This window comes from Pleurodeles waltl, chromosome 11 (assembly GCF_031143425.1).
Source record: "Pleurodeles waltl isolate 20211129_DDA chromosome 11, aPleWal1.hap1.20221129, whole genome shotgun sequence".
Lineage (NCBI taxonomy): Eukaryota > Metazoa > Chordata > Amphibia > Caudata > Salamandridae > Pleurodeles > Pleurodeles waltl.
Genome location: NC_090450.1, coordinates 554,688,690 through 554,760,778, shown reverse-complemented (window position 1 = coordinate 554,760,778; position 72,089 = coordinate 554,688,690).

Below are 72,089 nucleotides of genomic sequence, written 5' to 3'. Positions count from 1 at the left end.
CACTGAACTGTGAGAGTCATTTGGACAGAGATGCTGGATTCAAGGGACCTCGCTCGTCATGCTGAGAGGAGACCCAGGGTACCGGTGATGCAGTTCTTTGGTGCCTGCGGTTGCAGGGGGAAGATTCCGTCGACCCACGGGAGATTTCTTCGGAGCTTCTAGTGCAGAGAGGAGGCAGACTACCCCCACAGCATGCACCACCAGGAAAACAGTCGAGAAGGCGGCTGGATCAGCGTTACAGTGTTGCAGTAGTCGTCATTGCTACTTTGTTGCAGTTTTGCAGGCTTCCAGCGCGGTCAGCAGTCGATTCCTTGGCAGAAGGTGAAGAGAGAGATGCAGAGGAACTCTGATGAGCTCTTGCATTCGTTATCTAAGGAATTCCCCAAAGCAGAGACCCTAAATAGCCAGAAAAGAGGGTTTGGCTACCTAGGAGAGAGGATAGGTTAGCAACACCTGAAGGAGCCTATCAGAAGGAGTCTCTGACGTCACCTGCTGGCACTGGCCACTCAGACCAGTCCAGTGTGCCAGCAGCACCTCTGTTTCCAAGATGGCAGAGGTCTGGAGCACACTGGAGGAGCTCTGAGCACCTCCCCGGGGAGGTGCAGGTCAGGGGAGTGGTCACTCCCCTTTCCTTTGTCCAGTTTCGTGCCATAGCAGGGCTGAGGGGTCCCTGAACCGGTGTAGACTGGCTTATGCAGAAATGGGCACCATGTGTGCCCATGAAAGCATTTCCAGAGGCTGGGGGAGGCTACTCCTCCCCTGCCTTCACACCATTTTCCAAAGGGAGAGGGTGTAACACCCTCTCTCTGAGGAAGTCCTTTGTTCTGCCTTCCTGGGCCAAGCCTGGCTGGACCCCAGGAGGGCAGAAACCTGTCTGAGGGGTTGGCAGCAGCAGCAGCTGCAGTGAAACCCCTGAAAAGGCAGTTTGGCAGTACCCGGGTCTGTGCTACAGACCCGTGGGATCATGGGATTGTACCAACAATGCCAGGATGGCATAGAGGGGGCAATTCCATGATCTTCGACATGTTACATGGCCATATTCGGAGTTACCATTGTGAAGCTACACATAGGTAGTGACCTATATGTAGTGCACGCGTGTAATGGTGTCCCCGCACTCACAAAGTCCGGGGAATTGGCCCTGAACAATGTGGGGGCACCTTGGCTAGTGCCAGGGTGCCCACACACTAAGTAACTTAGCACCCAACCTTTACCAGGTAAAGGTTAGACATATAGGTGACTTATAAGTTACTTAAGTGCAGTGTAAAATGGCTGTGAAATAACGTGGACGTTATTTCACTCAGGCTGCAGTGGCAGGCCTGTGTAAGAATTGTCAGAGCTCCCTATGGGTGGCAAAAGAAATGCTGCAGCCCATAGGGATCTCCTGGAACCCCTATACCCTGGGTACCTCAGTACCATATACTAGGGAATTATAAGGGTGTTCCAGTATGCCAATGTAAATTGGTAAAATTGGTCACTAGCCTGTTAGTGACAATTTGAAAGAAATGAGAGAGCATAACCACTGAGGTTCTGATTAGCAGAGCCTCAGTGAGACAGTTAGTCATAACACAGGTAACACATAGAGGGCACACTTATGAGCACTGGGGCCCTGGCTGGCAGGGTCCCAGTGACACATACAACTAAAACAACATATATACAGTGAAATATGGGGGTAACATGCCAGGCAAGATGGTACTTTCCTACATACATTTAATGCAGAGTCATCATTCAGTGCTAAAGTTCTATACAAATGAACATTTTTGACCCTTATTAACTCCCCTCCACTTAATGGATTAGCACAAAACCTAACTTACAAATAGAAAACCAGTGCCTCCAAGCTTGTTGCAATTTTTGTGCAGATATATCACTTAATGCCAATGTTATCAGTAAGTGAATGCATTTTTGCCACTCCCCCTTTTTTAACTCAACCCATTTTTGATGGATCTGTACGGACTTAAAACTACCAAGAGTAGGCTACATTTGCAATCTCTGCCAAATATGGTGCTAATCTGTCAAATGATGCCCAAGATATTAGTAAATTAAAAAATGTTTCTGGCACCCACCCACCCCTGCTTTAACTTTGCCTCTTGAGGTAAGGCAACAATTGATGCAGATTCATCAAATAGTGCTTAAATTAGTAACCAATGTATCATTTTACTGACTTGCCTATCTCAAGTCCCCCCCTCTTGTGGATTGGACCAAAACTTCACACACCTATAAAAACAAATATTTCCAAGCCTCTAACAATTGTTGTGCAGATTCATCACCATGAGTGCCAAACTTATTAGCAAATGACCAGATTCTCAACACCCTTTTTAGATGGACACGCCCCTTGATAGATCTGCATGAATTTGCAAATGAAAAGCATAATATTAGCATACAGCCTGACACCTTTTTCTTGTACCTTTTTGTGTCTATAGAGGCCTCCTGGAACATTGCCTGCTGAACTCCCTATGAAAAGTGTGTTTCAATGCTCAGGGGTCCCAGGTGCTCCTTCTTGTTTATTTATGTTTTGATAAATTTATTGTTTGTGAGCTTTATGGGCAGTTATTGCTGGTATACCATTTGCAAACATCAACATGAGTGAATTAAAGTAACATTTCAAAAACAATTCCAGTATACCAGCCTTTAGGGTTACCCCTAACTGCTTGTGAACATTTATTTTAGCGTAAGTAAGCTGCTTTGCAAGATAGAGGACAAGTGCCACTCTTGGAGGACAACCCCTTTATGCACTTGGGGCTACATGTATCAAACTTTTTAGCATTCTCAAACGGTGTGAATCGCTAAATTTGGCTATTTGCGAATGCAAAAATACCTTTCGAGATGTATGAAAGGCATTTGTTGTGCAATTTTAAGGAATCGCAAAAATAGCTATTCTTTAAAATTGCGACACGAATTCCTATTTGCGAGATCCAAAGCACATGTTTCAAGCATTTCCTAAATGCGAATTGGGCATTTAGGAAATGCAATTTGGTGGTACCCATGTGCAATTTTAAAAAATGCATTATACATGCATTTTTTTTTAATGACATGTAGTGCATACAAGCCTCTAGGGCATGTGTGTGCTTCACATGTCGGCAAATATTTTTTGAGGTTGCTTCAGATGGGGCCTTTAGGCTCCAAGCACCCTGGGCTTTGCATTACCTAATTTGCGAATTCCCAACTGGAATTCGCAAATTGTAAAATGCAAAACCATTCGTACCTATGGGCCTGCAGGCCCATAGGAATGAATGGAGCCAAATTCTCTAATTGCGATTCCGTAATAGCGATTGCGAATTTTAAGAAATCGCTATTGCCGAATCACAAATTTTATACATCCCATTTTGCATTTCTTAAATAGCGATTTCTTAAAATTCGCTATTTAAGAAATGCAAACTGGGAGCTTGATACATCTGGCCTCAAGTCTTTGATCTCCTACTACACAAATGATTTTATGAAGGGTGCTTTCTTGCAGATTACCAAAGACAGAAAGTTCTTCCTGAGCTGAAAAATAACTCTTTGAATAGAAAGAAGTACTAGGCACCGAGTTCCAGGGTGCATGCCCTCAAATGCCAACTCTAGCACTATTAGCAGAAGGTTTCCCACAACTCACTGATCATCTCTTGGACTAACACCTACCTAGACACTTGGTGGGATGGTACATCTTGAATTTGAATCCAGCATTCAGCCCTCTTTCTTCATTCCAGGACTGGGCCTCAAAGACCGGCTGAAATATTGCTTACCTGTTCTGCTACTGCTTCCATGCTTGCCCTGCGTGATATCCCCAAGATAGCCTAAGGAGACCAGAAATACAAAATAAAAAGAGAATTCAGGGGAAAGAGGGGATCAGTTGTTGCAGAATTGCCATTGATGACTGCAGCAGTTTCAGAACATCCCATGAGCCTCTCAAACTCCCCACCAAAAATGGGTGTGGGCTCGCTGAAGATCATGCACTCGGACATGTAGGTGAGATGGTGTTGACGCTGATTGGCCAGCCACCGCTTTCTACACCAACTTTTGATATCTTTATATTTTATCCATTTCACATGCAACCATCCATCTAGTCAGGAGGTCTTTGTGGACTATTGCAAGCTCTTTGTGCTTTAGGCCTTGATGCCTGTTTCCATATTGACACCCTGAGATGAGCACATTTCTTTCATTTACGCAAGTCAACACACAAACATTAAAACTTTGGGGCATATTTCCAAGCCCCCTGTGCCACATTAGTACCATAGCATAATTTTACACTAAGGCAGCGCTAAGGTGGCATTTATGACAAGCCATATTTCCAAAGTGGCGCAATGCTTGCATTGCACCACTTTCTAAACCCTTGCACCACATTATGCCTGCGTTAGGCATTATGAATGCAAAGAGGGCCGTTCTGGCACCGGGAGGCCCAAAAAAATGGAACAGTGAAATTTACAACATTTCACTGCACCATTTTTTGTATCATTTTTAACGCCTTCTCAGAGTTTTGTTGGATCACTGCAAGTCTCTGTTTTGCTACACTCAGGGCCAATGGAATTATGCGATTTTGCAGCTGTGTCTTTTTTCGCATAATTTTGGGACTGCTGTATTCTCCATATAATCCATCCTCTGCTGCATATATATTTTTTAAAATTGTTTTTAGCTTAAATGGATCAAAAGTTACTAAAAATGTGACGACGTGTTTGCATGCAGAAAGGCCGGTCGGAAAGGTTAACTGGTCCTCTTTCAGCTGCTTATTTCTGGATTTAATTATTAAGCTAATACTAATGGAGTGAAATCATTGCCCAGACAGTATTACTATGTGTAATAATAACAAAATAATGAAGTAATACTATCAATAAATGTACTACGTTATGCCGCATAATTTGCTTTTTCTTGCGGCATAATTTAGTCAATCCTGCAGGTAATTCTGGTTCACCCCTCCCTTATAATTCCAGTGTCCCTGGCTGCACTGTCCTATAAATGTCCACAACCAATAGCTTTTTTGAACTCTTTCGAATTCCGTACTAAATTTCAATGGTTCTGTATTCTTTCCATTTCAATTGTGTTTGGAGCCTCGTAAACATTATAGTCCTGCAAACATTAGAGCCTTGAGAACATTATAAGGAGTGTTTAGTGCGGGTTTCTCTGTAACTGTTGTATAGTGTGTTTACCATCTGTTCTACTCGGTTACAGGTTTCCCAGTTCATTGAATGACTGCTGACATATGTTGTGTGTTGTGCATTCTATTCTTCCTCTGTTCTATTTTATAGTGTTCATACTATGCATATAATTAAAACATATGAGATTTTATTAGGTGTTTTTAAACGCACACCCTTGGATGGACAGACATAGGGGCATATTTATACTTTGCTTGTGCCGTTTTAGCGTCAATAATTTTGACGCTAAAACAGTGCTGAGATAACTCCATATTTATATTTTGAGGCTAGACCTTTCTAGCATTAAAATATTGGAATTAGCATCATGTTGTGGATGCGGCAAACTACCTTGCACTAATTAGATGCATGGTAGGCGTTCCCGTCCACAATATGATGCTAACCCCTACCGCCTTCTTTATACTCCGGCGCAGAAACAATGCGCAGGGAATAGGTGGACCCAAATAATGGTGCTAAGCCTGCTTCGCACCATTATTTAAAAGCTGTGTCAGGCCAGGCGTTGGGGTATTGTGGACCCATTTCCATGTGAAAACACCACAGAATGGGCCCATAGATGCCCACCCCAAGCCCCAGCAACACCCCTACCCACACAAGAGGGACACCATAGTATGGGGGACCTAGTGCTTAATTTGTGCTTGTTGTTTCCGGTGCTGAGCACCAGCACTTATTTTCGAGGGCTGCGGCTTATTCTTCTGCCTCAAGCATTTGCTGTGACCAAAAGACACATATGGGAAAGACGGATGAAGAGAAAAAACGAAAAAGCGTCACAAAGAGAGAATGTAGAAAGCTGCAAGAGGGACCTGAAGGGGCAGGGAGTGGCTGTAAATGGATTAAAGAGGCTCAAGATGGCTTCAGGATTACACTCCCTCAGTTCTGTGCTCGCACATTTAATTGCAGCAGCTGTGTGTTTGAAGAGGGCTTTGGGCACCAGCACCTTTTTATTTACAAATTAAGCATTGGGGGGACCACTTCCTGGGTAAGTATAGGTGAGTATTTTTCTTTTTTTGTTAATGGGCCATTGAAGGCCCCTTACATGGGGATCCCTGCCTGGCACTGGGTCTTATGGTCTTGCCCAGGGGTCACTGGTCCCCAGTGCTGGTCATTAGGGTGGTGGGCATGACTCCTGATTTACTAAGACAGGAGTGATTTTTGGGTGCTAGTGCATCAGAAAATGACGCTAGGCTGGTTAGCGGCTTATTTATTGCTGCTAACCAGCTGAGCATCATTTCTGACCCATTAGCGCCTTTTACCCTACTGCCATCCCCCAACTATCGTCTTTTTTTAGACTCTAGCCTATCCTTAGTGCTGGCGTGTGCCATTTCATAGATATGGCGCACGGCTGCTGCTATGGAATGGTAGCCTGCACTAAGGATTTTGCTGCAAAACTGCATTAGCACAGTCTTGCGGCAAAAACCATAAATCTTAACTTACTGCAGCTGTGACTATTGTGCTGTACACAGATCCCCTAAAACATCCCCTTCTGAATAATTCGGATTGACACCATCCTTCCAATGACATCTACCAGTCATCTTTGTCCCTATGCTTCTGACATAGTTATCTCTTTTTTAGCAGTTACATTACTCTGGGGCAACACTACCTCCTTGTAAACACTCAAGTAGGGGTAGACTTTCCTTGCGTAATTTGCTGTACTATAGTTATGCTAAATAACAGCAAAATCACGTGAGATTACGCAAAATTATGTGAGAAGCGTAACCTAGCATTTAGTGCTATTTTCTTAGCATAAACTACACCCTTGCATCTAAAATAGATCAGCAAAAAATAGCACTAAATGCAACAGAACATGAACAGCTGCAGCCAGCAGTCACGCTTGCTAAATTCATTGTTCCTGTGCTCTTGCCTTAGGATTTTTGTGCCATGTTACTCATAATTACGCAAACAAGCATTATCATGATAATCAGAAGAGGCACGCTAAATTAACAAAATTACTTCCTGCTTAATTAAAATTTCAACCAGGTATATGACAGAAGAGAATGGTATATTATGTCGTGTTAAGTGTACTTGTACAGCGCACAGCTCACCAAGGAAGAATTCCTGCACTGAAGAGAAAAGGGATATTGCTGAGCACCCATGCTTGTGCCTAGGTGAAGAGCTGTGGTTTAAGTTTGTTCCTGAATTCTAGGACTGAGCCAGTGGCCGTAATGTGAAGAGGTAGTTTGTTCTAGGCTTTAGGAGCCAAATACAAGAATGCACAGCCAATGGCCCTGACTCCTTGGGGGTGATGGACAAGGCTGAGGTTTGTGGAATGTAGTGTCTGGTGAGGGTGTGGAAGCTGATATGGCTGTTCTGGTAGGTGGGACCAAATTTGTGTAGTGCATTGTATATGTGGGTGAGTAGTTTGTACTGTGCACATTTGTGAACGGGCGCTAAAGGAGGTTTCTGAGGTGGGGAGAGATGTTGCTGTGTGGAAAGAGGCTGAGAACGAGTCTCACTGCTCTATTCTTAATGTCTTATGCCTCTTGGTGAGATGGTTGGAGATTGCAACACAGAGTGTTTTCCCATAGTCTACCTTATGGTGATGTGTGCTTGGTGTTTCTTCATCTGGTGTTGAAAGGAAGCCACCTGAAGATGTTTTGAGTTGTTTGAGAGAGTGAAGCAGGAGGAGGTGATCAAGATGAGATGGCTGGCCATTAATAGGTTGTTTTTTACTATGATTTCCAGGTCTCTGGATGGGCTGGAGGGTGTAGGGGTGGGACCAAGTGCTGATGGCCACCTGGATGAGAGCTAAAGCTTAGGGTCATTCACGAATAATAATTCTTGCATCTTGTCAGAGTTTAGCTTGAGGCAGATGAACTTCTTTTAGCAACTGACTTCAGATATCCATTCTGAGATCTTGGCTTGGATATTTGGCATCTCTTTGGAGAGTGAGGGAATGAGGTGAGAGCCATCTGCATAAGAGATAATGTTGATTCCAAAGGTTTTCATGATGTTTGCGAGTGGGGCCATGTAGATATTCAGGAATGAGGGGTGAGTGATGATCCATGTGGGACTCAGTAGAACAACTTGTTGAGGTGTGGGGAAGAAAGCTTACATTCTGTGTATGCCCAGTGAGGAATGAGCTGATTTATTCAATGGCTGTTCCACGGATGCCAACTAGTGGAGGCATTGGATTAGGATGTGATAGAATACAGTGTTAAAGGTCATAAAGAGGTTGAGGAGGATGAGGGCTGTGGTGTGGATTTTCTGCAGAGTTACTGAGAGGGAGTATTGGTGGTGTAGCTGGCTGCTGGTGTGGTGAATTAATTCCTTAATGATGGAGAAGAACTCCTTGTTGCTGTTGGTGCTGTTCTCTAAACATTTTATTAGGGCTGCACTTGTTGGTTTTTAGTTGATGGCGATAATGTTATAGGGTTGATTTGTAAGTTTGTTTTTCACTGTTGTTGTGGATGAGTCCCCAATGATGTTCAAGCTCCTTGCAGTGGCATCTTGAGCATTGAGGTCATTGCTGTACCAGTTAGCATGTGGCCTGGTCCTGTCAGAGGTCTTGATTTTGAGGGGGCCAAGGCATCTGAACATATAGAGATTTGTCAGTTGATGTCAACCAAAAGGTGAGGACATTTTGGTATAGAGGGTAGCGGTTATGAAGTTTTGTGTTCTAGGTTTCTTCATAGATGTAGTGTTCCAGTTGCAGCTGGAGGTCTTGGTTGGAGGGTTCTTTGGTCTTGGTTGAAATGGAGGTCAGAACGGAGGAGTGAGTGGTCAGTCCAGTTGAGAAAGTTGGGTTTGTCGACCACAATGTTAATGAATGTAGTAGAGAAGATGGCTTGCAATGTGGGTGGAATCTTTCACTTGTTGAAAGAGTGTATGTGTTCAGGCTATCCATCAGGTAGGTGAAGTTTGTGTCAGTGAGTTTCAGAGGTGGAAATTAAGGTCATCAAGCTGGATGAACAAGCTGGAGTTGAGACCAAGGGTGGCAATGGTTTTTAGAATGGAGTTTCTGAACTTGCCTCTTGGTCCCAGTAGTTGGTAGAGCAGGACTCCTCCCAGGGTGGTGGTATTGGAGATTCTGAGTTTAAAGGTCAGGTATTCCAGTTTCTTCCTGGAGTCGTCATCTTCGAGAGCACAGTAGATATGTTCCTTGTAGATGATTGCAGTTCTTCCTCCCGGCTTGTTGGGCTTGTCCTGTTTAGTGATCTTTCACCCAAGTGGGAGGCGGCGTGTTAACAGTTCCAGAATCTTAAGGAGGTTTGAGCCAGGTGTCCATGAGGTAGAGCAGACCAGGGAGAAATTGTGAATGAGGTCCCAGATTTTGACGGGTTGTTCAGTGTGAGAGCAGGCATACAGAAAGGTGCATGAAAGTGGGGGATTGGGGGTGGAGTACGTCAGCAGTATCAGGTGTGGGAAGTTGAGAGGACTGTGGCTTGAGGGTTGCTAGACACAATTTGAAAGAAATCCCACCCCTTTTGCCCTTCCCTTCTATCAACATCTTAAATAATTATTTTAGTGAGGAGATGGGCTGCTGATGACTTGGTGACTTCTCTAATGAAAAAGCACAAGCTGGATGTGGCACAATCATGAAAGTTTTGTATTACTAAAAAATCATCCGCTCCAGTGAAACTATCCAGAAGTTTCCAGACTAAATTAGTTTGGAAGATGGGAGCCATAAAGTCACACAGATCTTGCTAAAGGACAAGGCTGCGTTTGACACTGTTAACATACCAGGCCATTCTTTCTTTTTTCTAGTTCAAATTATGCAGCAATAAAATCAAGTGTTGTTCAAGCCCATGGTCTGCTAGCAAAAAAATCTCATAGGCTGACACAGATCAGCTGAATCAACCTACTTAGGGAAAAAGTCGTTTTTTAAGTTTTTTTCAGAATATTAGCACATTTCCATTCTTTCTATATGCAATGTAGCCATTGATGGTGCAATTACTACATATATATATCTATTTGAACAATGTAAGCACCGATGTGTAGGTGTGTTGACACTTTATGATCCCATCTGTGCAGATATTTTGAGTTTAAAGCACAGTTTTATACAATTGAAGGGGCAGAGTGATTCTTTGGAAGGTGATGCATCCATTAGTAGGTGGCAGTGGCAGATATGGAGCAAGATAAGGACCTGCCATTCCCTCATTTCTTTTGACCACTCTTTGTTGGCATTGCCACAGTTTTAAATGCCATTATGGCATTTGAAACTAGACTGCTTATGGAAACCCGAGCTGCAGAATGAACGTTATGTCACTTTTTCTGTTATCTTACTTCTGTTATTTTATGCTATGCTGACATCTTATCTTATCTTATCTTATCTTATCTTATCCAAGATCACCAATGGTTTCTTGGTACTATACGGTACTTGCCAAACAAAATCATAAGGTACACTTAAAGGCAGAAATATGCTTGTTTAAAAAGCCAAGTCTTTGATCTTTCCTGAAGAAGATATAGTTAGCTTGAGAAGGTCCTGAGTGGGATAGTACTCATTAATTCTTTTTGCTAGGAATTGATATGAAAACAACTGATAGAAATTGAATGAGTCACATGAGATGCCCCACTTAGCATATGCATTTCTTTTACATATTTGCAAGAAAGTCAAGTTTTAGCATTAAGTATACTCTTTCTCTGTTAAACAATCCTAAAAGTCAAAGAGTGCCTTACACATGCAGTATATATTTTTCCAGTCTGTAAACTCTATGTCACCGTGGCAGTAATCAGCATTGGTCATTCTGAAAGTTGGTTGCTGCAACAGATAGCTACGTTGCTCTATTTTGTAGGAAATGCAAAACAGGTGTAAATGGAAATGAAGTACCATCATGATCATACAGAACTGTGACCATGCAATAGTTAAGAGCTGATACATTAAGGATGCAATTTATATGTTTGTGGAAAGTAAACTCTGTTGTAACAGTGACAGAGTTCCTTCTTCGCCAACATAATGGCCCCCCACTGAACTTAAATGAGGGAGGACCATGGTTTGATGACGGTAGAGACTACTCCATCTCCGCCATGTCCAAAGTTCTTTGACGGGCCAAAGGGGTGAAAGCGGTCGGAGAATTGGCTACATGTCCACCCACCCAATTTAGCTGTTTACGGTCAGGCACTATTTCAGGCAGGAGAGCAAGAGGCTAAAATTGGTTCTAAACCCTGAAAACTAGCACTATTTATTGTAACAAAGAAAGGGGTTAGACCACGATTAAAAATACAGTGAAAGTTGTAAATTGAGAAATAATGCTCAAACACTTTCGTGGGTGAATGGGGCTGGGGAAATTATCATGTATCCCCTAAACACTGGTCAACATGTTTCACGTCCAGCGGTCTACACAGATCCTATGACACTTCTTCAGGACCATCATAATAAAGGGACTTCTCCTGACCCATAGTTAGTAAAGACACTGATAGGTTTTTACCAAATACATAGAAATAATTTTTATGTGTATTAACAAACAGTCACTTACATTGGAGTATACTGTCAATCAATCAAAAAAGAACAATAATGGTCACCCTAAAAAACAAATCATAAATTATTCGTGTCTTGACTGGTCTAGTAGTCATCCCAACATATCGCAGGCCGCAGGGACATGTAACCATGTAACCCGGCCCCATTCAGAATGTGTTTGAGCATTATTTATCAATTTACCACTTTCACTGTGTTTTTAATCTTGGTCTAACCCCTTTCTTTGTTACAATAAATAGTGCTGGTTTTCGGGGTTTAGAACCAATTTTAGCCTCTTGCTCTCCTGCCTGAAATAGTGCCTGACCGTAGCATTCTCTTGAGAAACTTTCCATCACGACAGTCACTACTAAAAAGATCTCTGGCAAAGAGCCCCCTCACGGGGAGCTCGTCAGACATTGCAGTGCCGGTCTGACGAGGAGCACCCCGATGATGAAGCATGACATCTGTTAGGATGTGTGAGGGCTCTTGCTCCTGAACTTTGAGGTTCCCTTAGATTAACTCTTCCTTGGAACAGTGTACACCTTTTTTTTTTTTTGTATAATTAGTAAGTCGGAGATCGTACACTGGACCATCAACCTCCCTGTCCCTCTTTTTGTTGATAATTTTCTCTATTGCCCTGGCAGAGAAACGGCCATCTGCCAGGATATAAATCAGGCCTTCAGTCATTGTAAAGCACATGCCAAGTGTTTATTGACAGAAATTTATATTCTATGAAGCACAGATTGCAGACAAGGGGATACTCCATACCTAAGCAGTGGAGCATACCTCTCCAATACAATCAGAGCTGCAAAAATACATGTGCTTTACTAGACATGCAGTTTTACTATTGCTCCTGTGATGAAATTCCCACCAGAAAACACAAGCTGGTAAAGAAGAGAAGAGGAAACAGAGCTTCCCGTAAAATTTGATTAAAAGCTTTTGCTGCAGCAAACCACTGCTTAGTCTTCCATCTATTAGGTAATGGCTTTAGGTGAGGCCAGCCTTTTGCCTCTCTCCAGTATCATTGTCAGTGTGGCTGTTGATAGCCAAGTGCAAAATGATCACACCTCTTTATGCCTCTTATGGATACTTCAAACTGGAGATATCCCTTATGAGGAGCATTACTCTGCAAAAAGGCAAAGTCTGGAAGTCAGCCTCTGAAGGGCCAATGAAAGGAAACCCAACAAAAGCTGCATCTGAAAGTACAGGCAGAGAACACACATCCCCTCTCTGCTCTACCTGTATACACGTGGGTGCTGTACACCCACCTGTTGTTCTCTTTCCGTGTTCTCTCTGACCATAGAGAGGATTCTCTGTAAAATTCCCAGAGGTCTGTTGTGCAGCCAAAGATGGTGTCTGCCTCACAGCCAGCTTTCCATAGGTGAAAAGTCTTCATCTGGAGTCAGTTCAGAAGGAAGAGCATCTCCCTGTCCTGAAGGGACTAGAGGTGCCCTGTCTGAGGGAAAAAGGAAGGAGTGAGCGATGTCTGCAGGATGAGCTGTCTACTAGTGTGAACAAGAAGAAGCTAGACTCAAAGCTGAGGGTTTATTCACCACAGACTCACAAGAGTGTAACTGGAGTGCTCCTGGATCACAGCCTGTGACCCGTGATGAAGCAAAGGATCCACATCACTTGCCTGAAGAGTGTCTGAAGAGATTGTTCTGCTGAAACCTCTCTCCTGCTAGTCTGTGGCACTTGCCTTAAGTGTGTCCAAACAGACTGCTAAGAGGTTAGCCTGCGCCACTTGACGAAAGTGTTCCAGAGTCCAGAGTGCAGCTCAAACTGAAACTGATAGGCACCTGCCTGAAGTGTGGCCAAGCTGACTATGTCTTTGCAACTCTGAATGCAGCTGCCTGAGGTGCTGAGGTGTATCCGACCTGAAAGTGTGTTGATGCTTCCCCACTGCTGCCAGCCGGTATCATGATCTGAAGCAGACTGCATTGTCACATCAACCATGAACTTGCCTAGCTGATCTGTCAACTCACCATCCATTGGGTTGTGTTGAGGCCACACTACTGCCACAGAAGAAGACCCCGTGGTGATCTGCAGCATCTGATGTCCATCCAACTCACAGTGTGAGCGGAAGAAATTCAGCATGCCAAAGACAGATTGTGATCCTGACCTCAACTACCACCAGCCTTCACTTGCAGTTCCTGCATCTGCACCTGCAATAGGAGTGGAGGGGCAGAGCACCTTCGGCCAGTATGTATTGCCTGAGTGAAGAGAGGGCCGGAGTTTACATTTGTGCTGCCTGGTTGAAAGCCTACCATGAGTACTCACATTTGACAAGAAATCTGAGACTGAGAGACTAAATGCACAACTCTGCATGGGGAAAGGGAAATCTGCCAGAGACTTGTACTAATCATAGAGGGAAGGGGATGGGGAGTGAACACTGGGGTTTTCCATGCTTGAGGTACAGTGCTCTTGCCACATAGACCTGTAGTATATGCATTGTGTAATGTGTAGTATTGCATTTTAAAGCCTATTAAGGAACTTTGTATATATAAATATAAGCACTGGATTGTACAATCATTTACTAGGCGGTTTCTTGTTTGCACAACCCACCACTAACCTCCCTGAGAAGCCTGCAACTGCTCCTCATCGCTATCGCAGAGCATCAAGTGCTGAACGGGGTTGTACTTGGCACAGTTTGCAAAGTCATAGTAGTAAGGACCCCGGAACATCAGAGGCAAATCATGCCAGCCACAGGGCTGTGGCCCTGTAGCCCCTGCTTGCCACTGGCCCCAAAGGGGATGGTGAAAAATAGAGGCAAAAATGTAGATTTCCCAACACATATCAAATATTGGCTAAATCACTTTGGCCTTCATTACAACCCTGGCGGTAAAGTCCGCTGACGGCCGCCAACATACCGTGTCCGTGGCGGAAATCAGCTACGGGTATTATGACCCACACTTAGAAATCCTCCACAATATTGACTCCCACACAAGTCCGCCACACCAAAGGTCAGTGATAAATTGGCGGTACCAAAACCCACACCGTCACGCAAACAGGAATACGCCCACACTATCACGACCCACAAATCAACGCGGCGGTCATTCAACCGTGGTAAACCATTGGTGGTACACACCACCGCACTCAAAATACACACACATTTACAAAACACAACCACATTGGACAATTCAAACTACACACACCTGATACACATACACACACCGCACCCACCCACCCAATCCAATATAAAACACACGCCCACATTACCCACAACCCCTTACAACACAATTTTTGGAAGAAGCAGGGAGACAGAAAAGCAAAGACAACACCAGCATCCAGAGGCACACAACACCATCACTCATACACAATCCACACACAAAACACCACACACCCTAACACATCGCCCCACACATCACATCAACCATCACCTCACACATCACTCACACCACATCATGGCACCTCAAAGACACTCCAGGTTTTCTGAGGAGGAGCTCAGGGTCATGGTGGAGGAAATCATCCGGGTAGAGCCACAGCTATTCGGATCACAGGTGCAGCAGACATCCATTGCTAGGAAGATGGAGCTATGGTGGAGAATTTTTGACAGGGTCAACGCAGTGTGACAGCATCCAAGAACACGGGATGACATCAGGAAGAGGTGGAACAACCTACGGGGAAGGTACGTTCTGTGGTATCCAGACACCAGGTAGCCAAAAAAAGGGCTGGCGGTGGACCCCCACCTCCTCCCCCACAACTAACAACATGGGAGGAGCAAGTCTTGGCGGTCATGCATCCTGAGGGCCTTGCAGGAGTAGCAGGAGGACTGGACTCTGGTAAGTTAACTCTATACTATTATATCCCCCCAACCTACCTGCATGCCATCACAAACCCCGACCTCTACCCTCACAACCATTACTCCACCACCTCACATATACCCCACTATCACAACCCACACATCCCAATACCAAGCCCTGCATGTTACACAGACCTGCATAGACACCCATCACCAAAGCATGTCCAAGGGAGAGACTCACCCAGGGCACACAATCACCACTCACACAAGGGCCCAGGCGATATTGCAAGCACAGTAGTAGAGGGAAATACATCCATTGCACAAGATGGCACACACAGAAACAATAACAATGCATTTACACCCCAACAGGGCCCCTACACAATGTCACCGGACAGGAGGTGCCAGCCATATCCAGTCCCCCCAAGAAGATGCCCAGAATGATGACAGCAGCTCTGCATGCCTGGATCAAGAGGACCAGCCCGGCCCATCAGGGACCTCTGGACAGTCGGTTCCCCTGACACAGTCCCAAACCACCACAGCACCCACCCAGCGGGCCCATGCCACTGTCCCCAGGACACATCAATCAGCAGTATGTCCACCACTAGAGGGACCTCAGGTAACCCCACAAACCCAGGACAATCAGGGACCTGGGGTCAGTGGGCACACGGTTCAGGGGACAGAGGCACAGGATAACAGGGAAGCTGTGAGGACTGCTGTGCAACAGAGGGAGGACAGGCCCAGGGAACCGACCCTCCACGAGGCACTATCAAACATCATGGGAGCATACCACCATTCCCAGGAGACCATGGGCCTGGTACTGGCCAAGTTTCAGGAGACCCAGCGGCTGCAAGAGGAACAATACTTGGGGATCAGGGAGGACTTGAAGTCCATTAACACCACCCTGGTCATCAATGCAGGGGTGCTGGCAGACATGGCCAACAACATGAGGGAGACAGTGGCATACCACCGGGCCCCTGACACCAGCCCAAACGATGAACGCCTTCCACGTCCGCCGGCGCTAGTGGACAGGAGGTCCCACCACCGGACCAACAGGCCACCAGCACCCCACCCCCTGCATAAGGAGAACCACCTGCAAACGGTCCCTGTGATCCAGGCAGAAGACAGAGAACATTGCCAAGACCCCCGTCAGGAAATGAGACTTTCCTGATTGTCACCCTTCTGTTCCACTATGTCATCCTGTCCACCTTGAACTACCATAGCTCCACTTCCTATGCCCCCTTTGACAATGCACCTTTGATACCAAGAGACTGGACTCTACCCTGGACGTTCCTCCACCATCACCCCAGCCCCTTCCACATACCCCTATACACATTAGCCCATAAATAAACACCCTTGAATCACAAAACAATCTGGAGTCAGTCTGTACTTTCACAAATGTATAATTATAGCTTCTTCGACAAATATCAATGTTAAGGTTCATTTGCACATACCAATGTATGACAGTTGTTGGGCAGCAGTGAACATAGCAGAAGGCAGAATGAGGTACCCAGATCTGTGAAATGGAAAGCCAAAGTGAACTGTCAGGGTCCATACACAGAGGAAAGTCAGCTCAATAATACGCCTAGTTCGCCCATGTGCCTCATTTTAGAGTTCCTCTGCCCTTGTCCTGGCATTCCTCACTGGGGTCAGTAGCCATGAGAGGATGGAGTAACCAGAGTCACCTGCAAATGTCGAGGGAAATCTGTTAGACACACACTAACCCTTAAGGACTACCCCATACCTAGACACCTATTCATACTGTGTGGGGACCTTGGGCTCACCTATCACCTATTAGCCACACACAGTGCCTCTGGAGTTGGCCCATCACATAAGGGATGCTGCTATTCCTCAAAATGTGAGCGTCATGCATAGAGCCAGGATACTTGGCATTCACATGAGAGATGTACTGGTCTGCCAAACACACCATCTGCACATTCATAGAATGGTAGCTTTTTTCAATTTCTGTACACCTGTTCATTTCTGCGGGGGGAAAAAATGCTGCATGTGTACCATCAATGGCTCCAGTTATGTTGGGGATATGTCCAGGGCATAGAAGTCAGCTTTCACTGTGGGCAAATCCTCCACCTGGGTGAAAACGGTGTAGCTGCACGTGTTTCAGGTGTAGGTGATAAAGATGTGTCTGGCTTCCATTGTCGACATGTCCACCAGGGGTCTGTACACTGGAGGATGACGCCATCTCATCATCTGCCCCAGCGAATGTGCCCTATGGAAGAGAATGGTGAGCAGAGGGTCATGTACCACATAGGTTGCACAAGTGTTTTTGCAGTAATGTGAGTAAATCCGTGTGTGGCGTTGTCTGTCCGTATTTCTGCCCAAATGTGCTGTGATGCAGTTAGGTGCCATGCCATGTGCCACCCTGAAATGGCAGATGCCTGACCTGTAAGGAGGGACAAGGGGAAATGAGGTAACTGCGCTGGCATTGTGCAGCGTCGCGGTAGGCGGTCGAAGACCGCCGCGCAATTCAGCATTGGTTATCATTGGGCCTTATGGGTACCAGGAGCCAATGAAGATGTACGCCGGCGGTGACGGTACGCACCGCCGCAGACGTGACCGCCATTTTCTATCTGTTCACTCCCTTGATACCTGACCTTCAACAGGAGAGGGCCTACACTGCAAGTGCTGCTGTCACCTGTGTCTGGAAGCAACAATGGCTCGAGTATCTGGGGCAACAGGAGAGGGCCTACACTGCAAGTGCTGCTGTGACCTGTGTCTGGAAGCGACAATGGCTCGAGTATCTGGGGAAAGGGCCCCTGCCTTAACTTCGGAGGAGCTGAAGAGACTAGTGGATGGGATCCTCCCCCAGTACATGCTTCTCTACAGTCCTCCAGACAAACAGGTGAGTACACTGTGAGCATGATGCATAGGCCATGAATGTATGGAGTGGTGTGGATGGAAGATACATGTGGGGTTGGGGGCTGAGGCCTGCATGTGAGGATGGTGAGTGTATGTGTGTCAGGGCATGGGTGGGAACTGGTGGGCAATGAGTATGACGAACCGGACGGGGGAGTAATTTCCTTTATCCTATACCTTTCCTCTAGGTCAGCGCCCACCAGAAGAAGGGTATTTGGCGTGCCATCGCCAAGGACGTGCGGACCCTAGGGGTCTATCATAGACGGAGCACGCACTGCTGCAAGAGATAGGAGGACCTGCACCGCTGGAGCAAGAAGACGGCAGAGGGCCAGCTGGGGCTGGCCTCCCAACGTGGAAGGGGGGCCTGTCGCACCATGACCCCCCTGATGATCCGGATCCTGGCGGTGGCATATCCGGAGTTGGATCGGCGCTTGAGGGCATCACAGCAGCCACAAGGAGGTGAGTACAGTCTCATTCAGCTGACTCTGCGCGCTTTACGAGGTGTCTGGCTGGGGGATGTGGGCTGTGGGTTCCCCTAGGCCAGGGTGAACTTAGTAGGGTAGGTCCCTTGTTACGCAGGCTCTGTGGCACTCCAACCCCAATAGAGTTAGTGGGCATCTACAACTAGTCAGCCTCCTGTGGGTTCCAGGTGTGCAGCAAATGGGGTTAAGTATAGTCCCCCATGGGCAGGTGATTTTCCTACTAACTGCTAGTGCATGGCCTAGTGCATAGGGCTGCTCCCTGTGTGTTGTTTCCGCCAATGGTAGTGGTGTTGCTGGCATTGACCATGTGTCTCCTCTGACTTTCGCCCCCTTCTTGTTTTGTCACCCTGCCCTTGTGTGCATTAGCATCATCTGGCGGAGGAGCAGAGGCACCGGAGACGGAGGGAGCTGCATCCCACATAGCCCATGAGGGTGAATCTACCGAGTCTGAAGGCACCAGTGAGACGGAGGGCGAGAGGAGCTCCACGATGGGGACAGGACGGGAAACCAGCGACAGCGACTCCTCCTCTGATGGGAGCTCCCTTGCGGTGTCGGGAACCTCTGTGCCCACCGCAACAACAGGTACTGCCGCCACCCCCCCCCACCAGCACCACCCTCCCAGCAGCACCTCAGCGTGTTTCCCGTGCCCACCCAGGAGGGTGGGCATCTCCTTCGCCCCTGGCACCTCAGGCCCTACCACAGTCAGACCTGCTGCCCTCAGTGAGGAGGCTATTGACCTCCTGAGATCCCTCTCTGTTGGGCAGTCAATCATTCTTAATGCCATCCAGGGTGTTGAGAGGCATTTGCAGCAAACAAATGCATACCTGGAGGGCATTCATTCTGGCGTGGCTGCCCAACAGAGAGCATTTCAGGCTCTGGCCTCAGCACTGATGGCAGCCATTGTCCCTGTGTCCAGCATCAGCCCTCCAACTTTCTCTACCCAGACCCAATCCCCTCTACCTCAGCCTATCCCAAGCACACCATCAGACCAGCATGCACACACATCAACACACATAAGTGGCTCAGGCAAACATAAGCACCATGCATCCCACAGGTACTCACACAAACACCATACCCATGCAGACACACCAACATCCACTTCCTCCACTGTGTCCCCCTCCTCCACGTCCTCCACCTCCCTCCCTGTCTTGTCTCCACTCACACATGCATGCACTACATCCTCAGCCACTACCTCCATCACCAGCACAACCATCACTACACACCGCTCACGTGCAATCACCACCCCCACTACCATTCACACGTCCCCTGTGTCCTCTCCCAGTGTGTCTGTGAGCCCTCCTCCCAAAGTACACAAACGCCGGCACACACCCACTCAACAGCCATCCACCTCACAACAGCCTCCAACCCATGCACCTTCACCAAAACTCAACAGACGTACACCTCCTACGACTACTACCTCTTCCTCCACTCCCAAACTGCCTCCATCTTCCCATCCCAGTGTGTCAAAAAAAATTACCTAGCTAACCTGGAGCTTTTCCCTACACCTCCCCCGTCATTCTCCTAGGGTCAGGATGTCTAGATCCCAGCCCAGCACCTCAGCCACCAAATCTGCATCCACTGGGGGCCCTGCTACTCCAGTACAGTCAAAGGGGGCACCCGTCAGAGCTAACAGTGTGCCACCGACGGAAAAGAAGGACCACCCTATTCCACCGCCTGCAAAGCTCAAAAAGGGACCAGCTTCAAGCAGGGGACAGTCACACCACCCACCCAGCAAGGCCTAGCACAAACACAGAGTGGACAGTGCCAAGGTCCCTGCAACGACTGTCAAGATGGGGAAGGGCCACAAGCCAAAGGGCACATCACCTCTGGGCACAATGTCACCTGGCGAGGGGCTGGTGACCACCAACTCATCAGGGATGGCAGCCACATGCACCCCAGTCACCACCGCCGCTCCGACCGCCACCTGCACCGCCACCTGCACTGGCACCTGCACAGCCGCTGCCACAACGTCAGTCTGCAGCATCCTCCCCAAGGATCAGCCATCCGAGGCTGCCAGAGACGGTATGGTGTCTCCATCCACCTCAACCAACAGTCACTTGCACCACGGCCAGCACCGCCACATGCACAGCCGATGCCACTCTGTTGGACGTCAGCCCCATCCCCAGTGTGCAGCCGTCAGAGTCTGCAGGTGACGTCCTGGACCCTGGACACACCACTTGAGACACCACCTCCAGCACTGACACGAACAAGCAATTGGCAGCCTAAGTCACCGCAGGATGGAGTGTGGGTCTGCCTCCATGGAGTATCATGCTACCTGTTCCGGGTACATCGCGTGTCTGTGACACACAGGTGAGACGAAGTCAACATGCCACAACCCAGGAGCAGCATCACTGGGCACAAAGCCCCCTCCAGAACCAGTGGCGAAAAGCATCCACTAACCCAGTCCTTGGCAGGATGAAGCACTCTGGGCACAAAGCCCCCTCCAGAACCAGTGGAGAAAAGCATCCACTAACACAATCCTTGGCAGGATGAAGCACTCTGGGCACAAAGCCCCCTCCAGAACCAGTGGAGAAAAGCATCCACTAACCCAGTCCTTGGCAGTATGAAGCACACTGGGCACAAAGCCCCCTCCAGAACCAGTGGAGGAAAGCATCCACTAACACAGTCCTTGGCAGGGTGAAGCACTCTGGGCACAAAGCCCCCTCCCGAACCAGTGGAGAAAAGCATCCACCAACCCAGTCCTTGGCAGGGTGAAGCACTCTGGGCACAAAGCTCCCTCCCGAACCAGTGGAGAAAAGCATCCACTAACACAGTCCATGGCAGGATGAAGCATTCTGGGCACAAAGCCCCCTCCAGAACCATTGGAGAAAAGCATCCACTAACCTAGTCCTTGGCATGGTGAAGCACTCTGGGCACAAAGCCCCCTCCAGAACCTCTGGAACATGTCAACGACTTGAGAGACTGTTGCTTTGACCTCCCCAGGACCAAGCAGTGGGCAAACCACCCACTTGAGAGACTTGAAAGACTGCGGCTTTGCACTCCCCAGGACCAAGCAGTGGGCAAACCAACCACTTGAGAGACTTGGGAGACTGTGGCTTTCCACTCCCCAGGACCATGCAGTGGGCAAACCACCCACTTGAGAGACTTGAGAGACTGTGGCTTTGCACTCCCCAGGACCAAGCAGTGGGCAAACCACCCACTTGAGAGACTTGAGAGACTGTGGCTTTGCACTCCCCAGGACCAAGCAGTGGGCAGTGGACCCACTTGAGAGACTTGAGAGACTGTGGCTTTGCACTTCCCAGGATCAAGCAGTGGGCAGTGGACCCACTTGAGAGACTTGAGAGACTGTGGCTTTGCACTCCCCAGGACCAAGCAGTGGGCAGTGGACCCACTTGAGAGACTTGAGAGACTGTGGCTTTGCACTCCCCAGGACCAGGCAGTGGCCATGGAGCCCCTTCGAGGAGCAGTGGCGTTGTCCCATCATCCAGCTGAGGTGCCCCCCCTTCCCGCTGAGGTGCCTGTTTTTATTTTCGACCTGATGCTCCCGCAGTGCTCTCTCCGTTTTGAGGCAGGTGTCATGTGTGGGCTTCGCCCATGCTTTTTGGGACCACTGGTCCACGGACATTTCATGGGACAGTGTACGGACTTGTGTACTTGCTGTAAATATTTGTGTATACTGATTATTTACTGTTCTCTTGGGCTATCTGATTGTTCGAATATTACACTAGTTAAACTCATTTCGTTTGGTCCTTGCGTTCTTCCAGGGGGTGACGTGGTGTATCTGTGATGTGATTGGATATGTGTGTGTTGTTGTGGGTGGGGGTGTTGCGTTTTGTGTGTGTCACTCTCTTTTCCCTCCTCCCTTCCCCTGTGTGCTAGGTGAAGTACTCACCGTGGTCGTCGCTGCTGCCGTTCGTACTCCTGGTAGATGAGAAGATACACCAAAATTGGTAACACCTGTAGTTCGGGCTCCATGGCGTCCTTGTTCTTCTTTGAGTGTCGAGAGGTGAGTAGTTTCCCTTCCGAAGACTGTTTTGCTGTGCTTTTGATGGCGTTGGTACCGCCCCGGAAAAGCTGGCGTATTGGTGTCTTGGCGGTACATTGTCTTCCGCCTGTCTGTTGGCGGTTACCGCCACGGTGTTTGTTGCTACCGTCGTGGCGGTCTGAGTGTTAAAGTGGCTGTCTGTGTTGGCGGTTTCCACCATGGTCGTAATTCCATTTTTTTGACCGCCGGCCTGTTAGCGGTAGTACCGCCGCTTTATCACCGACTGCCAGGGTTGTAATGAGGGCCTATATCTATTACAGATGGTAAAATATTCTGAATATGCTGTGTAAAGTGAATCCCTCGAAAATCCACCAATCAAATATGTCATGTTTAAAAAATATTTGAGATTAGTTAATAAAATAGAGACATTTGCTTTCACAATTAGACATGCAGCATACACAGAAAATATGTAGTCCGAGTCACAATGAAATGCCCATGAATTCAATTGTACGCAGGACCACCTATAGAGTTACTGCCCACTTTAGCTACTCTTTCTTGGTCTGTTTGGGAGTTCAGATGTGTAGGTCTTGCCCAAAGTTTGGGTAAAAGCTGCACTCCTGGAAGATTTCATTTAACTTTTTCTATGAATGAATGAGAGAAGGAACGAATAAATGAATGAATAAATTTGGATATCATAGCCATCTGATTTACTTCATCTCAACATGTTTCCCTCTCCTTATATATTCCTTTGACCGACCTCTCACACCCATCAGTTTTCATCTAGCATTGTTTTTAATTACAGTTCCTTGTCTATCCTTTTCATGACCCCTCCTGTTTTTTCTCTTTCTCTCTCTAACACATTTTCTATCTACTGATTCATATTCTCCTACAGAGCAATGGAAGCTGTATAACTCTTTCCTTTCAGCTCTCTCTCACTCATTAACTCACTCTTTCTTTCTCTAGTTCTTTTTTTTAATACCTTCTCAGCTGATTCTATTTCTACCCCCTCTCTGCCACTTTGTTTTCGTTTCCTTTCTCTGGACTCTATTTACTGCTGTGCTTCTTTTTGCCAGCTCACCATTTCACTATTTTTCACATCCACTCTATCTTTATCCATCCCTTTCTTTCCACCATCTCCCTTCTCACACCCTTTCCCTATTCCTTTCCCTCTCTCTTCATACCTTTCTGTTTTTACCTCCTTCTCCATGCACCCGGTCCCTGCCCCTCTTGTTTCCCTAAGTCTGTTTCTCTGTACGCCCAATTCTCTTGCTTTCTCTTTCACCTACTGTCTGTCTCGTATCCACCTCTTTTTCTTTGTCCTCTTCTCCCTTTCCGTGTCTCTCTTTGACTCCCTTATATCTGCTTTCTACCAGCTCACTTTATCATCGCCCCTTTTTTCATTTTGTGTGCTCTCTCTCTCTACATCTGTTTTGCTCTCCTTCTTGCTGTCCCTCTCTCCCTCTTCTCTCCTTCTCTCCCCTCTGGTTCTATCTGTCAGGTAATGTGTTCTATGTGTAAAGTTTCAGGTTGCACTGATATTTCATCCATGCACAATAAGGGACAGAGTTTGACATCCAGGTCTCCTTTTAAACTATAAGCGGTAAGGAGTTCTCAGCAACAATTGAAATGTAATATTTCATCCTGACAAGTAAGCTTGCCAGTCACGGCTCGCTTCGTGGTAAATCACTTCGCAGGAAAGGGGTAACACGAGGTTGGGGGGTGACAAAAAGATTTAATTAAAGAAAAATAAATAAATACAAACTTACCTGCTATGCCGCCGCACCGCTCCTATTTCCTGGTCACTGCAGGCAGGCATAGGCTCCTAGACTGTCGTGCGGCCAGTCCTGATGCTACTTAGAGCAGCTTTAGGATTGGCCGGAGCTCACAGCCAGGGTGCTCCAAGGCAGACTGGGAGCCTGTGCCTACTCTCTCCTGCCTGGCAACACAGTGCCGGTTGGAGAGAGAGCATAGTGCGCATGTGTCTTTGGAGGGCCCGAAACGGCCGGATAAACACAGATGCGCACTGACAGGAGTGCACAGTGCACTTCCCCTCGTCCCCGTCATTCCCCATGGTCTCGCCCCACTAACAACAAAACGATAATGAACACAGTTTATTATTGTTTCGTTGTTAAAGGATTTCAGCTGCTGCTGCTCGCGGGTGGCAAGGCTCCTCCCCCATAGTAGAGAAGAATTATGTCTGTAAACGCACTTGAGGGCAACAGATATCATGGTAAATCCTCAAGTAATCAGAACTCCCAACATAAGTTTCTTATGGCACTGATGAACTACAAAAGGGGTTATTGAGGCTCTTAGGTCAATAGTTATTTAACGTACCATCATAGCTTGTCTTTGCCACTATTATGAACTGTGCATTTCAAAGCTACCCAGTTTCCTAGTGCCATGCATGAATACCCTTTACATTTCACACAGTTTTCTTTGCTTTCTGGAATTTGTAGCCCTGGTATCCCATTGGAAATTAGGACTATAAATTCCATTCAATCATGGACGGTTGAAACTTGAAGGTTCGAGAATATTTCTTCCATTGCGATTGCAAACAAAGGTGCCAGATTACATACTTTTCACCCTTACAGCTACACTAACAGACCAATCGAATCAAACACTGGCAATGCAAATTCGCCTGGTTTTTAACTTCAAGTGGCTTTTCAGTTACTGGTGAGTTTAGGCACTCTGAAATGGGCTTGGACCCTCATCCTTGCACTCATTCATTCTTTCATCCACTCACTGATTCATTTTTGCATTCGCCCTCTTATCCAAACTCATGCAAAAGCTCAGTGTGTGTATGTACGGGCCATTAAAAGACTAAAAGTAGAAAAAAACATGCTGTCCAGCATCTAATGCTATTTTACATAGTATAGTTCCCACATCACTGCCACATTTACAAGTAGCATGTTGAACAATAAACAATGGTATTTGTATACTGTGGACAATACCATTCTAAGATGACGGCCTGGTTTAAAAGCAGAGGCCATGCAGAATTCAGCTACGCATTGCAGATAAAATGAAGAGCAAGTGGGTTTCCAGTGGCACTGCAAAACAGTATCTTTACACTTTGAGAAATAATTTAAAAAAATGGGAAAGCGAGAAATGAACAGGCATCTATAATAATGGAAAATGAAAACCTAAAGGACTGGCCCACCAGCCGTTGACCTAAGCTCATTTTTAGACAGAGGTACATATGTGATCAGGCACAATGCTGTCAGTCATAGGGCAATAGAGTCAGTGGCTGAAGTATGTTGACTCTGTGCCTCATGCTGTATGCTGTCACGGTTGTGATGCATAGTGAGAACGACCCGCAAGCTGACCAATGTCAGCAGAGGGATGTTCCAAAGCCTTTCTATGCATGTATATGAATATATTCCATCCTTAAAGGACCATTGATTTTAAAAAATCATTTTACACTAAATAATTCAAACCTACTGCCTTTGTCATAAAGTTTCATAATAAGGAGATCAGACATGTGGCATATGACATCATTTTTCTCCAATGAAACAGTCACACATTCAGCTTTTAACATTGTCTTGTCACCCTAACTGCTAAAACCTACTGTACAGTGCATAAATTGGCAAATATAAGACACACGTGCTAAAATTCGAAATATCTACCATACTGCTTTTGGAAAACACATTTTTAACCCCTTTCAAAGACACCAAACAAGGATTATCACATTTCAAAGCTTCAGTTCAGTTCAGCTTTATTTCGGCAACAATACCATAAAAGCATGTTGGCAAAGATTCTTACATTTAAAAAACACTTAAGAAAATCAATTGAATTCAGATACATCTTAATAAAACTCAAGTAAAAAAATTCAAAAACTCCTAAAACCATGTGTTACAATTATGCAAGATATCAGTAGTATAAATAGTATAAAAAGTATGCAATACACATTGCCATAAAAATAATAATACATAACTATAAATACAAATCTTTGTGCAGAGAGCAATAACGATTCACACGATGTATAGAGTACTTTGTGTTGTTTACCCATCTGCACAAATAAGATTCCTGTTCTATTGTCTCGCTAATAATTGCAAATAATTATATCTGTCAAATAAATTCTCTTATTCGGCTGAACTGTATGTGTGCCAGGAATAATATCCATGGTAAAAAATAAAATTTATATTTTTGTACTTAAAAGTTTGCTTCTGACGTACCAGATTGTCTCTAAAAACCATACCAGTGTGCATACCAAAATCATGCGCCGGCTTGTTTTGCAAATTTTAGGAGCCGAGTGACGATCCCTAATACCAAGCGATTTGCATAATGGTCTAATCCAGCAAGCCCTTTGTTTCTTGTAGGCCTGGCAAAAAAATAAAACATGTGCAATACTCTCTCGGGTCATACATCCCATTGGACAGAGATCAATTGGGTTTTCTGTTTGTTCCCATCTTGAAGTAAAATCCAGCAAAGGTAATGATCCAAGTCTAAATCTGATATAAAGTGCATGTGCTAAAGGTGAAGTTATTATATGTAAATAGTGCTCAAACTCGTAATGGCACTTAGTAAAAAATAATCTGTCAGCCTGGAAGATGCGACCAATGCCAACTCACCTACTTGCCAGCTCATCCAATAGGCATTCTTGAGTCTGGCTAGCATTCAAAGCATTTCAAAGCTTCAATCTCAAAGGTTTCCCAGAAAGGGTGACCAACACCAAAACCCATGCAGAGTGCAGAGGTTCCATACAGCGAAATAGCTAAATATTTGTCTTCAGAGTGTAATAAAATCCATCATTGAAACTGTATTGCTTAACATGCTAGTTCGGGTCTACTGCCTTCAAAGTAAATTTTCATTATAATGAGATCACACATATGGCAACTAACATAGCCACAACCAGAGAACCAAATCAGTTCTATTGCTTTTGTTACTGGAATGCCACAGTAACAAACTCAGGCCTACTGTATTGAGCGTAAACTTTACTATAAGGAATCCATCCGACATACAGTCATAACATTACAGACATTTACGAAACTTGAATCTGTGAAATTACCAAGCCAGATCAAACAAAGGAATCCAAAAGAGCATGCAGAAAATGCTGTTGCACGCGTTGATCATTGCAAAGTTTCTGCACTTGTTGATGCAAATGACACTGATCATCGATACAAATGCTGGCGCATATTTGATTTTATATACTTGATTTTATAAGTTAAGACAAGGACGATGAACAAAAGTGGCAAGAATGCTTAGTGTGTATGTAATGTTTATTGCCTTGCTTTCTAGCAATGAAAAAGGCAGCTTTCTAGCAATGAAAAAGGCAGAGGTCATCGATGTGTTGCCCCTGTTCTCCGCCCATGTTCCTTCTCTCACGTAACACGTCTTCACAATTCCCTGCTATGGTGTCCCAGAGCAGAGAGGCGTGGGCTCTTCCCCAAACCCTACATGTCTGAAGGGAGTCCTAACATCTGCTTCACTCCTGCAGCAATGCATGGGCTGCACTTATGACTGACAGGCTGGTGGATGTATTGTAGGTGGGCATGTGCAACCCTTGGCAAGGCTTAGGAGCACAGACACTGGTGTTCCTCGCAGGGCAGCACCTTCAGCATATGCTGCATTTCTGAAATGCTGGGCGCATTATATTGGTGGTGTAAGGTAGCCACCTAAATCACACAAAGCCGAAGGATGGGGTCACGAAGAGGAGTTATATTTCCTTTCCCTGTGCCTCTGTACAGGATTAACTGTTCGTGCTCTCTCTGTCTGGTAAATAAGGTCCTTTTAAATGCAGGTTTTCCAGGAAGTGGTAATATTAGCCCATTACCAGGAGATGCTCACATTTGTATCTGAAAGGCATCTCTGCCCTCTCACGAACAACGCTGTTTAGCTTGTAACTCCCTACAATGAAGCAGCAGCATGTTGCATTGTGTGGTTTGCAGTTTTGCTTTTAACAGTTTGATAATGCACTTAAAATCCCAGCTAGCAAAGGGCAGTAATCTCAAATGGGTAAATAAGCTACACATGGCATGGAACCACTTGTTAGCTATGTTTTAAAATTTTACAAAGTTACCTACTCAATTTAAAAAAGTGCTTGTTTGACTCTCAAAACCAAACATAAACACTGCTAACTTATTTTGTGAGAGTTCACTCTTTCACTCAAAGCAGTGGCAATGAGGTTTTATTTTTCTTGGGTGTAGTGGAAAGTTTTATACAGAGTCTCACAAAACAAAGGTACAACATGGATAGTGACAGCACAACCTATGCTAATACAAAGGATAAGTAAAGGCAATCACGGCTCGCATGGGTTAAAAGTGGCTGGGCTGTGTTTGGTGTGGGGGGATATCAATAATATTTAAAAAAACAATAGTAAAAAAAATGTACCTACTGCACCGTGCCACTCCTCCATCCCTTCAGCAGGCACAGGCTCCCAGCCTGCCCTATTGCCAATCCTAACACTGCATGAAAGCAGCATTCTGATCGGCCAGAGCACCCAGCCAGGGCGATCCCAGGCAGACTGAGAGCCAGTGCCTGCTCTTTAGCTCAGCAACACATGACAGGTTGGAGAGAGCACAGTGCGCATGTGTGTTTGGCTGGCTTAAGACCAGTGCACTCCCCCTAGTCCCCGTCATCCCTCATGGACTCTCTCCTTTAACAACAAATCAATAATAAACATAGTTTATTATTGTTTCTTTGTTAAAGGTTTGCAGCGGCTGCTGCTGGGGGAGGGGGCAACTCTCCTCTGCCATATCAGAGGAGCCTCTGCTGAGTAACTATCACACTATTCTCCTACACATACAGGACAGGTACAACGCAGATAACTAAGAAACTAAAAAGTGAGTGAGAGGCGTTGAAGTACTGGTCCTTGATTTTAGTAAGAAGACATAAATATACAATAGGTATAAAATCCCTGCAAGAAACAGCCAAACCTCTTATGGAATTACCATACATGAATACACTAATATAGGGTGATAAACGCTCAGCTATGTAGTAAGGCATGCTTCATTAGCGGGTTCATATCTTGCACTAGAAAACAATCAAGAGTACTACTGTTCCCTGTCTGTACAGTTTCCTAGTCACGGAGTCTCTAGTATGGGTGAGGTCATGTCACTTATGTTGACATTTATGTTCTCTCATAAACTGTTAGACATATTAAAATTAATGTGGGCAATCAAAAAATATTTTTACTGGTGTCTCCCTACCGCAAAATTAAAAACATGAGAGCTGAGCAATAGATTCTACGTAGCTTTTCCATCAACATGTTTTGACGCTTGACTATTGCCCCTTTGGACTCAGGCATCTTCCCCAGGAATACAGCTATCTCACATCAAATTTTATTAAATAATCTCTGCTTCATGGGACATGTTCATCAGACTCAGAAGGGAAGTCGGGGCAAAAGAGCACATTTTCTCAGGTCCCACTTCTTGGAAAGGTCTTGCAACATGCTAGTGGTGATGCTCTTGGCACATTAATAATGTTCCACAGGGCGAGTCACTGTAATCATAGCCTGCACTATAAAACAGTCCATGCCAAACCCCACTCGCAACTAACTGGCTATGGACAGTGGAAGTGCATGGACCTTGAGACTGTGTACTATGCGACCAACACCAAACATTGTCCTACCTCACTATCAGCACCATTAGGGCAGTGGAGGGGACGCAGTGATGGGCACGGTCAATAATTTTTCCACAGCCCCATCTGTGTTGTGGACTGTCTGAAAAAGCAGCAGCATGAAATTTGATGAGAACAGGTTTTAAGTCAGTCTGGATTGCCTGCCCTGATGGAAGTCTCAATGACTGTCAATTTATTTAGATTTATACATTTAAAAGTGTATTTTAGATTGTTTCATTATAGCACCTTAGATTGTATCCCTGCACAGAGTTGTCTTTATTACTCTCTCTCTGTGGTGCGACTTTTATTAATGACTCAAGAGGAAAATCAGTTGTCTTGTTTCTTGTATATAAACTTTCATTTTTTTATAGCTAGAGAAACAGTATGGTCTATTAAACCATACACAAGACGGGTTGTTGTACGGGGTGCACCCTGAATTGTTTCAAGGTGCTCTCAAATTTGGTGATCATGGAAAAAGAGGCACAGTGAAGAAAAGTAAGAGCCTAGGTTCACATTGTTTGGTCAAGCATGGACGCTTGTTTTGAAACCAGGTTTCTTAATGACACATTTTACAATTGAGATCCTGGATGAATAACACATTCTTTCCTTCTTCTTCCCTGATGACAATTTTATTAGTGACCCAAGAGGCAACTTGGTTGTCTTGTGCTTTCTATGAAAGACCTTTATTGTTGTTGTGAATGGACCAGCATCATAGGCTATTAAACTATGTAGAAGAGAGATTTTAGTACTGTGCACATCTTGAACCAAATTGTTTGAAGGTGCCGTCAAATGTGTACAACACTGAAAAAGAAGCAGTGTGAAGAAAGGTAACTGCCCAGGGTCAAACAATTTTCCAAGTTGTGAAGCTGGGCTTCAAACCATGGTCTCATGGTCAGGGCCCTATTATCCAACCTCTAGCGGTTTAACAATGAACCAAATTTCCCCATATTCCACATGATCAGCATTCCACAGTTGCCTACTTAGGTGGAATTTGGAAAATGTGTGCTATATTTTTAATCTATTGGATATGGTAAAGAAGAGGGTGCGGAGGAGGAAACCAAGGGCTAAAGGAAGGGAAAAAGTGAGGAAAATACATTAGAAATATAACAGTGATGAACTATGTGGTGGGCCGCACTACACTGCACAGCCTCTCTTCAATACTTTAGTGTCTGGACCAAGTGTAATTAACCATGTGCCTGGTCAGGCCTCGCTTTAGACAAGACTGGAAGGCAGTGACATTTGTAAGTCTCACCTAAGAAAGCACACATGCTATCTGTTGTAAGACACTTTGTTAGCTTACAGTTGGCTTAGAGTCCGCCTAGTGTTTACCATTGGCTGGCCTCATTGCCAGTCTTGTTTGCTTGGCTCCTATTTGATGGCTTGTGTGGGCTTTACTTTCCCATTGTCAGATTGTCCCTTCCCTGGAGATTACACATATTATTGTATCCTAAAAGTACTCTTTTTTGTGCTACTTTTTTCTTTTCAGCTAAGCACTCTTTGAGCGTGTGTGTCCGTTCCAGCTCTCTCTTTCATGTGCATCTATGCCCCATCTCTCCATGTTGCTCTGTCTCGCAACATGATTCCCAACCCCAGAATCCGTGTGTCTCTGTCTCACCATGTGCTTCTCAACCCCTCCTGTGATGTTTCTGCTTCGTTGTTTTTGCTGTTTCCTATTTCCTGCATTAGAAATGGTGATTCATATGCTCTGTCATTTATGAATTTGCATATAAAGACCAAATAAATATGTTTACAATTCTAACACCTTTCCTGCAATATGTAGAAATAGGTTTGTGTGTTTTAGTTATGCCACATTTCTATGTGAAGCACCATCTTAGATAAGATGGATTCCATCTCTGTCAATCACTCCTGTTTCCCCTCCTGTCCACATCTTCTCCCAAGAGTCTTCGCAGAGCATAGACAGACTGACGTGTGATGGTTTATTCCACTGTTATGATTACATTGCTTTCAATGAACTCACCCTCTTCAATAGCATATGTAACATCCTCAACGTGCCTTCCACTGTGTTTGCACTGGTCCATTCAGTAGCTCAAAGGCCTGTTGTTAGATGTTTTGCATTTGTTAGAACATAACATGGAGACTTTGGCATAGAGGGTGCTGAATAATAATATGCAGGATTGGGAAGGTGCTTGTGTGTTAAGGTAATGATGTATGTTTTAGTTATGTTCTAATTTGCTAAAGAAAGGAAACTTTTGCTCACCTCATAATGATTCTGCTGTTTTACTAATTTGTCATGTGAGACCTGTGTATGAGAATCCCCTGAATTTGAGGTTGTTCCAGGGACATTGGATCACTTTCTTGTTCTACTTTCCTGTTCTACTGCCCAATTCTTTCCTTGATACTGATATTGATAGTTTGTAAAGCGCTTGATTGTCCTAGGGTGTCTTGGTGCTGGTGTCCAGTATGTCAGTGAACAAGCCTGTACAGGTAATTAAAGAAGATATGCTAGAGGGGCAGTTGTTTCCTAAAATGCAGACCATTGGATTGAGCTTTAAGGTGCAAAGGCACCTTTTTCTACAGTTTATTGGTGGCAACAGAAACAGTTCTTCCTCTCCAGGATGCTTTCCTGATTTTAGGCATTATTATTGATTTAGTGGAAGCAGAATGAAGGGGTCTTCTGGGGATATACCAGCGGAATTTCTTTGTCAAATAGTATGAACCTTTAGCAAATGTGCTGAAAAATATCTGAGAGACCTCCTAGGAATATATTTGGTGGCTAAAGGTCTTAGCAATAGGGAGCCTTTCTTGTTAAGTGATCTGTGCAAAGTACATGGGGCCTTAAATTGCACTCACTGCTCCACTGGGAGTTGGTGTAGATCTTTCAAAGCCTTTTTAACTGACTGGTGCCTTGGGTGATTCATAAGAAGTCGCACTCAGCATTCTGGATGACCTGCAGACTTTTGATCACATACTGAGGTGAGCTGAGGTATAGGGCATTACCATGATCCAGGTGTGAAATTACCAAAACCTGGATAATCACTCTTCTAGTTAAGAAAAGAAGATTGAGAACCTTTCTCAGCAGTCTCAAAATACCAAGAGAATTGGCAGCAAGATATTTCTCTTGATGATCCACTGTGAGGCTGGAATCCAGCCACATTCCAAGGCTCTTTATTGCACTTTGGGGCTAGGAAGCCTATTCAGGCAGTCCGGCTTGGGAGTCAGAAACTTATTGCTAAAATTGTTAACCAGTAGCATAACCTCTATCTTATCTTCATTAAGCTTCAATTTAGAGGTAGCCATCCATCTAGCTACTTCCTAAAGATATGGGACCAGACTGAGGTGGCCTGAACTGGGGTCAGAGTAGATTGATCTCACCAGCTGAGTATCATCAGCATAGGAGACCAATGACATCCCATAGGTACGTACAATGTCAGCCACGGGTACATATCAAAATTAAAAAGAATGGGACTCAGGGAAGATCCTGAGGCAGCCAACAACTTAAAGGAAGGCTGTCGGAGTAAGAAGATTGATCTAACACCTGAAAAGTTATATTCACCAAAAAGGAGGAAAGCCATTTCAGTCTTTGGCCATCAATACCCACTTATGATATCCACTGGATAAGTGTGGGATGATATACCATATTGAAGTTCACACTAAGATCTGAAAGGATAATGGCCGGCGAGCCACCTTGAACTAACAATCGTCTTAGTTCCTTGAACCCTGCCAGCAAAGTTATTTCTGTGCTGTGGTCTAAACCCCATTTGAGTGGGATGGAGGACTTTGTTGGATTCAAGGAAGGCAGAAACATGTTTGTTGACATGTTTTTCCAGCTCTTTTGAGGCTCCTGGTAACAGGGGGATCAGCCTGTTGTTGGTCAGATAAAGAGGGTCAAGACTGGGCTTTTTAAAAATGGTTTGACAACTGCATACTTCCATTGTGGGGGAAGCTACCAGCTAATAAAAGAAAGATTGAGCAAGTCCATCAATGCAGGGGCAAAACTGTCAGATCCCTGACAAAGGATATGATGGGGAGCCAGATCAAAAGGAGAACCTGATTTTACTGCTCTTAAAAGGTCTGTAAGAAGACTCACCGTGATATTAGCAAAGGAGTGAGACTCCCTTCTGGTTGCACTAGATGAGGGTTTCTAGGTAGAGAGTCATCCATGTTTTGGCTATCAGGGAATGAGGAATAGATGTCCATTATCTTCTTTTGAATGAAGAGAGCCAAATGTTGCTGTGGTCTATGGAGGCTTCTGGGTCAAGCCAGCTAATTTAGGGTCAGTGATATATTTGGAATATCTCTTTGAGGGAATTAGAGGAATGTTCAAATTTGAGAAAAAATAAGATGATTGAGAGGATTTTTTTTTGCATGGTATAGCCTGATAGCAATCATGTACTTAAGTTTACTAGCTTCATCATAGGACTTTCTTCAGTTTCTCTCCAGGCACTTACATTCCGTTTTTGAGGTCAAAAGGTGAGCATTGAACCAGAGAATTTATTGCCTCGCTATACATTCTTGTGCCACCTTGCCGGTAAGACTGTGTCTAATGGGTTAATGATCCACTCATTAAACCTGCAGGTGGACAAGGTGACTTGGTCAGATGGGTAATTTGATTGATTTCTTCTGAGAATGTGAGATTGCTATAAAAAAATCACCCACAGATCAGTGACTTTAGTGAATGGAAGGAGAAGAAGGCCAAGCTCTTGTGGCCACAATGTGTGATTCCTAAAAGTTGTTTCCTTTCCAAAATGAAGGACCTCTGTCTTTTCAGCATTTAGATTGAGACAATTGTCTCCCATTTAGCCTACTACTTTATGTATATACTTGCTAATACGTTTAGCAACCCCAGTGGGCTCACCTGAGATGGAGACCACAATGTGTATATCATCTGCATAAGAAACAGTAGAAACCCCAAAGGATCCTATCAATTTGGCCAGTCATGTCACATATATATTACAAAAGGTCGTACTCAAGCAGGATCCCTGAGGGACACAACATGGCAAATTGAAAGATGCAGATGTGAAATCTCCTAAAGCTACTGTTTGTTCTCTATTGGAGAGAAATGATGCCAAAAGTTCAAGAGCCATCCCTCCAACACCTATGATTTCAACTCATTCAATAAGCACTGAGTGGCAAATGCATCAAACGCAACAGAAAGATCCAACAGGATCAATGCCACTTTTCCTCTGTTGTCCATAATCATTCTGATTTCTTCAGATGCTGTGACCAGTGCTGACTTGGTGCTGTGGTTTTTCCTAAAACCATACTGCCCATTATCTAAGATCTTATTCTCATCCAAAAAGGATGAGAGTTCAGAATTTAGGTGTTTTTCCAGAATCTTTGCTATACAGGGAAACCAGGAAATTAGTCTGTAGTTTTTAACAACATTAGGGTTAAGTGAAGGTATTTTCATCAAGGAAAGAATGAAGGTTTTCTTCAAATCAGATAGGAAGATTCCAGCTTGTATGATCACATTTAGAAGTTTGGTAAGATGAGCGGATATTGTACTAGTAACACCTGCAGAATTCTTGCCAGACAGGGATCTAAAGGGAAACCTGATTTAGTGGAACCAATAAGTGTCCAAACGTTCTCCTCATTAAGCAGAGGAAACTTGTGAAGAATAGCATATAAAATCTGTGATCCATCCAAACTATTGCCCATCGTTTTTGTGTTCTGGCTTGGATTAAACTTGCAGTGTTTCCTTCACCTTTTCTGGAAAGAGGTTGTTATTTTATTTCACTTAGGGCCTTATTTACAAGGCCTTTGTGCCATTATTGCATACTTATTTATGCAGAGGTGGCACTAGCAGTGATTTACACTGCTCCAGATTTACAAACTGACATTGGGCCCAATGCATCAGTTTGTAACCCTTGCGTCACATATTACCTGCGCCAGGTATAATATTAGCAGGGTAGGCATTCCTATGGGAAAAGTCATGCACAACTGACGCAGTGAAATTGACTTTATTTCACTGCATCATTATGTGACTTCACTGCATTAGAATTTTACCCCCTGCACAGAGCAGGCATACAATTGATGTAGGGCTTTTTCCCTATAAAGGCCTCCTCACATTGGTGGAGTATTTTACTTTTTTGACGCTAGTCCAGCAATGCGTGTGTTTAGCACCAACAGATGTGTTTGCATTTTTGACACATCTGTGAAAACGTGTGCCATCGAGCTCTGTATTGTAAATACACTGCGTCCATGACATTGTTAGGGGATTGTAGGGCATCAAACCGAAGTAGTTGGGGTATTAGGACTGGAAAGAAAGTTAACTGTTTTATATAATTCTTTATCTGAGTTTTTGTCCAGATTAATTTTCTCAGTGAAATATTTTGTTTTATTAACTATAGATGTAGTACTTGTATTAGATTTTTTCTGCCTCGCATTAGTTTTTCCTCCACTTGACGTCTGCATTTTTGTATAAAAGGTTTGAGATCAGCTGAAAACCAAGGAGCAGTTTGTTTGTTTCTAAATTTTCTAAAAGTGTTAAGGGGGACTATTAGAGATACTGTTGATCAAGTCCTTGTAATTGGTGGAAGCTATATTTATGTCCTTTACTAAGATAGACTGAGAGTTAGCCAGAGTATCATTAAGCTTGGTAGTGTTTATTTTTTACCAAGCTCGAAATTTAATAGTCTGTGGGGCAGTATTGATTGATGTTACTTGGGTTAAAGTTTTTTTTAACTCTTTTTATTAAATGTTTCAACTGGTGCATACCAGATCCAAAAGATACATACAGAACATACTGTGCTTTGGCACCAAAAGTAGCAAAGGCAGAACACCTGTAAACAAAACCCCCCACAGACATTCTGGCATAGTCTTAAACAGTTCTTTATGTAGTTCTTGTTCTCCTGTGCATGAGTCCCATTCTGACCCCCTCCCATCCTTCCATAGATTACAGATTTGAGCCCCAGTTGAGTCCCAGACTTTGTCTCCCTACAGAGATAGTGAATGATGCATCAACCAAGAGCTCCATATCCTTTCAAACTTCCTCGGACAGCCTCTGTTTGTGTATGTTACCTTTTCTGCCATAATGAAGCTATCCATCCCTCTCATCCATGTCTCTACCGTGGGTCCAGGCGCTGCTCCCCACAAATGCTCCACGACTCTCTTAGCCACCACCGACCCAAGATTGCAGAATAAGAGTTTTGCCCTGGGCACATCTACATCATTGTGTATGCCGAGGAGGATATATTTGGGGTCAAGTAGTATTGGCTCCGCTATCAACCCTGTACTTCCCCCACGATCTTCCCCCAGTATTCCTGCAGTACCGGGCAACCCCATATGGTATGGAAAAAGGTGCATATCTGCCCCTGACATCATGTACAGTTCGGGTGTTGCGCCCGCCCCATAGTATGTAGACGCCACCTATCATAGTATATCCTATGAAGGATCATAAACTGAATGAGTCGCAGCCTCGACCTGATGGCAACTTCTCTGGGAAACATCAGCACAGCTTCCCAGTCTATATCCTCTATCTCCCCTAAGTCAGCCTCCCACTGTCTGTGTAGTTTACTAAGGGTGTCCGGCATATTATTATTAAGGGTCCTCCTATACACCATAGAGACGGCTTTCACAGTTAACTGTTCAGTCAACAATCTACCTTCCAGTGGGGCATATCCCAGTTTTTCCATCCCGGGGTTGGCCCTCCACCCTCCAAACATGCCTTAGTCAAGTATAGAAGAGGAACTGCATCCCGGTGCGCCCATAGGTGTCTCTCAGTGCAGCACAGGGCATAACATTCCCCCCTCCAACACATCTCCTAGATTAGAAATTCGAATGCGATCCCATGCCTCAAATCCTGTCAGTTTTCTGATTTCTGACAGCCAGCCACCCTCCCACAGGGGTGTCATCCTGGGGGGTCTGCACATCCAACTCAGCACCTTGGTTGCCCTGGCCCAGGGTCCAAGAGCCACCTGTGTAGCGGGCAGTACCTGCCGCACTCCCCTACCACCATATAAATAATGGAGACATGATCTCCCCTAGCACTGCATTCTCTCCAACCTAAAAGTAGGGTGGTCACCGGAGGCAAACGTCCAGTCATCAATGTTGATCAGGTGCACTGCCCAATAATATGCTTCCACGTCCGGCAGGGACAGACCCCCATTGTAATGATTACATTGCAGGATTTTGAGCGTGATGCACAGGTGTTTCTTTTCCCATAAAAAGGCCTGCACATCCCGCTCCAGGGCAGGGAAAACCCACTGTGGGATCCGGTAATACGTGTTTTGTAGGACATATAATAACTCTGGTAGGGGGATAATTTTAAACATGGCCACCTCAGGGTGAGTGGGAGGCCTCCCCAATGCTCCATATCAGTCACCCTCCCTAGATTCCGGGCATGACAGAGGTCCGCCATGTGTGTCATAAAGATTCCAAGGTATTTGAATCCCTCACTTGAATATTTCAGTTGACCTGGAAAGGAGTGGAGAACCATGTCCTCCTGTGGGGCGTATAGCACTGACTTATCCCCGTTAATCTGGTGCACAGAATAACTCCAGTACTCCACAAAAATCTGGAAGAGCCGCAGCAGAGAATCTAGGGGTTTCGCTAGGTTGAGGAGGATATCTTCTGCATATAAGGACATACGTTCTTCCTCCCTTCCCTCTTCTGTCAACCTGAACCCATATATCTGGGGGTGGGTACAGAACTTACATGCTAGGGATTCTATAGTGAGTGCAAGTAGCAAGGGGGATAAAGGACAACCCTGTCTGATGCCTCTTGCTTTGGGAAACGTGGACGAGAGAGTCCTGTTCACCCTGACCGCCACAACTGGGTTACCGTAGAGCAGCTGCACCCATTCCCGATATCTGGGGCCCACCCCAAACCTCTCCAAAGTACATTCCAGGAAGGGCCAGTGTACTGCATCAAATGCTTTCTCAGCATCTAAGGCCAAAAATATGTGTGGGATGGTATGTGCAAGATGGTATGTATCCAGTTCTGTGTACCCCTCAGGTTAAATCTCATGGACCGTCCTGGCATGAAGCCAGATTGGCCTCTGTGAACTAAAGGGGTAATAACTCCCTGAAGGCGTGTGGCTAGTACCATGGCCAGCACTTTCACCTCTACATTAAGGAGGAAAATCGTCCTATAGGATGCACTGAATGTTCTAGGACGGCCCTCTTTATGAATAATCACTATTTTCAACGTCCTTAAATCTGGGGGGAGTGTGCCCTGACTTCTTGCTTCCAAGAACATCGCCAGGAGATGGGCGGGCTACCAGATCACTCATCTTTTTAAAATGCTTCGCTGGGAACCCATTAGGGCCTGGAGCTTTCCCTGAGCGCAGCCCTGCCATGGCCGATTTAAGCTCTTCTATGGTGATATCCCCTTCTAAGGCCTCCCGGTCCTTGGCATCCAAGGTGGGGACCACAATCCCTTGTAAGTATTCCATTATGTTGTGTGGCTCTTGCAGCTGGTGGGCCCGGTACAAAGTCTGATAGTAGTCAGCGAAGGCCCCCACAATTTCTATATTTGTGGAAACCCGATCCCCCTCCTGGGTCTCTACCTCATCCACCCACCTCGCCTCTATTCCTTTCCTAGCCAGCCAGGCCAGGAGTTTCCCTGCCTTATCACCCATTTCATAGAGCCTACACTGGCATTGCGCAGTCGTGCTCTGCTTTCTGACTGTGCCACTGCTCTATATTCTGCTCTAGTTAGCGGCAAGCGACGAAGGATGGGAGGAGCCGGGACCTGTGCCAGGGCCCTTTCCGTCACTTGGAGTTGCTGCTCGTATTTTTCCAGCGTTTCCGATGCCTTTTTCCTCTTCCATGCCTCTGAGTTCTGCGCACTGTCCCTTATCACTGTCTTATACGCCACCCAGAGTATTACAGAGGACTCAACTGACCCCTGATTTTTACGGAAGTATAGTTCTGTGTCTAGACAGAGCCCATGTGCCACCTCATGGTCTTGCAGGTCCCAATCCCCGAGCTTCCATTCTTGGGATCTCCCTTCTGACTTCCCAAACAGTTTCATCTGTGAGAATGGTCCGACAAACCCTGGGCCACATAGTCTGCCTGTCAGACCATCTCCACGTCCCCGGCAGGGGCAAAAATTTAATCCAACCTAGAAAATACTTTATGAGCCCCAGAAAAGTAGGAGTATTTCCTGTCCATGGGGCGAGCATGTCTCCAAAGATCTGACAGACCCAATGTTGCCACAAGTTGATACAGTGGAGTAAGTGAGCCCCGTGCCCCAGACATCAATGAGCGATCTACCTTTATATCAATTACGTCATTAAAGTCACCTCCCACCACATGGGTCGAGGAGTCCGCTGCCAATAAAATCTCTGCAAGCTTATCCAAAACAGAAGCCTGAAGTCTAGGCGGGGCATATACATGGATAAACAGTGCTTTCTGTCTACCCCAGAGTCCCTGTACCCCCACGTACCTTCCGGTTGGGTCGACCCACTGTCTTGAGATATGAAAGGGCGGGGATTTACGGATTAAAATCGCCACCGCCCTGGAGCCAGATGTGTAACCTGTGTGTGACAATGTAACATAGGGTCCTCTGCCCAAAAATATACACTTGGTGCATTTTAGATATGTCTCCTGTAAAAGCACAACATCTGGGTGTATTCTCTTTATGTACTGAGATTCCAGGCCTCATTTAACACTGTCCCCAAGTCTGTTTACATTCGATGATAGCACAGAGAAGGCCCGCAAATTGAATTGGGGGGTCCGCATGTCACTTGTGGGAGCCACTATACTTAAGGAGGTACCTCGGTGTGCGGGAGCGACTCCCCCATCCCTTACTCCCGAGCGTGTGGGTGGGACAACTAATTGCCAGCTATTCAGAAGGCGAGACCTAAAATGCCTACATGTCTGTGGAGTATCCGACATCAACATAAACAGGTAAAAAACAACTCCCAACAAGACCTACTTCCCCCCTCCCCCACCCCACCTCCCATGGGCCCCCATGAGTAAGAATCTCCATGCTACCACTCAACCGGAGTCGAGAGGTCGGTAGCCCCCCTCCCTACAACTCACGGGTTGCCTCCACACGGGAAGACTAACCGCCACAGCCCTCAACACGAGGTAACTTGTGTAATGTCTAGATTACGTTCCAGCACCACCTACTGATCCACTTAGTCCTTGCACAGGATGGTGATATTGCGATCAGCTCCTACTTCTTTAGCCCCACATTGTTGCTTGCCTCCACAGTCTGGACCCCCCTTCAGCCCCAAGAACCATTTCCTCAGTTTCTAGTCGAGTGACGGCCACCACCAATGGATGTGGAGACCCCGCTGTTGATCCTGCGGTCGCACTCTGGGCCGTCTGTCCCATGTCCGGCACCGTGTTCTCTCCTCTGCCTTTCCTCCAGTATCACCGGGGCTGACTCCCCTCCGATTCAGATGATGCTGCTCCGCTCTTTGGTGATCGACTCACTCAACATAGCGTGTCTCCTTTTCCTCTCCGCCACCTCCGTCCCCTTATCCTGGGTTGTGACCGGTCTCACCACCCCATGGCCCAAGAGGCCCAGTATGTTTGACTCATTGCCACCTCTCCCGGACAGTTGAGGGCCTTCCTCGATCCACTCCCATGCATCCTCCGGGGCCTGAAAGAAAAGTGTTTTCCCTTGGAAGATGACTTTTAGTTTTGCTGGGAATAGGAGCATGTATTGTAGTTGGAGGCTACGGAGTTTGGCCTTCACAGAGTCAAAAATGCGCAGCTGCCTCTGAACCTCCCTGGTGTAAGCGGGAAAGATGAGGATTTTAGAGTTTTCATGGCGCACCTCACCCATCTTACGGACCTCAGTCAGGATCATGTCTCTGTCCTGAAAATTTAGGAAACAGGCTATCATGGGCATCGGCGGCACCCGGGGGGGGGGGGAGCATTCCCTAAAGCCCGGTGGACGGTCGATCACAAGGCAGGATGAAAACTTCTCTGTCAGCAAGACACTTTTCAGCCACGTTTCCAGAAACCGGCCCGCATTTTTCCCTTCCGTTCCTTCCAGGAAACCCACAAATCTCATATTATTCCTGCGGGCCTGGTTTTCTGCATCCTCCAGCCACCCCATAATATCTTTGTTGAGGACCCTAATCTCTGCCATTTCCTTGCTGAGATTCTGGACCATGTCTTCCAAATCCGATTTCTGCGTCCCCGCCGAGGTGACCCTTTCTGCCACGTTCCGGAGATCTTGGCGCAGGAGGGATACCTCCAAGCATACTTCTCCCACTGATCCCTCCAGAGCCTCCCTGGAGGATTGAATAGTAGACAGAACGGCGGCGTTATCAGGTACCGCCAAGGGGTCCACAACTGGAGGCGGGGGTCACCATCCTTGTATAGTGGTCCATAAGCCCCTGTCTGGGTGGCTTGGGTTCCTTATCTCTTGCCATCCTAGTGTCTATGGCCTACAACCTCCTCCTCTGACGGTCTTCCACAAATGACCAGGACCTTGGCCCATTCCTTTGCAGCGCACTCCCCCTAGCACTGCCCCGGGGTGGTGATTTTCCTGCCATGCAGGCCTCCTCTCCCACAGGTCAATCTTTCCAGACAACAGACAGGGGCGGGGGCGGACTTCTCAGTCCTCCACCAAAACACTTCCACTACTGGATTCAGCCGCTTCTCACTCGTTGCCTCCTTGGGTCTGCCACTCCTCGATGGGTCAATCTCAGGTCATGAGGGCCAAGGCCATTATAGCGTCTCAATCTGTTGGCACCAGTCTGCACCTCACTGTTGCAGTCCTTCAAGCAGGGGGCTGTGGGAGGCACAGGGGAGAGGGGGACCACCACACCCCCCTCAGCGCACTGTATCACCTCTGACCCTCCGCACCTCACCTCCTACTTCTTGCCCCCCTTGCGTGCTTCCTCTGGTAGGATGGGGGAGACCACCAGGGGCCCCTCTGTCACAACCCGCCCTGCCTTTTCCGGTGCAACCTTGCCGGCGAGACTCTAGGTGACACCCACAGCACTCACCGAATCACTGTACTCCAAGTGGCGGCGTCGGGCCCTTTTGCTCCTGTCGATCACCCCTCCCCCTTCGCAAGAGCGGGGGCACTGGGGTGGATAAAGAGAGAGGCTAAGGGCAGATTGGAGCCCCCTCCACCTGGGAGGCCCATCTGGTGACTCCAAGGCCTTGTGTTGCGCCCTCGGACCGGCCCTGCCCTTAAAATGGCGCAGGCCTCACCGGCTGGCTGCTGACAGGATGACTCAGGGGACCTCTGCACAGCCACCCCCGCTGCTGCCACTCCAGCGGGGGCACCGCCACACCTCCGTTTCCTCTCGGGCCCCACTTGACACCGGGGTAGATGGGAAGAGAGGCGGGGGGTGATTGGAACCCCTGCTGCCCAGTAGGCCCGCCGGTGACTTCCAGTCCTCGTTTGGCACCCCCGGTCCTGTCCCACAGTCTGGGGGCACAGGCCTCATTGGGCGGGTGCTTGGTAAGTGGCTCAGGAGTCCTCTGCACAGCTGCCCCTGCTGCTACGGCCCCATCGGGACACCGCTGCACCTCCAACTTCACCCGGGGGTCAGTCGGATCTCCTACCAGGATTCTTTTTGGGGCCTGGATGGAGCTCTCTCAAGGAATGTCCGTCCTCTGCGCCATCTTGGTTCTGCCCCCAAGTTGAAGTTTTTAACATAAAAACTATGGCATTGTGATCAGTCCAGGTTAATGGTATAGTATATTTTACCTTTATCTCCTTATTATTGAAAAAATGCCATCCAGTGTAAGGCCTGCCATATGAGTGGCTTGATTAATTAGTTAATCAAAACAAAGTAAATTGTCAATCAATTGCCCAGTTTCTAAAGTATTTTGATCCTCCAGATGAAAATTAAAATCAACTAGGATTGTGAAATTAAGATACTGCATGCAGAACTCAAAAAATCCATTAAATATGAATAGAAATTTGGCTTTAGGGCCCAGGTGTCGATAAATAAGTAGTCCATTGAACTCTTCCTTATTGCTTATTTTGCATTTAAAAATAAGAGCCTTGCAGTCTAATTGAGAGGCCTTCTCACAAGAGATTTTTAAGTAGTCGTGGAAAATGACTGCAGTCCCACCCCCGTATTTTATGATATAATCCAGTGGTTCCCAACCTTTTCACATCTGTGGACCCCCACTTTATCATTACTGGAACCTGGGGACCCGCACTGAATCATTATTGGAGTCTGGGGACCCCCTACTAAGCCATTACTGAAAGCTGGGGACCCAATCTGTTAATTTTTGCTTATTTTCTGAGCAGTCGCGGAACCCCTGAGGAGGCTTCGCGGACCCCCAGGGGACCCCGGACCACAGGTTGGGAACCACTGATCTAATCTAAATGAGGTAAATCCCTCGGATACTGTGATTGCCAAGTTAGTGCTACGGGTCTAATACGCCCATGTTTCTGTAACAAACGTATCAGGTGAATAATTGTCCAAGAATTTGTTGAAATCACATCTATGTTTAATGAGTGAACGGGAATTTATCAGGGCACATAATGGGTTGTCCGAACCTTCTAGTTCTAGCTTGAAGGGTGAACTGGTAGGTTTGCCTGGTGGAGCTGATGTGAGTGCAGGATCTATTTCGCATCCAAAATGGTTGTGTTTATAATCAAAGCATAAGGTATCACTCTCTAACTCAAAAATATTTCAGGAATCATTCTTACCAGGCCTGTGAAGCCTAAGAAGTTGCTTCTTCGTATATATTTGTGTGGAGGAGAGGCCAGGAGTTCTGTCGCCTGGTGCTGTCAGGGCGCAGATGGGCGCAGACAGGCTTGCCTTTGGCACACCAGCCTTGTGCCTACTGCGTGCCTCTGATGCGCGCGTCTGCTGCTTGTCTGTGCTGGCTTTCGTCTAATATAGAGGTTGCCCAGACCTCAACCTCCAGAAATGGCGGTGCGGTGTGGCACAAGAATCAACCAGAAAATGGGGCACCACATGTAAAGTCTTTTCCGTACAAATACCACCAGCTGCGGAGGGCTGACTGTTAGTTAAACAGTATGCAGCACATAGAAAAACAAAAGTAAGTTCCCGCCCAACACAGTCCCACTAAAATGTCTAAAAAAGCAAGGTCATTAAAATCAAGTGGTGGTTTAAAAATAAAGGATGCGGCAAGCCAGTGTGAGGCTGCACTTCCGCGCTGGCATTCATCTTATATAGGCGTTGCCCAGACCTCAACTAGATCACCAACCTCCAGAAATGGCAGAGCTGTGTGCCACAAGAATCAACCAGGAATGGCGGCAGCACAAGTAAAGCTCTTTCCCCACAAACAGCACAAGTTGCGGCAGACTGTAGGGCAGTAAAACGGTGTGGGGCGCAAAGAAAAACAAAAGTACGTTTACTTCCCTCCAAACACAGTCTCATTAAAATGTTTAAAAGAGCCTGAGTTTGCTGCTCCTTTGGGTCTCTTGTGGTATTACTTTGCATCTGAAAGCCCATATGGCATTTATTGGGTACTGCTTATTTTTTTAATTTTTTTATTTGGAATAAAGCATTTTAACTTGTCACTGATCTAGAACTTGATCATTGAGTGTGTCTCATTAATTTTGATATGAATGCCCTGTTATTTTATGTTGGGGTGATGCCTCAACATGCAAAATAAACCAAAAAATGTCTGCACAAGGTAAAGAAAATTTGTGGTGTCTGCAGTTTTGGAGTACACTTTTGCTCCCACGTTTCCTTCCCCTGTGTTGCTTCTCACATCTTCCTGTTGCTCTGCCCTGCTGTGTGCTTCTGTGCTCCTCATTCTCTATGTTGCTTTGTCTCTCTGTGTGCTTCTATGCTGCCTATTGTGTTGCTCTGTCTTGACATATGCTTCTCTTTCCCTCTCATGTTGTTTCCATCCCCAGTGTTGCTTCCACCACACTCGCATCCCCTGTTTTGCTTCCAAACCCTTCTAGCATTTTTTTTTCTTTTTAGTTACCGGTCTCACTTGGATCGGTAACTAAAAATAAAACCTGTGCCACTTTGAAGGCATGTGCATCTAAAAAATGATTTTGGGACTCACATCATTTTTTTTCCTCCAATTCATTGGTCATGCTACACAGCATCAGGGATGCTGTGCAACATGGCTAAAACACAATGCCAGCGCCAATAGGTCCCAAAGGCGAGACCTATTGGTTTTGCCAATGTTTGTTATTTATGCAGACTAGGGATTAGGACTGCATCTAATTGGTCCCCGATAATATGTTCCAGTGGTGCCTACCGGATCAAGTTAAGTACTGACTGTGTGGATTACTCTAAATATACATATACACTTGTGTGCACTATAGCAGATTTAAGGCTGCACTTCCGCGCTGGCATTCATCTTATATAGGCGTTGCCCAGACCTCAACTAGATCACCAACCTCCAGAAATGGCAGAGCTGTGTGCCACAAGAATCAACCAGGAATGGCGGCAGCACAAGTAAAGCTCTTTCCCCACAAACAGCACAAGTTGCGGCAGACTGTAGGGCAGTAAAACGGTGTGGGGCGCAAAGAAAAACAAAAGTACGTTTACTTCCCTCCAAACACAGTCTCATTAAAATGTTTAAAAGAGCCTGAGTTTGCTGCTCCTTTGGGTCTCTTGTGGTATTACTTTGCATCTGAAAGCCCATATGGCATTTATTGGGTACTGCTTATTTTTTTTATTTTTTTATTTGGAATAAAGCATTTTAACTTGTCACTGATCTAGAACTTGATCATTGAGTGTGTCTCATTAATTTTGATATGAATGCCCTGTTATTTTATGTTGGGGTGATGCCTCAACATGCAAAATAAACCAAAAAATGTCTGCACAAGGTAAAGAAAATTTGTGGTGTCTGCAGTTTTGGAGTACACTTTTGCTCCCACGTTTCCTTCCCCTGTGTTGCTTCTCACATCTTCCTGTTGCTCTGCCCTGCTGTGTGCTTCTGTGCTCCTCATTCTCTATGTTGCTTTGTCTCTCTGTGTGCTTCTATGCTGCCTATTGTGTTGCTCTGTCTTGACATATGCTTCTCTTTCCCTCTCATGTTGTTTCCATCCCCAGTGTTGCTTCCACCACACTCGCATCCCCTGTTTTGCTTCCAAACCCTTCTAGCATTTTTTTTTCTTTTTAGTTACCGGTCTCACTTGGATCGGTAACTAAAAATAAAACCTGTGCCACTTTGAAGGCATGTGCATCTAAAAAATGATTTTGGGACTCACATCATTTTTTTTCCTCCAATTCATTGGTCATGCTACACAGCATCAGGGATGCTGTGCAACATGGCTAAAACACAATGCCAGCGCCAATAGGTCCCAAAGGCGAGACCTATTGGTTTTGCCAATGTTTGTTATTTATGCAGACTAGGGATTAGGACTGCATCTAATTGGTCCCCGATAATATGTTCCAGTGGTGCCTACCGGATCAAGTTAAGTACTGACTGTGTGGATTACTCTAAATATACATATACACTTGTGTGCACTATAGCAGATTTAAGGGAACGTGGGGGTGACAGGAAGCTTAAGACCAGTGGAGAAGCTATTTGGAGAGACATAGGGGCATATGTAAGAGCCCCTAGTGCCACCTTAGTGCTGTCATAGCATCATTTTTTTACACCAAAAGGCTTTTCTCCTGCGCCATATTTACAAAGTAGCACAATGCATGCATTGCGCCACTTTGTAACCCCTTGCGCCACATTATGCCTGCACCAGGCATAATGTATGCAAGGGGGGCGTTCCGGTGCTGGGAGGCCAGTAAAAATAACACAGTGAAATTTAAAAGATTTTACTGCGCCATTTTTGGCATAAATGTTAACGCCTGCTTAGAGCAGGCATTAAAATGACGCTCCCATAGTAACCTATGGACCTCTTTGCACTTTGCTGTGCTAGTGTATCAAAGAGCCACAATAACGTCAAGAATGTTGATGTTATTATGCTAACCACTGCCATAATAGTGCAACCATGATGTCGTTAGGTGCCGGTAAAGGGGTGCAAGAAAAGTGGCGCACCACAGCTGAGTTACCACTTTTTCTTAAATATGGGCCATAGTGATAGCGCAGACAAACGCCATCTGCCAAAAGCACGCACATAGTTCATCCGCCAAGCTCACAGCCCCAATTAAAGGAGGAGGAACACTGCTATATTTCCAACAGCAAAGCTTCAGCCTGACTGAGACCCCTTGACCTGACAGCCATCTGATCATGTCACAGTGATGCTCGCCCAGGTCTTTACAGGGCGGGGTGGCAGTCAATAATTTTCTCTGACAAGGTTCGACTGAAATGATACAAGGTAGCTGACACACAGCAAGCACTTGGTGAAGGTTCACTTAATTTCTTGCAATGCGTCTTCATTTTTAACAGCTAACAGTGTCCCTTTTTGGTTTGATTCAGGCAGTGTTGTCTCCATTTAGTCCTGATGAGGCCCATAATGAAGGGGCCGAAACGCATTGCCCCCTTAGGATTGAGGCGAGGTTGAGCCTAAAATTTATTCTACCATTGAGAGCCATTCCATGCAATATAAAGAGTCCTGAGAAGAAATTGACAGGCTATCAACAACTGCGTGTAGAATATCCTACAACCATCGCAGTCAGGTGGATTACGACTGTAAATGGCCAACGTAACCACTCTTACCTCTAATAGAGGAAAATCTTGTGGCTCAATTTGCTTGTGATTTATATTTTATGATTGTGTTACATCCCCATTCCAGTGTTCCCTTGTATTTGTTATGTTTTGGGTATGATTGAGATGCATTTTTTTGTTTTTATGTCTTAGTATTTGGATTCTTCGTTCTGACCTGAAATTCTTAAATAAATAAAGAAATCAGATCACGAGAGAGTAATAATAACTCTTTGTTGATGGTAATAGAAGTATCAATTGGTCCCCTGCTTTCGACTACATTTTCTTTTGCTTGTTCTCTTACCCAGGTCAGGTAGGGGTATATTGGGTGGACCTCTCTTTTTTGACTTGACAGGTTCGACTTGAGAGGCAGGGAAAACAGTCAATGCCACCCACGCACAGGGAATAAACTGTCAAATCAGGGCAATTTTCTTAGAATTTCCGAAATAATCCCCCCATCGAAGGGATTTGTCCTGAAAAAAGTTAAACAAATGCTGAGTGGAACAAAAAACATACACAAAAATGCATCACTCATACCATCAATACAAGTTCACTTCGGCGATCCACACCGAGTAAATGATGGTCTCTAAATATGGCATAAAGTTCTTCTGCCAGGTATGTGGAGACCAGGGCTTCTATTGAATAGTTCAGCTGATGGGCCACGCACCAAACTATAAATGACCCCTATAGCCACCAGTTTAGGTGTGGAGCTATATTGTCGTTGAAAACAAGGAAAAGCTCCCACCTTGTAGGTATAGCTCCAGAAGAGTCTCCCCATAACAATGCAACTTATTGGCTAATTCTTCTTACAGGTCATCTGCGGGGCTCTTTGAGTTGGATGAGAGATCACATTGGGGTTTAACACAATTCTGCTTGTAAGCAGTACTAAATCGTTATCTGGGATTCACACAAATGTTTTGTGGTTTGTTGCTCTCCTGCCAAGTTTGCAATATAGTAATACCCAAATCATACATGAATGAATGAATGAACACTAATAAAGCACCAACATTCACCTAAAATGCTGCTAATTAAATAGAAACACAGAAAAACTGTGAAGAAAAAAGCAGAGAAATGAGCATGTAAATTTAGAGTGATAAGAAAAAGATTTAAGGCTTACGGGGAGCATGGTCCGTTATTCGGATCTGCTTACAGTCAACGATCTTTCAGATCTTTGATCAATTTGCACCTGGTATTCTAACACCAGAGGAGTGTTCATAGAAATTAAACCGAGATACAAGGCCATGATATGCTGATCTAAAGGGTCTTTTTGGATTGTAGGGTCTGTCTGCATCCTCACTAATAGAGCGTTCTGTGCCTAAAATGGTAGTTTTAGTACTCGTTTGACTGCTGTCATCCACTACAGCTACTGTACATTTCTGAAAATGCACCTTTTATATGTAGTGTTACTTGTTTGTCATCTCTCACTGGGCCATCTCCACGTGTATTATCGTTCTTCTTCTCCTCCCATAGCTGTCCTCATTTTGATTTACTGTTTACCCCTACCCAAAGGATTTCCAAATAATACTGAGTTTAAATGGCAAATTGGAAACCCGTATCTCCTTAAAAAGTATTTTACAGTCTGTTTGGGAAGCTTAGCATCCGGGTGCTAGTAACATGCCTTTCTCTCTTCATGAGCTATATGTCATATCAAAGTCAAGTATGTGGACCACCACATATATTGAGTCCCTACTATCAATTATTAACATGTTGTCAACATGTGTATACTTAGGGAACTGTTTACACTTCTTAACTCCACAAATACTTACCTAGAGGTCATCTTGGTAGTTGATATGGGTGAGTCGACAAAACTGCCAGTTAATATTTACATGTTAGTATTGTGGTAGCATGCCCAGCTCCATCAGATGTGGAGAGTCCCGAGGATTCATTGCAAAGAGGCAATATCGACTTTGGAACCCTGGTGCGTCAAATGTAATTAAATCTGCTCCTTGGTCTTCAGGGCAGGTCTTGATACAGTGGTACACTTGGGTATTGTCACAGACATCCATTCAAATAATGGGCCACATAGGCCACTAGCAGAAGCTTATCCTGGCTATGGTCGGACTAACACTCAGGCACAGAGCTCCAGGTGCCTAGATAGCTACAACGGGGATAAGTAATTAAGATTGGACTGGTCTGGTCAGGAGTATCAAGATTTCTTTGGTGCCCCTGCTTAGCCAGTCACTGTCAGACGGACATTACATCATGGTCAATTACTGCAGTTCCTTCCTCATCCAGCTTCTCTTGCAGGGCTGGTGCCTCCTTCCCTTGCTCCCCAGCTCCTAGGACATGCCAGTAATTCCTTCTACTTTTTGTACTCCAAGAGATGTTTGTTTGCTTCTGTGAAGTTGGTTGTCAGTGTGACACCAGCCCTTGGCTGCTTAGTAATCCCTCAGTATCTGTGGCGTACACCTTGCACAGTAGAAGAAACAACAACAATGGACACCAATGGGTCTTGAGCTCCCGTCAATTTTTCAAATAGGGATGCGTAATGATTATTCCAGGTTTACTGCCTTAGAACCTATTTGGGTTAATTCCTTTTTTATGTGACCTGGCCAGGCCACCTTCCAGGTCTGGTCTTTGACTGCAATGCTGCTCTGCCCAGCAGGACAGTCTCCATGTGGAGTATCTATCTTGAAAGAACAAAGATGTGTAAGCATACTCCATCCAGCTGTTTATGATGCCTCTTCATGGAGATCAAGAAGAGAGACAATAAGCTGTGCCCTCTCAGAGGACTCATTTCCCTAACAACAGATGCAACAGGTCTCACACAGCATGCCCTGCCACCTATCTAGTGGCAGCTTTAGTCGGAGTCATTTACAGCCCAATGTATCAGGAAAGCCCCTGGCACTTCTCAAGAAAGCCATTCTCCTCTTTCCTCTCTCTCGCACCTGGTGTCCCCACCTTCCATCCACATATGCTTTTTGGGGAAAGCAGCATTTTCCTTCATCTTAGCCGGTCAAGGCTGTGGGATTCCAAATGTAACACACAGGGCTGTGTCACTCGAGCTCAGCACACTATTGATCCTAAGACATACACACAAATACAATGCATAGGATGTGGGCTTGAGGATTTCGAGTTCATCATGAGCAATGACATTTTAGATGACTGGGTCTGTAGGCATGCTTTCATGTATATCAGGTATATCACTATAATTCTTCAAGCATGGTATGCTCCCACCATCACACTCCATGCATGAAACCTGTGACAGAGATTGTAGATGTCTGACACTATGAGAGCGCCCTTAGGCCCATATTTATACTTTTTTGTGCCACATTTGCGCCGCTTTTTGACGTAAAAGCTGCACAAACTTACAAAATACACTTGTATTTTGTAACTTTGTGCCGCTTTTTCGTCAAAAATGACGCAAATGTGGCGCTAAAAAAGTATAAATACGGGCCTTAGTGTGCTCAGCTTGGTAGAACAAGCTCCAGAACCAATCATTGTCAAAGACTAGGCCTACATCAACGTGCATACACACGGTTAGTGTGTGGTATTAAAAAACAGGATCACAGGTATATGCAGTTCGGGTACACAGGACAGGGGACACGACTGTACATCATGCTGGGGACATTCCAGCCTCAACATAACCTACCACCTAACACACAACATAATATAGCACAACTTCATAATGTAGCCGCATAATATAACAACATGACATAGCAGCATAATATAACATAACAGCGTTTATAAAAATAACATCAGACTACACAACATATAACAACGTGGTGCAGCTCATTAAAACTTAACAAACAATTAGTGATTTGGGGTTATTTCGCTGCTGTTCTCTATTGACCTACCATAAGTACTATTATAAAATGCAGAGACATAATCATTTGTGGACCAAATATGTATCTATCTATCTTTTAGAAAAATACAACATTGTAGTGACTTGCTTTATTAAAGAAACATATGCAATAATTGAATACCCAGTCTTTGTGAGCCTTGGTCTTTAAAATGCTCGCCATATAAAGCAATCCCGCTGTGTTAATTTGTTTTAGACTTTTGTTGTGTGTTTAAAATAAGTAGAATTGTCGAACTGCGTCCCTTTCTGTTCTTTGTACAGAAAAGAAAGAAACATCTCACTCACAAACTGCTGGCCACCTGACGTTCTCAATATGGTATTTTATACATTGTCCCTAAATAGATTTTACAATTCAACACTTTTAAGCGACAAATAAAATGATCAGGCGTCTGACAAAAGAAGGAGGCATGATGCGGGGGTGGGGGCTGGAACTGGGCATGATGGGAGGGGTGGGATGAGACAGTGATGGCTATTAGTAGGCTTGGGTGTAGCAATTATATTTATTTGTCAATGGAAATATTAGAGCGGCAAAAAAGGTATCTCCGATTTAGGGAATACATTGATGTTTCATTATTATTCAGTGTTGTGCAACCGGCCTTTCTCTGGTTACGTCACTATCATCAGGGTTGGCTTATGATTGAGGTAAGCACCATCCATGATTGCGGCTAATCATTGGGAGGGCGGCGGAGCATTATTTCCACTTCCGCGATAGAACTGTTAACGCGTCCGTCTATGTTAATTTATACACATCAGGACTCGTTTTAGGCCGATGAATCTTTGGACCCAGTGGTGAGACACCGTAAGACGAGATAACTGATCAATATATCAATCAATATGTCAATAACATTGTCAACAGTTAACACCAGAATATATTTTACTTTAGTCATTAATAAACATCCGGCGCAACCATGACCTTTCAGTCATGAATAACCACACCTTAATGGAGTTTTGTGAATTTTATTCCCTATTGATTACAATCTCATAGCAAATGCATTAATCTCCAAACCAAGAAGCAAATGAACATAATCACAAGACGACAACCATGATGACCTTTCAATAATACAAAGATCAGAAGCATAAGACAATCAAATGAATATAAGCAGATCGTGATACATAGAACCTCCTAAAGGTCTTAGTTCAGCATAGCACCACGTCAGTCACGTCAGTTGTCAGTCGGGATAAATACCTCATCTAACCTCTAATTAGCATTAGCATGTTGGGCTTCATGCAAAACAATTTAGAACATCAATTTGGAAAACATCTAACTAAGGTCTCTAATCAAAACACACAGCAGTTGGTACCTAGAAAGAAAAGGCAAATACATGAATTTCATTAGCAACATCTATAATTACCCTCCTCGAGATAGGTCAGCATACAGGATCAGTCTTCGTCTTCAGGACATCAGTTAGATCACCGTCAGTCTATCTAAGTTAAGGGCAAGGGACACTCTCCTCAGAAGGAGGAAAGTGTGATGGGGCAGTCTATGGGCAAAGATGGTTTTGTCTAAGTCTCAAATCACCAAATAGAGTGACAGAGTTTCTGGATGCAATCAATATCATTCCCTACCTAATGCCCTTTGTCTCTTGTGTCATGGGTTTTTATCCCTTTTTCGTAATACATTCCCCCAAAATTCTATTGGTCAGTCACTACACCCCACTATCGGTAACCTATCAAATTATACATTAAGTAATGCATTTGTCATTTCACGATAATTCCCTAATTCCTAATTGGTCTTCATAATTGACGTTTTTCGTAGATGGCACATCCGGGGTTACTTCATCGCCTTGGCACACATCAGGTCAAAAGTTCTCTTCTTCTCGCTTTACCGTCCTTGGAAGTTTCCATTATTGTTTCGAAGCACATATCTTTTATACTAAAAGCTGCTAGCATGCGGATGAGAGAATTTAGCATTGTTGCGAATTAAGTAAGGAAAAGAACAATCGCTGGGTCATGGTCTTTTGCAAGTCAGCACACTGGAGAAACAGAAAAATACGCTTTAATATGAGAGTTACACAGCTAGTTCTCGACTCACGCTAACTTAAGATATACGGGTTCTAATGAATGCAGTCTTATACGTGTTAATGTGCTCAGTTAGGCATACTATAAACGATTATTTCTTACAGTCGACATTAGTTTACACATATGAACAATTCTCCACGTTTATGAATACGTTTCAATTAATATTATTATTAATGCAGCATTGTTAAACATAAGCATTTCACGTCTATAATATGTAATATTTAAACTACGCTCTCTCAGTCCCTCCTCTGATGACGCTCGTCATCACACAATCTTTGATCTTAATTTTTCACCTTGCGCATTATACGCATTTCAACATCCTGCCCTTTATGTGAGCTTTCCCATATTTCATTGAACATTTTCTCTCTTTCACTTTCTTCATTTCTTTTGGTTCTTTTAGTCCAATTTCTTTTCACGTTATCATTAATTTTGCATATCCCCCATAATCCCAATAGACAAATCAAAACAATTAATAGACCCATCATAGTACCCCATTCCAAATGTTGGTAAACCAGCTTCCCACTCGGGCAATTCCTTTCCCAAATTTCTCCCAAACACCAGGTTCTTTTAGATCCTTCAAATCTGTACTATCTCTAGTAAGGTTAGTAAGCATGCTTCTAATTTTCTTACTGTTATCAGGTATAAATGAACAACAATGACGTTCATTAAGCATTTTGCACACACCTCCACTCTTTGCTAAAAGAATGTCTAAAGCAAGCCGGTTTTGAAGAGTCATAGCTCTTTCTGCAGCAAGTTCAGTATCCATCAGAAGTATAGCTCCTGTAAAATTTGTCAGCATGTTATCCACAATAGTAGACAACTTTTGAATTTTCATAGAATTTAAGATAACCCCTACTGAGGGGATTATAGCTCCAAATATGTCACCAATGACAGCCGCCACTGATTCTCATTTTGTCTACTATGTTGTAATTCAGACGATTTAGGTATTTGTTTTAAGTCATCAATCTGGTATATCTTTGGGAATACTATTCCCAAATAACATGTCCCATACCATCCCTTAGGGAGACGGTAATATGCATTTAACCCACAGATGTAATAGATTCCAGGAATCGCTGGGTCTTGTCCATTTAATATAAAGGTCCATTTACTCTGAAACAGAAACACATTCCTACATTCACTCGTACCTACAAACAAATTGTCTTGATCGGATTTTGGTCTATATATACAGAGTCTACCTACGTGTAATGCATCTATAGCTAATTTGCCTTGTGTTTTAATTGCAGTATAAGCATAATCATTTGCATAAGTACGTTTTTCTAGGCCTTTTTCTAACCTTTCTTTCAGTGCTTTGCGTCTATCATCTGTGTGATCTAAAAAGCTTTTCTCTACAGGAGACAATAAGCAAGTCAAATTATTGCGATGTGCATAAGCAGTTCCAAATGTAAGTGTTGGCTCAAAGAATCCTCTAACTATTTTAATATCATGCTCTTTAGCTAACTTATTTAAGAACTCAATCACAGGCACAAAAGAAAACACAACATCCAAATTCGAATAAAAGTATTGCACATGCTCTTGATTATAGAATCTTGTTAATAGCAAGCTGCAGCTAATTCCATAAGTAAGAGGGAGACTATGATAAGTAACTCCCTCCTGCACAGATGAAGGAATTTTAGTACACACATAACAATCTTTCGCATCCATAGTTTCCACATACTCATTTAGTAAGCGATAGAAGACATTAGTAGAAAGTTCCCCTTTTGCATTAGTTCCCTCATGCAGATGTCTTGCATCTTGCTCAAATTTCTCCCACGGTGATAGTTTATTAGCAGTAGTAGTCTCAGGTTTTGAAGTTGCATTAATAGTTTCACTCTCTCTCCATGGCATTCCCACAATCACTCCCACAATCATTATTGCGCATACAACACCTATTATAAGTCCTAACCAACCACACACCTTACTTCCTTTGCTACTATAAGCCATGTTTGTATAGAATCAGAATAGCAGATCAACAATCAACTCAAGAAGGCAAACTCTTTCTGCGTTTTTACAGCGTCTTCACTCACTCCAGGACCCTTTTCGTCAATTCAGGTTAGCAGCTTGTCGTAATCAGGTTTCTTAAAGTCAAATCCAGTTTTAGTGTAGCTTTCCGGTAGTTTCTAAAGACTCTTTCTCTTTTCAGTTTTCACGATTTCAATTTTCTCTAAGATTTCTTGTTGTATATTTTTCAGGTACTGTAGTATTGGCCTGGTACTTCTCGATCAAAGCAGAATGCTAAGAATTCTTGTTGCCATTCAGAGGTTGTAGCATATGCCCATTCAGGACCTGTATATCTTCTGTTTGCTATTCTCTTTCTCTTAAATTTTCGTTCACCTTGTTGTTCTCCTTCACTCAGATCATCTGCCTGTGAAGTATCGCTTTCTTCTATTATTGTCTTGTTTGCTATTTCTCTTATTCTAAGATGTGACTTGTCTGGCCAATTATCACCTCTGTGTGTCTTGTTTCGGTGTTTTCCTTCAGGACGTTGGACAGCACCCTCCTCTTGTGATATGGTGTTTTCTCTTGACGGACTTGCAACTGGTTCAGAAGACTCAGATTCGTTTCGATTTGAATTTATCACTTCTCCTTCTCTGTCATCTTCCGGTTCTACACTGTATTCAAGCTCTGAATTGTATTCGTCTACTTCTGGGAGAACCTCTCCTTGCCTTAGTTCTCCTGCTGCCTCAACTGAGATAGGCACTCCGTCACCTCTCTTGAACTCTATGTCAGCTTGAGGGACAAGGCTGTTCTCAGTGGGCTCTCCTGTAGTCTCAGATCTTTCTTGACTAATCTCTGACTCTGAGATTTCTTCCCCTGAAGTTGCTGAACCGGAATCTTCAAGTTCCTCTTCAACAGGACACGTTACCCTTTTTGTGTGGCTGGCATGTATCCAGTTGGGAACCCCGGCACACTTCACAGCAGTAGTGGTTGTCAATATTACTTGATATGGCCCCTTCCAACGTGGCTCAAGACACGATTTCCTCACGTGCTTCTTGACAACCACCCAATCTCCAGCTTGCAGAGAGTGTCCTGGTTCGCCGATTGGTGGTAACGTGTTAGCTTCCACCTGGTGAGAGAAAGAGCGAATCACGTCAGCCAAACTTTTGCAGTAATCCAACACCATATCATCTGTAATATTCACTAGTGCATTTGCAGGTACCGCCGGTAACCTCATTGCTCTGCCCATGAGGATTTCATGGGGGGACAATCCCGTTTTCTTATCTGGCTTGTTTCTCATAGACATCAGTACTAGAGGTAATGCATCTGGCCACTTCATGTTTGTTGCTGCACACATTTTTGCTATTCTTGATTTTAAGGTACCATTCATCTGTTCAACTAGTCCTGATGCTTCAGGGCGATAGCTACAATGCAACTTCTGCTCAATGTTGAGTGCGGCACACAGAAGTTTAATCACCTCATTGTCGAAGTGTCTTCCCCTATCTGATTCTATAGAAACCGGAAACCCGAACCTTGGTATTAACTCTCTGAGTAGTAGTTTTGCAACTGTAAGACTGTCATTCCTACGTGTGGGATATGCCTCAATCCAATGACTGAAAACACACACAATCACCAACACGTACTTCAATCCTCCACAAACAGGCATTTCAATGAAATCCATTTGCATTTTGTTAAATGGACCTCCAGCTCTCCCAATGTGGCTCAAAGTTACCACTGTTCCTTTTCCAGCGTTCATCTGTTGACAGATGACGCACCTGTGACAAGTAATTTCTGCGGCATGTCTGAATCTTGGATTGAACCAATCAATTTTAAAGGATCTGATCATGGCATCTCTTCCTAAATGTGCCTGCCCATGGTATAATCGGGCAAATTGTGACAGAAGTCTATTTGACAAAAACAATTTTCCTTCCTCTGAAACCCACATATCATCTGCTCTTTGTACACACTGCATTTTCTGCCAGGAACGTTTTTCTTCTTTGCTAGCATGGCTTTGTAATGTCTTTAATTCATCTAAGGTATCAACCACTCGTAATGCTAAGCTTAAGGTCGTGTCGTTCTCAGGTTGTGGTAACAATTCCCACTGCTCTTTAAATGATATACAGTTTAATGCACAAAATCTTGCAACTTGGTCTGCATAACCATTCCCCATTGACACAAAGTCTTGTGATCTGGTGTGAGCACTGCACTTCACCACAGCAATTTCAAGAGGCAACTGAATCGCATGTAACAAATCTCTTATTTGTTCTCCATTTTTCACTGGTGAACCAGAGGATGTCAGGAAACCCCTCTGTGACCAGAGTTGGCCAAAATCATGTACAATTCCAAATCCATATCTGCTGTCAGTATAGATTGTGACTTTCAAATTCACAGCAGCGTGGCAGGCTTTTGTAAGAGCTATTAATTCTGCCACCTGTGCAGAAAACACTTTCTCGAGCCAGGAGGCCTCGACTATGCCAGATATGGTACATACTGCGTAACCAGCTCTCAATATCCCTGTTGAATCTCTTAAACAGGACCCATCAACGAACATAATGCAATCGTTTTCTTTTAACTTGGTATCCTGTATGTCTGGGCGAGGTTTGGTACAGAGCTCAGTCACTTCAAGACAATCATGTTCAAATTCTTCCCCATCTTTGATTTCTGTATTCTCATTGGGAAGTAGAGTTGCCGGGTTTAGCACAGTGCATCTTTTTAATGTAACATTTGGTGACCCCAGAATAATCGTCTCATATTTGGTAAGTCGTGCATTTGTCATGTGTTGCGTCTTAGTTCGTGTCAACAGAATTTCGACAGAATGTGGAACCAATACTGTCAAATGGTTACCCATAACTATGCCTTCACATTGTGAAAGGCTTTGACCAACTGCTGCGACTGCTCGCAAACAACCCGGTAAGGCTGCTGCGACAGGGTCCAAAGTAGCTGAAAAATATGCTACAGGGCGATTTGCATCTCCGTGGACCTGTGTTAAAACAGACAAAGAACAAGCATCACGTTCATGACAAAACAACAGAAAAGGTTTCTCATAATCAGGCATTCCTAGTGCTGGAGCCCTGCACATGCACTCCTTCAGCTCTAAAAATGACTCAAGCTCTTCTTTTGTCAAAGTAATTGTGTATGGTTCATCCTTGACCTCTTTTCCTGTCAATTTTATTAAGGGTTTTGAAATGATCGAGAAATTGGGTATCCACTGGCGACAGTAACCCACCATTCCCAGAAACATCCTGACATCTCTCTTTGTTGTTGGGGGATTCATTTGTAAAACGGCTGTTATTCTCTCTTTTGATATTCTTCGGGACCCTTTCTCAATCAGGTGCCCTAAATATTTCACTTCTTTTTGACAGTATTGCAACTTCTTAGGTGACACCTTGTGTCCATTCTTTCCCAAATGATTCAACAATGCAATGGTATCATATTTACAGCTGTCTCTGGTTTTAGATGCAATCAACAAATCATCAATGTACTGCACAAGATTCGAATTGAAAGGCAGCACAAGAAGTTCCAAATCCTTCTTCAATATCTGATTGAAGATGGATGGTGACTCAGAAAACCCCTGAGGAATTCTGCACCAACTGTACATCTTATCCAGGAATTTGAAACTGAACAAAAATTGGCTATCTTCGTGAAGAGGTATTGAGAAAAATGCTTGTGATAGGTCTACTACAGTAAACCATTCAGCATCAGAAGGAACCTGGAACATTATTACCGCTGGGTTAGGTACCACAGGGCAGCATTTTATCACAATTTCGTTAATTTTTCTCAAATCCTGCACAATTCGAACCTTTCCACAGGGCTTCCTCAAACCCATAATAGGAGAGTTACACGGACTGCTCAGAACTTCTTTCAAAACTCCCTGTCTGAGGAAATCTGCAATTATCTGTGTCACTTCAATAAGGACATCCTGAGTCATATGGTATTGCGGCACTTGTGGGAACACTGCATTTGGCTTTATCTGCACTTTGACTGGCCCTACTCCCTTGATTAATCCAAACTCTTTTCCAGTCAAGTCCCACACTTTCTCTGTTACAGATCCTTGTAGATCAGCAGGTAGATCGATCAAGGTAAACACTGGGAATAGAGTAATTAGAGGGTAATCTTCATTCGTCTCTCCTCCTTCTTCTATGAATTGACCCTCATCTCCCTCATCATCACTGTTTGTCTGTACCTCTATTCCACCATTGGAACAGGTAATCGAACATTTGATCTGCCGGGTCTGGTGGCTTAGTGGACTAATGCGTCCACTGTAGGGGCCTGTGTTTGACCTCATGGTCGCAGGTTCACTCAGCCTTTCATCCAAAATTCTGAGGTCGATAAAATGAGTACCATTGAGTTGGGTAACAATAAACATCTGTTATTCAGCACCAAGATGCCTGCGGGTGAACGTGCGCTTTACAAATACATATGTTATGTTATGTTATGTTATTTGGTCTTACATAATAAGTCTCTCCCTAGTAAGGACACTGGGCTTGAATCGCACACAACAAATCTATGCAGGCTTTGGAAATTTCCAATTTCAACCTGCACTGGGTCAGTAATTGGATTAGTCAGGTACTGGTTAGACACACCGACCACTCGTATGGTACGCCCTGAAAGAGGTAATCTCGGTACTTCTGCACTGCGAACTGTAGAGCGTGTAGCTCCTGTGTCGACTAAAAATGAAACCTTATAGCCCATTACTTTTCCCTCTACATATGGGCCTCTCTGATCCACCTCTAAAGAAGCTGCTAGCCTGCATTCTTCACTGTCTGAGCTGTCATCTGACCAATCCCCATTCATGTCACTTTCACCTCGTAATGGGAATTGTTGTACAGTGTTGTTTTGGTTTGTTACCTGGCCTGTGACCTGCTGAGGAAGCGTCACCTGTTGCTGTCCCATCGGAGCTAGGGGTAGCTGCATTTGCTGTCTAGGCACCATAGGGATCTGCTGTTGTATTGGTTGTACTGACACTGTTTGAAAACGCGGCATTTGCATTTGCTGCATGGGTTGTACCCCTGGCATTTGCACCAAATTATTCTGAAAATTCGGGTTCTGGTGTCTCATTCTTGGGCCTCGTGAATTTTGTAGTGTACCGGCATTAATGGTCTGCTGAACTGTACCATCCTGCACCATATTCGGACAATCCCGTTTCCAATGCCCCATGCCCCCACACGCATGACATGGTGACATCTTCTTTATTGCCTGACCGTCATTTTGAATAACAACATTATTCATATCAGAATTACGGTTCACAAAACCTCGACCTCTGCCTCTCGGCTGTGCCTGAAACACACCATTCATTTGCGGTTGTTGCTGTATCATTTGCTGAACACCATTTCCCTGTATTCCAGCTTGTGCAGCTCTTATCTGAATCACCATCACTTTCCCCTTCAACTTTTTCTGCTTCAACTCAATTTCGTCACTACAGTATTTCGCATACTGTAACACTTCATCAATCGGTTTAGCTTGCCAACAAATCAAATGATTTTTAATCATCTGGCTGACCTCTGGTCTCAGCCCTTCGACGAACCTAAACACAAGATGATTCATGTCCTTCGGTTCGATTGTCTCAGTACCACTGTAATGTTTGAATGCTTTCAACAATCTCTCATAATACGCATGTATTGACTCTTTAACCTCTTGAGAAGTCTGGTCGATTTTCTGCCAATCGGTCACCTTCGGCGACACCTTTTGTTTCAAAAACTCAATTACTTTATGATAATATTTCATCACCTCTTCAGAAGGTGCTCCAGTCACCTTATCCCTTGCCGGCTCCTTCGTGGGCCAATCTACCCCTCTCTTGCACTCGAGCCACAAGTCTGGCGGAACAATGATCTCAAACAAAGTATTCAAGTCTTCCCAAAGACACTTTGCAAGCTTCACGAATCTATCTGTCTGTTGATACTGATAACGCGTCCAGCCCTTATAAGTTACCTGTACCTGGACACGTTGGAGGTCGGTGAATCTTTTAACTGAGTCGGGCTCTCCTCATCCTCAATAGTCGAGTCACTCAGATCAATAATCAATAACTGTTGTAATCGGTAATCAGTACTCAATTAATAGATCAATATAATACATCAGAAATCAATAACAGTTGGTATTTCGGCGCACCATGATGTTTCAGTCATGAATAACCACACCAGTTTATTAGAAGTTAGTGAATTTATTTCCCTATATTAACAAAGCTAGCACGATATATATATGTCTCAAAACCAATTGATATATGTATAAGAACATTACTAGCTGTCCATAACGGCGGAAGAAACGCAATCTACGTAAAATCTGGATAATGATACACTCTGTTATAGCAATGCAAATCACCAATGTGACTAACTGTATTTGACTAATTGCATACATTCGGTCAGCATAACAAGATTTCAATTCTTCATGATACATTGAACGAATACCTCGACTAACCTCTAATTAGCATTGGCATGTGGGACTTCATGCAAAACGAATTTAGTCAACACAAATTTGGAAAACTTCTAGCTAGGACCCTATCAAAATAGCAGTTGGTACCTAAGAGGAAAAACACAATGCATAATACATTTATCCTTTCATATTTACCAAATACAATCAGCATTCAAGAAAAGTCTTCGTCCTTCAGGTCCCGGTTGATCAGCATGGGGCAAGTTTCGAAGGGGCAAAGTTAAAGGCAAGTTTCCTTGCAGCGGCAAGGAGAATGGGGCAAAGTTACTGCATGGGCAAGACGGGGGCAAATCAAAGTTAAAGTCTCTAGGGTGAGAATTCTTAAAGTCTCTTTCTCTCAGATAGAGAAAAGGGCATCAGGGTGTCGTCCAAAATGGAGTCTGGCATCAGGCTTCAAACTGGCATCGAGGAAAATGGCTGACTTCTCTTTGTCCGGTGGGTTTAAGTAAGAAACATTCCAAATTCTGTAGGGTCTTCCATTGGAGGGTTCATAGGTTGGCTTCAAATTGTCCAATCAAAAATTGTCTTTTACTAGCGCCCATTTATGCATACACTGTCCTTGGAGCCTTGGAACACAAATTGTATCGTGGTTTGCCAATTATTTTACTATCTGTACCTTCATTGTCCGCACCTGCAGAGACTGACCTTATATCAAAGGGGATATGTTGGAAAATGGGTTATTGGTAGGGCAGGTAGGTACCTACACCTAGCAACAAGCCACTAACCTCCACATAGGTACAGTTAGGTCTCAGTAAATTAATCCCAGCTCAACCCTTGGTAGCTTGGCAACGAGCGTCAAGGCTTAACTTAGGAGACAAAGTGTAAAGCATTCAAATATCACAAAACAGTAATTAAATAAAACACAGGAAACAGTTTAAAAATCCAAAACCAATTTATAAAAATAGCTTATATTTTTATCTTTAAAATGACACAAAAACGATTAAAATCGGTTCAGGGGAACCGGAGATATGAATTTTTAAAGAATTATTATTTTTCTAGCGCTTAGAAACAAAAAGCGCCAATCGGGTCATCTGGTTGCACCAGGACCGGGGCAAAGTCAAACTTTTCAGGCCGACCGCGATGGAGCCCTGCTCGGCTACAGGTCGCGGGAGGCCTCGGTCAAAAAGTTACCTTCTGACTTAGGCCCTCATTCTGACCTTGGCGGTCGGCGGAGAGACGGCGGTCGGACCGCGAACAGACCGGCGGTATTAAAAATGGCATTCTGACCGCGGCGGTCCCCGCCGCGACCGACCGCCACTTCTCCACTCCGACCGCCACGGCGGTCATGACCGCGGGGCTGGAGTTTGCGCACTCCGGCCCGGCGGTCGTCCCAAGACCGCCAAGGGTATTATGACCCTGCCTACCGCCGCGGTTTCTTGCGGGCGGGAACCGCCGTGCGAACCATGGCGGTAAGCACTATCGGGGCCAGGGAATTCCTTCCCTGGCACTGATAGGGGTCTCCCCCACCCCCCACTACCCACCCGAGTCCTCCCCCCACACCCTCCACCCCCCTGCCACCCCCCAGAGGTGGTACGAACCCCCTCCCCACCCCCACCCCGACATGCACATACATGCACCCCGACATGCACACACCCCCAACATGCACATATACACACCCCCTACACACACATACACAACGGGGACACATACCCGCACACATACATGCAGACATGCGCACCTGCCGAACAGCACACATTACCCATAGACACAGCAGCACCCCCCGCCCGCATACACGCACTCACACACCCCCTCTACACACTCACACGCACACCCCCATGCACGCCCACATCACACAACACCCCCCCACCCCTTCCCCTCACGGACGGTCAACTTACCTTGTGCGTTGGTCCTCCGGGAGGCGACGGGAGCCATGGGGAGGTGACCGCCAACAGAAGACCGCCAACAGAAGACCGCCACACAGAAATGTGGGTCATAATTCTGTGGGCGGTGTTCTGCTGGCGTGGCGGTGGAGGTTCACCAGTCTCCACTTTCCCGCCGACCGCCAGTGTGGCTGCTGGCGGTTTTCCGGCGGAACGCTCCCAGCGGTCAGAATGCGCACAGCGGCATACCGCCGCGGTCGGCGGTCTTCACCGTGGCGGTAACTCGGCGGTCTTGCGAAAAGACCGCCAAGGTCAGAATGAGGGCCTTAGTCTTTATTTTGAAGTTTTTCTTCACCGGGACGAACCTGCCAGTTGAATCCGACCTCCTGGAGCCCTTGTCCGGATACGCGATGTGGGTTTCCTCGGTGGAGACTTTTACCTTCGGATTTAGTCGTTTTTTCGAGATGAAAATCCTTCGACCGGGGTAAACCTGGATCTTGATCCGACGTCTCTGGAGCTTTTTTCCAAAAATTCTCAAATCTTTTCCAAACTTCTGGGACTTCACCCAGATGTTCTTTTAAGGTTCTTTTGGGGTCCACAGCTCACCCCAAGGGTCCAGAAGTTCTGTGATGGTCCTTGGGTGGTGCGGACTTCAACTCCCAGAATGCACCTGGTGCAAACTCCTTTTTGGCCACTGGACAGTGGTCAGCTGGTCGCTTTCTTCAGGAGTTGGTGCAGGGGACTCTGGTTAGCAATTTTTCACCTGTAGCAAACAGGGAGTCCCTCCTTGAACCAGTTGAAGCCAGGCAAAGTCCTTCTTGTAGTGAAGCCCAAGTGGGCAGCTGGTGCAGTCCTTCTGAGTGCAGGGTCCAGGTGCAGGCCAGGGGTCCAGCAGGGCAGTCCTTCTTCTTCTTTAGTTCCTTTCTTGTTGAATTCTGGAGGGGATCTGAGGCGTGGGTGCAGGTCTGCCAGTTTTATCCTTGCTCCTGGGTGAAAAGCAGGGGGGCCCTGGTTCTCCAATCAGGTACAGGGTCGTCCCCCTGTGATGACCACTTCCTGGGAAGTGTGGCAAAAATTCATCCCAGTGGGCAACATTCTCTAAAAATCCAACATGGCTGAATCTGATTTTTGGAGGTTTCATCTGGCTGAGCCCACCCACTGGTGTGGCTAAAAATCATAAACACACCCCTCTCTTGCCCTCTCCTAATCTAATCAAGGGGGCACCTAGCTGTCTGGGGTTGCAGGATGTGGGGGTGTTGCTGGTTGCTCCAAATGTCCTTCTCTGCCTTTGAAGACCAGTTTGGCAGCCCTCCCCCTTCCTGCCTCACCATCTGCTGAGGGGAGATTCTCTCCCCCAAGCACATTCCTTTGTGTGAAGCCAGGCCACTTCACACCTCATCAAGGTAACTCTGCAAAGCTGCTGCAGGCTGGCCAATCAGAGCACAGCAGCAAAAACAATGCAGGGCTGAAATTGGCAACTTTTTAGGTAAAGTCTATAACTCTTTACCTGAACAAGTTATATTAAATCAAACAACTGGAAGCTGTGGGATTTATTACAACAATGAATTTGATACCAAATTCTTGGTATGCAACATTTAAGGAGACTTTAAAATTTAAAATAAAGTCTCCCCATTCTAGCCTATGAAGGCCATTTACTTCAATGAGGGAAAAACGAATTTGGCTGTTTTTACCTCACCAGGGTTTATAAATCTATTTTTATAAAGTCCCTGCTTATAGTTACATGGCACCCAGCCCTAGGGGCACATAGGGCACACCTTAGGGGTGACTTATATGTAAAAATAAGGTAGTTTAAGACTTTGGAAGTACCTTTAATTCCAAAGTCGAATTTGCATATAACTTTAATTTAAAAGCAGCCAGCAAGGCAGGCTTGCTTTTAAAATGACACTGGGCACCTCAGCAGTGCACCTAGGTGTGCACCACCTATGCTGTGGTCCCTAAACCTACATGCCCTACCATATACTAGGGACTTATAGGTAGGTTAACTTAGCCAATTATAATTAGCCTAATTTGCATATCCATTTTACACAGAGCACAGGCCCTGGGACTGGTTAGCAGTACCCAGGGCACCATCAAAGTCAGGAAAACACCAGCAAAAAGAGGAAAATGGGGGCAAAAAGTTATGGGGCCTCTGCAATCAGCCCTGTTTTCTCACAGGATATAACCGGCCTAGCACGAAACCTTGGAGATAAGTGTACCAGCCAGTTTCTACTGGAAAAATACAACTTCAAGCAAGAATATATGTTTCATTAGTTCAAGGAAAAAAATCACGCAGTTAGAATTTGAAACCAAGCAACTAGGCCAAAGCCTGTACTAAATTTAAGCTAAGCAAAACAGTTTTCAAACAAGAAATCATGGCATACATTTGCGATTATGACGGATTACTACATTTTTAATACTTCATGATTAATAAAGCTCGTTTAGAATGATGGCGAACTACCCCGAGGGCACATTTTCCCCCGTACATTATTTCTTTTACTAACATCGCTCTATATTATATGTATTGATTACGCGGTGTGCATGGATATATGTCGGACCTTCTTTTTCTGCGTCATCAATACCACTCGATCGGCTTTTCTCTTAACCTAGGATAATCATTCGTAAAGGACAAAATGTCTCCCCTAGACCAAGGCACATGCACTAAGACACCACCAGCTGTTTCTCTCATAGGTAGGATTTTCACTGTGTCTAAATTGGGTGTGGTTGTTGCTTCATTAGACCCTGGGCTATCTCTTTTTCCCTTATCTCTTTTCTTTGCCCACCGGCCTTCCCATTTCTCTAGTGCTCCCCAAATTTGTGCACTTTGCAACAGCTCTTTCAAATGTGCCTTCATGCCTGCAGATCTCATGTGTTCAAAATCTTTAGTGTCAAAATCTAATCTGTAGCTCCTTTTCAAATGTTTCGTGTTTCCAATATCGATATTGTATTTGTCTGCCAAATTTGTTAATCTCTGGTGTACCTTGCCTACCTCTTTGGTAATCTTAGGGCATAAGTACCTCAATTCTGCCTCAGTGTATGATTCCAACCTATTCACTCCCATTGTTCCTTCCACCAACTCAGCAGCTTCTGCTCCTAGTCGTACAAGATTCAGATATTCATCTTGTTTTTCCTTTTCAGGTTCAATTGTGGTCACTGTAGTCTTTTGTGAAGTACAAGTTTTCTCTAACCACTCATTTAACTGTTGTACTGTAAAACCTTGCAGTGAAATGTTCCCTGCATGTATCATTGGAGTGTGGGAGGTATTCGTACTCATAGTTTGGGGAGTCAAGACTCCCAACCCTGCTTGCCGCATTGCTTCAAGAGGTGCCCCTATTGGACTAAGGTCCATTAAGGGTCTCGGTTGCTCGCATACCTGTCCTCCCTGGGCCATTATTTGTGGAGTTCTAATAGGCCCTCCTCTTATCGCTTCATAAGTCATAACTCCCTGTTCGCATGTCCTTGTTTTCTCCTGTGCATATAACGGCACTGGGGGACCGACAGTAATAGGTAGGGATATAGCGGCAGGTGTCTGACCTGGTTCCAAGCTTCTTGGAGCTTCAATACCAGAAGTCTGTTCTAATGTACCCGGTACAGGTTCTATCAGGGGACCGGCTACGGGGTTATACCCAGGTATCAGCTGTGGCGGTTGTGACACTAGCTTTGGAGTTGACTCAATCTGTATTAACCTTGGCTTGGTATATATCGGGTCTGGCGGCACCACCAAGTTCGTAGTAGTCTCAAGCACTGGGACATCAGGGTAAATTCTTTTTATCTGCGGTGGAGGCTGCAACTGTATCGGCGAGTCTGGTGCAGTGGGTACACTGACACCATTCTGTATCAAGGCTGTATCGCTAGTCTGTACCGTATCAGTAACTCCCTTTTCCTTCGTCTGGTTCCCAGGATCCAAGCTAGTACTTGGAGCACTGTCATTCACCGCATATGGTGGCGGACGATCATGTAACAATCTATCCATAAATGCCTCATCATCTGAATCATCCTCTTCTTCCCAGGACCTTTTGTTCTCTTTGAATTTGCCTGAATCTTTGTCGGTTTTGCAAGAAGCTTTCTTTCCCTGTGTCTCTTCTCCCTTTGTTATTGCTGGAAACAGCTTTAACCCATCTACTATTCCTCGTCTCCACATTTTATTCTCATTGTCCCATCTAGCCTCTGCATAGGATTTTTCTGCCCTTGTCAATCTTCTGTGAAACCTTTCTTGCCTATGTTTAAGAGCCATCAGGTCCCAAATCGCCAAAGCCTCGTATTGTGCCGGTCTCGGAGGTGGTTTCTGCGTACTTAACATCCACCTCAAATTCTCTAACACCTTTGGATTGAATGTCCCATGTTCTGGAAACGCTAGACACCCCTCTTTCTCTGTTAATTTGCGCCATTGTTTCATCCATAAACAAGGTGCAACACCCTTTTCCTCCATAACTGTATAAGCTGGAGTACCCTCAGGTGGTGTAGGTTCCCCATCGGTTGCAACAATATATACATCTCCTTTCAAAGCGCTTTTGAATGCCTTAACAAAATTCATTTTTGCAATTCTTTATTTCGTATTTAATCAGAAAACGGCTTAGTTCCCAGGACACTCTTCACCTACCCTTTTCTCAACCTATTGCCTCTCACGGACGGCAGCCAATCCGTGCGCGACCCCTCTCGGCATCTGACCTATCTCAGCGCGGCACCACTGACGTCACACTCACACATACTGCAGCTGACAAAGTCTTGCAGCTTGTCCACACCTCACTAAGGGCCAGATGTAGCAACCCTTTTGCGAGTCGCAAACGGCGAAAATCGCCGTTTGCGACTCGCAAACGTGGGTTTGCAATGCACAAATGCATATTGCGAGTCGTTACCGACTCGCAATATGCATTTGCGACTCGCAAATAGGAAGGGGTGTTCCCTTCCTATTTGCGAGTCGGAGTAGTATGCAACTCCATTTGCGACCGCGTACGCGGTCGCAAATGGAGTCGCAGTTACCATCCACTTGAAGTGGATGGTAACCCACTCGCAAACGGGAAGGGGTCCCCATGGGACCCCTACCCCTTTGTGAATGGACCCCAAATTATTTTTTCAGGGCAGGGAGTGGTCCAAGGGACCACTCCCTGCCCTGAAAAAACCGAAACAAAAGGTTTCGGATGTTTTTGAAATGCAGCTCGTTTTCCTGTGAGGAAAACGGGCTGCACTTAAAAAAAAAAAAAACCTTTATTTAAAAGGCAGGTCGCTAACATGGAGGCCTGCTGACGTCAGCAGGCCTCCATGTTAGCGAGTGCCTATACTCGCAATGGGGTCGCAAACTGCGACCCACCTCATAAATATTTATGAGGTGGGTCTTTGCGACCCCATTGCGAGTTGCAGAAGGTGTCTGAGACACCTTTCTGCATGTCAAATTGCGACTTGCAATTTGCGAGTCGCACAGACTCGCAAATTGCAAGTCGCAATTTGATTTTTTCCTACATCTGGCCCTAACTCTTTACAACTCATACAAACTAATGCAAATTATTGCAAGCACTTAAAATGACAACACAAATCTGCCGGTTTACTACAGGAAGGGTAATACATTCGCATCAGAACTTTACAGGGATTTCACTTGAAGCCTCTGCCGCTACTTTCTCCTTCTCAGTTCCCACATACACAAGCAGAATTCGACCTGCAAATCCTACTCTCGACTTGTCAATGACTCCTTCTAGTGCACTTTAGAATTTGTCAAATCTCCATCAAAGGTTTCACACATGCATCATAACTCGAAACTTGACTTGTCAACCACGCCCGATTGACCTATTAAACCGCACAGATTACAACATAAACCATTTTTATCATCATACTCCGGAGTCTTAGACCTCAATAGGTCCGTATACAACAACCAACCACGTGGATAATTTTGAGCAATAAGCACATGAAGTACGCCGACTTCCCTATTCTCATACTGGGGAGTACGCCCACTCCTTCTAAACAACACTTAATTTGGCCAAGACACACGCAAATCTTCACAACCACCTGCAAGATGCGTAAGATTTAATAAGCGCAAAGACCCTAACCACACATACTATGGCGCCGAGAACATTCCCAACTCATTTAGGCAGGCTCCGAGATCCCGGGAAAGCCATGGCGAACCTAGCAACTCATCATCTCTCCAAATTGCATTATCACAGAAAAACAAATTAAACAATGAAACTCCATCCTGGGGCCCCCAAGGGCCTAACCGTCGCTCTGCTACCAGAACTGTTAACGCGTCCGTCTATGTTGATTTATACACATCAGGACTCGTTTTAGGCCGATGAATCTTTGGACCCAGTGGTGAGACACCGTAAGACGAGATAACTGATCAATATATCAATCAATATGTCAATAACACTGTCAACAGTTAACACCAGAATATATTTTACTTTAGTCATTAATAAACGTTCGGCGCAACCATGACCTTTCAGTCATGAATAACCACACCTTAATGGAGTTTTGTGAATTTTATTCCCTATTGATTACAATCTAATAGCAAATGCATTAATCTCCAAACCAAGAAGCAAATGAACATAATCACAAGACGACAACCATGATGAGCTTTAAATAATACAAAGATCAGAAGCATCAGACAATCAAATGAATATAAGCAGATCGCGATACATAGAACCTCCTAAAGGTCTTAGTTCGGCATAGCACCACGTCAGTCACGTCAGTTGTCAGTCGGGATAAATACCTCATCTAACCTCTAATTAGCATTAGCATGTTGGGCTTCATGCAAAACAATTTAGAACATCAATTTGGAAAACATCTAACTAAGGTCTCTAATCAAAACACACAGCAGTTGGTACCTAGAAAGAAAAGGCAAATACATGAATTTCATTAGCAACATCTATAATTACCCTCCTCGAGATAGGTCAGCATACAGGATCAGTCTTCGTCTTCAGGACATCAGTTAGATCACCGTCAGTCTATCTAAGTTAAGGGCAAGGGACACTCTCCTCAGAAGGAGGAAAGTGTGATGGGGCAATCTATGGGCAAAGATGGTTTTGACTAAGTCTCAAATCACCAAATAGAGTGACAGAGTTTCTGGATGCAATCGATATCATTCCCTACCTAATGCCCTTTGTCTCTTGTGTCATGGGTTTTTATCCCTTTTTCGTAATACATTCCCCCAAAATTCTATTGGTCAGTCACTACACCCCACTATTGGTAACCTATCAAATTATACATTAAGTAATGCATTTGTCATTTCACGATAATTCCCTAATTCCTAATTGGTCTTCATAATTGACGTTTTTCGTAGATGGCACATCCGGGGTTACTTCATCGCCTTGGCACACATCAGGTCAAAAGTTCTCTTCTTCTCGCTTTACCGTCCTTGGAAGTTTCCATTATTGTTTCGAAGCACATATCTTTTATACTAAAAGCTGCTAGCATGCGGATGAGAGAATTTAGCATTGTTGCGAATTAAGTAAGGAAAAGAACAATCGTTGGGTCATGGTCTTTTGCAAGTCAGCACACTGGAGAAACAGAAAAATACGCTTTAATATGAGAGTTACACAGCTAGTTCTCGACTCACGCTAACTTAAGATATA